This window comes from Aphelocoma coerulescens, chromosome 2, assembly GCF_041296385.1.
Source record: "Aphelocoma coerulescens isolate FSJ_1873_10779 chromosome 2, UR_Acoe_1.0, whole genome shotgun sequence".
Lineage (NCBI taxonomy): Eukaryota > Metazoa > Chordata > Aves > Passeriformes > Corvidae > Aphelocoma > Aphelocoma coerulescens.
Genome location: NC_091015.1, coordinates 12,806,207 through 12,878,295, shown reverse-complemented (window position 1 = coordinate 12,878,295; position 72,089 = coordinate 12,806,207). Strand labels below are relative to the sequence as shown.

General features: G+C 39.6%; 1 long non-coding RNA gene across 2 annotated transcripts; it reads left to right on the top strand.

The window, feature by feature from the left end:
* Positions 1 to 30,952: 30,952 nt before the first annotated feature.
* LOC138105612 (uncharacterized) lies at positions 30,953 to 60,114 on the top strand. 2 transcript variants are annotated; one of them, XR_011148567.1, is made up of 5 exons: positions 30,953 to 31,046; positions 31,225 to 31,358; positions 46,520 to 46,614; positions 49,544 to 49,651; positions 59,904 to 60,114. It is a non-coding gene; the product is annotated as an uncharacterized lncRNA (long non-coding RNA). The 2 variants fall into 2 exon arrangements; XR_011148568.1 differs by lacking the exon at positions 59,904 to 60,114 and adding an exon at positions 51,279 to 52,272.
* Positions 60,115 to 72,089: the final 11,975 nt, after the last annotated feature.

The following is a 72,089-nucleotide window of genomic DNA, read 5'->3' as shown; positions in this document are numbered from 1 at the left end:
TGAAGAGGGCAAAGGTGTGTGGATTTGGCCTCATGGGAGCAATTCCTTAACTACTTTCCTGCCCTTTGTGTCCCTGATATTATCAGTCATAAGAAGTGGCTGAGGTTAGCAGAGGTAGAGAACTTTCCTTGGGGTCCTTACACATTAAAATATTAATCATTCTGGGTGTAGTCAGTCCCCTGCTGATCATTTACTGCGGGTCTGCTTTGGAGTACAGTGTTTCCAGTAGTTACAGCTACAGCTACACCTGGGTCTGATCCCATTGCTGTCTTCCCCTGCCTTGCTTGTCAGGTGTGCTGGAGAGTGATTGTGCAGTTGGCTCTTATGTGGCCACTCTCGGGCTGTCTCTTCCAAGGGACTGAACTATGTTCCCAACCCTAGGCATCCCTCAGCTCATGGCATACTACCAACAGTGGGTTCTTTCTTTTTGCTTGGAAACATATTCAAGCTTTAGGTTCTCTGCACTTCTCTGCAGAGGATGCTTCCAAAGCCTGAAGGTTTTTTCAACTAAACTGAAATCCAGCTCACTATTTTTTTTTTTTATTTTTTTGTTTGTTTTGTTTTTCTACCTTCTAATTTTCAGGACTATGCCACCAGCTGTGTGCAGGTGTTCTAAAATTTTTCAACATTAAGAATTTAGAAAGACGGCCTTACTTTTGTCCCAAAATGGCAATCTTTGGATAAACAATAGCAATACTCTGAAGAAAGATGCCAGATTAAAGGATTTAATCATAGTGGATTTTTTTGGTTTTGTTTTGTCTTTGTACTGCAGACCTGTTGTAAGTCTCAGATGTGGAGCGTAGTCCAGTGCATGAGGTACTCTGTACACAAAACAAGAAAGTAGGTCTTGATAAACTCAGCAACGCTTACTGAAATTTTAAGTAAAAGGAAGAGGCTGTAGGGACAACCTCTGCCCTCATTTAGAAACAGTGAATTCATTGTGATCAGTTACCAAATTTGGCCTTAAACATAGCCCATGTATTTTGACTGTATGTGTCTGGTTTATGTATTTTAGCTGTGTTTACTTGACAATAAAGGCAGAAAAGGCTTCCTCTTGAATTTGGTGGAAGTGTTGGCTCTGACCTCTTTTAGAAAAGAAACAGACCAGAAAAAGGTGATTGTTTTCTGTCTTGAATTCTGTTATTATTCCTAACTCAAATTGTAATTCTTAATTGCCCTGATATAATTGGACTGCATGCACAATTATTTATTTGGAGGGAGAAAGTTCACAAGGTCCACAAATCAATTAGACTCCTGTGAATGCTGAGGGAAATGTAAATCTAGAGAAATCAATACACCCTGCCAGTCATTGATCTATTTTTTTTTAAGACTTGCTTGCCTCCTAACCTTCTCAAATGCGTATCACAATAGGAAACTGGGAAGTGAAATTAAAATACGTGGAAATGACAGGACAAAGAATGAAACTAGAAAAAAGCTGGAATATATGCAAAAGCTGTAAACATATGAGCAGGGGATTGTGAATGAGGGAAGGAGTTGAAGGACGCACAGAAGAATTCAGCTGTTGCTTTTAAAATTGAAATTTTTTCACTCTTTCCAAACTTGCCTGTTTCCTGAAGGGAAACCCCAAAACAGAGGACAAAAAATGAAGATTGTTGATGAAAAGAATCAGTGACAACTGGGAGCTAGACCTGCTGTGGGATTACTTCACTGCCCTCAGTCTGACTGTTCCAGTTTGCAACAGTTGGATATGAGCCTCTCTCTGTGCCAAGATTGCTGCAAACAGCTGGAGGGACACCCATCCCCCTTCCTCTCACTTGCCAACAGAACAGTCAGTTTTAAATTCATTAAATGTGGGTGAGAGAGGAAAAAAAGTTTTCACTGTTTTTAGGCTGACATACAGATGTCTGAACTGGAGGGTTTGTTCTTTTATTTTGAGCAGAAAAACATAGTGACTGATAAAGAATATTCTGAGAATTAGGAGTTTTGCTTTGAGTGCCTCCTCCAGTGTGGAGGTTTGCAGATGCAAGAAAATATGAAGCAGTAGATTAGAAATATTGAGAAGAGTAGGGTTTTGTAGAAAAGGAGTTAGAGGATGAAGTGAGCATTACCTATTTCAAGCAAATGTGTGATATGGTGGTATTTCTGAAGGCTGAGAAATGTTACCTGGTGGTTCCTTCAGCTGAGGCTTAGTGATGGAAAATCCCCATCTTGGAATGAAGAGTGGGGAATAAAAATAGTTGTTGTGCTTTAAATCACCACTTATGATCACATTAACACCATAAATTCTGATGCCTGGTAGATGCATGTAGATCCATGGGTGAGCAATTAATAAAAAATAAAACCCCACTCAATTATTTTCTCCTTTTTTGTTTTAATGACTCATCTATATGCTTAACACAATGCTCTGTGTGAACATTTACTTTTCTCTTAATTAATTTATAATAGGATTTTTTATTTTCAAGTTCCAAAGCATATTCTAAATGGATTTGAACTCCTGTGAAGCCATTAGAAAGCATGTGACATTCAAAAATCAAATTGGTAAATTAAGCATCAAAGTCACAGCAGAACACATACTCTTTTAAATGATTACATGCCTTATTATTAAAATTTCAGTTACTATGAGAATATTAGTAATTATACAGAATGTCTTCTATAGATATCTATATGAAATTCTATAAAACCCATTCAGAAGTTCAGTTTTGGTCTTCCTTCTTACAGCAGTCCTATTTTCACTTGTTCTGAAGTCACAAAGAAAACTGGATGACATCTAGTCTCTGCCTTTGTATAATGTTGCACATAGGGTCTTTATCACTAATATGTCACTGGTGGGAAGTTTCCTGTGGAGCTGTGACACATCTTCTAGAAAGACATGCTGCCTTAATGTCAAGATAAGCAGCAGAGCAAAAAAATTACAGGCATTACCTTGACTTTGAGAAACTTCATTTCACTTTTACAATCTCCTACTTGGTAACACCAGGGCATTCTGGTGCTTGGTATATTCAGGCTGCCAAATGACCTGAGTCAGGAATGTTCCTTGGGAACAAACCTCCCAGTGACAACTGTGATCTCAGTCAGGGTTTAAAATAAGAACTGCACAGGACTAAAGTGTCTTAGGTTTCAGTGTAAGATGTAGCCAAAAGTATGCATTCTACCACCATCTGTTAAAACCAGGTGGGGCAGCATTCTTTTTCTCTTCCATGACACATCCCTGATAAGTCCCTCCGGAAAGATATTTTTCTGTTAATGGGCTATCAAGCCTCACTGCAGGACTCATAAAATTACACCATCCCATTGTGGGATGCTCCACCCAGGGGGAGGAACCAAACATTCCTACCTGGATATAATCTGAGGTTTGGAACACCACAAGGAGCCCTACCTACTGGATTCCCAGAGGACAGGAGCTACATAACCACTGCTGGACCTTCAGAGGAAGACCAGATCCTTCTACACGATCACCGTTTCAACAGAACCACATTTATCCCTTCAGGAGGACTGCAGCCACCACTCAATCAGACTGCTACCACCACCCTGCCTGGCAGGGTGTCAGGTTGTATTCTGACTCTGTCAGTTTAAGACAGTGTTTCTCTATTATTGCCTTTATCTTAATTTTCCTATTAAATTGTAGTTCTGATTTCGAGTCTCTCACTGGTTTGCTTTCAAACTAGTACATAAAGCCAGTGTAGAAACCCACAAGCCAAGGAGGATTGCATTTAAAACACTTAAAAAATGAGTAATCCTCCCTTGTGGTTAAGGTACCCAAGCAAGCACAGGCAAGAAACTGAGCAGAGGATTTTGCAGGGTATACTTTTCCTTTAAGACTTTTGACACATTTTGTACTATTTTTTGTTGTTATCTTTAAGATTTTTCTTTCCTTTTTCTGGTGGAAACATTTCATATCTTTCCTCAAGAGATCTCTTTCCCTTGTTATTACTTCAACTTAAAAATATGAAATGAATGTTGCCCAAATGCTTGCATGTACTGAGTTACATTGAACTTCTAGAGAATTTTGGTATGTGTGGGAGGAGATAATTCCATTGTTTGGAGGAAAAAGTATTTTGGTAGCATAAGAGTCAGAATTGATTCTTTGGCAGAACTTAAAGCTAGTGTCAGTTGCCGGTCAAGACACATATAAGATTTTCTTAAATTATACTAATTTTACATTTCTATTTTATCCTTTGTGCTCTTACCACAAACTTAGAGTAGCTTGCAGACATCTCTAACACTGGGATACCTATGCCTTCCTTCTCCTGTGGTGTTTTGTTGCCTGTTGATATAGACCTGCATCTCAGTTGCTATCCACAGTCAACTTTGCTTACTCACATAGTTACTCATGCTTTAGGCACTTTCACCTCTGGACATTGTAGATATGTTTTCTAGTATTCAAAGACAAACATAACCCATCACTCCAACCTAAAACCAACACATGAACAGAAATATTGAAAAGGCAAGTTGCTTTGCTGGATGATGCCTATTCTGACAAGAAAATAACGTGCATGGAAATATTTCTTTCCCTTAAGATCCCCGAATGAATATTGGGTCTAGCATGAGCTCTGTTTGCCTTGATTTTCATGTATAAGGCTGCATATGCTCACTCACTTTCATCATGTAATCACATTTTTATAAAAATAATTTTTCAACACTTCTTCCTCAGACATTTGATATTTGACTTAAATGGGATTCTGAAATTAAATATAATTAACCATATCCCATAGGAAACTGTGCCATAAAATACCATAACATTTTTATCATGTCTTCTACAATTGCTCTTTAAATTTAGGGGTACTGAGTTCTCTATTTATTGGTGCTCATCTAACTGCTATCTATTCTCTCTCAATTCTGCAATCTGCTCAGTTGCACCCCAACTTTCCTCCCTTTCAAGTCAAAATAAGAAAGGTCAGAGAGGGAACGCTAGAATACTTGTTCTTATTGTATTGGCTTTGCTGTTTTGGGACTCAGGTAACTGCAGAGCTCTACCACAGTGCTACAGGACACTTTCCTCTTTAAAAATACCTGCCACAGTCCAGGCCCTAAAAAAACCCTAGAAATATAGCAAAAGATGATAGGAACAGTTAAGTCAGGAATGGAGAGAAAGAATTGCAGATTTTTGCATCTCTCTTGGATATCTTGAAGCAGGTAATGAAGACTGAAACCATGCAGATACGAATCACTAGTTTGGTGGCGTGAAAGAGTGCCAGATCCAGGAAATGCAGTTTACTTTGTTGTTGCAAGAGTCTTTGTTGTTTAAACAAGCATGTGCATAATGGAGACTTCAGTGCTATTGCTGGCATTTAAACTCACTGGATTTATTTTCTGACAGCCTTTAACAAGGTGTGATTATTAGTTTGATCAGGCTTATATTTTCATTTACAAAGGGCTATCTGTTTTCACTTTTTGGCATTACTTTTCGCCCTTCATTGTGACCCCTCTTTTTGATTAAATGTTCCGTGATTTTATATGGCCTTTACAGAGCCACAGCAAAGGAGAATTAAGATTTAAATAGTTTTGGAAAACAGGTTGGCTTTCTTTCCATATACTTCTTCCCACTGGGCCCACTGTGCTGCCTTCCTGCCTGAGGGGGTCTGCTGTTAGACCTCTGGCAGAATCAGCTTTCCATAGCTGAGTTTCCTATGGAAACTTGACTTCCCTGAGGAAACAGGGAGAAAGCAATAACAAAGTAGAAAAACTTTGTTATTGTCTGCTGGTGCAACTCAGAAGAGTGACAAGTGCTGCTGGTAAGGTTCTTGGTCAGCTTGGATCTGCCCTGTGGAGGGCTGTGCACCTTGCACAGAAAACTGTCCTGCTCTCCCAGATGCACCCACAGTAATGCCTGGCACGAGGAACTTGTGTTGCTGGCACGTGTGTCTGGTAACAGAGCAGCAGCCTCCGTTCAGAGAGACCCCATGCTCTTGCAGAGACAGAGAGAGCAGAGATTCTGGACTCATCCTGCCCCAAAAGTGAAAAATTTCCCCACAGCAGGTATCCTTTCCACCCTGCCACCTCCTCCTCCTCGCATCTCATTAGGTTTGCACATAGGTACTGGAAATTTTGTTTTCTCTTTTTAAATGCTGGTGTTTCCAGACATTGTCAAGACCAATAAGACTTTGCATCTGCTTCCTTAATTTATCCTGTAACTTCCCTTAAGGAGTAAAGTCAGATTTTAATCAGAGATTCCACTTACAGCCTTGCTGTTGAAAGTTGGTCAGGCCTCAAGGACTTTTGAAGCTGAATATGGGAACCTGGGGATATAGTGAAAAGGTTGCTTCAGTATTTCACTGCTTCTGTTTGCATTAAAAATGCAAATGCCTTGTCATTATGTGTGCTGCTTAGGTTACTTCTATTGTCTGTCATTGTCTATTACTTGTTCTTTAAATATAAGAAATGAATAAGTTTTGTAGGACTTGTCACATTTTATTCAGACGTGAAGGTATTTTGGGTCGATTCAATTTTTGGTCAATTCAAGAGGTAATAAAACACATGAGGAGAAATAAAAGTTGTTCTTGAGAATGATTCTGAAGGAGAGGTGGTCTTTACTGTTCTAACTTTTCTTCAGTAACAAAGCATCTTTCTAGATAGTTCATTAAACTAAAAAATATCCTAAGTGGTCAATCTTTTTATCTCTTTGGGTATGTAAGACATTCTTAACGATAGGTTCATTTTTGCTTTTGGTGACAGAAAAAGTAGGCTGCCAAAATGGTAAAGACTGAAATCACACGGACCCACATATTTACACAGCAATTGTTGTTTTTTCTGAATGTTATTCCCCTGTGTTATTGGTACAAACTCATATGCTGAACAGGTGGAGTTATTCTACTCTGTATGTACTGCGGGTGAATCTAATAAAACCACACACCGAATGGCTAAGGCAGTTCAGAGATAGTTACATAAACATTAATGAACTGCTGTGGCTAATTGCCAGTTTCTGGTACCCATTTTTCAGCCTCCCCTTCTCTGTGGTGTTACTTCTGTCACCTAAGCAAGATAACATCAACACGTACACTGAGGTGACGACCACAGGAGCAGAAGCACAGCCACTTTCAAATGTAGGAGGTTTAATATATGAGCCTTTAAAGGATCATGATCCCTGTGGGCAAAAAACCCCAAAACAACCCAATGCTTTATGAAGGAATGACTTTGTTCCTAAAGTAAAGGATACAGAAATCCATCTAACTGTGAGCTTCATGAGTTCTTCACGCAGCAAAACTATCAAGGCAGGCAAATTCCAGTGTCTATTTTCTTAGGGTAATTCTGAACCACCAAAAAACCTTACCTCAAAAGCCCTGTACAAACAACAACAAAAAAAGATATTTTTGACATAATGCATACTGAATATGCAAAAATATACTAATGACTCAAAAATATATTAAAGAAGAGAGCCATGTCAGGGGCCATTCTCTTCCTAAAGCAATGTTTATAAAACAAATCATCAGAGAAATGAACAAAAAATAGGTGTTTCAGTGTAGTGCTGGCTCAGTAGCTGTAACACCTGTTGGCTGAGCCTGCACAAATAGGTGTTTCCTCTGCACCTTTGATATTCAGGCTGTGCAACACTGTGACATGTCCCCAGAGTCAGAGGAGTAACACCTTCCCATGCCACCTCTCTTTCAAACAATGAGCAAAAATGAAGCTGAATAGATAAATGGACTTTATCTCATGTCCCTGAAATGTTGCTCACCAGCTGGAAAACCAGATAGAGGTTTTGGGTGATGCATACCTGTCAGCTGTGAACTCTACCATCAGATGAACTGCTGTTAATTACATATAAACCTGTAAACAGATATCAGATGATTGTAGGCTTAAATCATTAGTATTGAGCAAGGAAAGATTCAAACAAATGGCTTTCATGTGAAAGGTTACAGAATTCATGTAAGCCAAAGGAATGGTTGTCCTTCAGGATGCTGGTTCTGTTTGCTTATCTTTTCCCCTTTTTATTGATGGGTAGAATTCCTGTAAGGCTTAAATTTCTTAGGAATTTTAGGAGAGCTGATTTTTTCTAACATTCTCTATTGTTTTCTTTTCAAAATTACAGCACTTATAACACTGACTTATCTTTTTGCAGTTTTGGAGAGAGAGTCTTTGCATTATCAGTGCAGCTGTTGGCTCCCTTGCTTGTATGCCTAAAAAAGAAAAAAAGAAAAGAACAGATTTTCTTTCTTTTACTGACCATCTATTTCCTTGACTATTAGGCATGCAACACTTTGAAAGTTAAAGCAATAATATACCATTTTATAAAAATCCATATTAATGTTAATTAAGGAACTGCTGTTCCTATACTTTAAAATTACAAAGGCATTATTTCTCCATCAGAGAAATTAATTCTAGTTACATGCCTAGGACACTATTCAATGTTTAATGGTTCTCTAGCCAACAAATTTGACAGTATCCATTTAAATATACAAATGAAATATGTTCCTGGTAAGAGAAGAATGAGTTTTCTAACTTTTATTCTGGCATACATCTTTTTACTTTGTTATAACTTGCCTGTTCAAAATCAGAGGATTATAATGTTAATCTCAAACAATTTGTAGTGATTCAGACCCACACTGACAATGTTCAGAGTGGGCTAAACAAAGAATTATTGATGTTCACCCTCTAAACACTTCAAAAATAAACCTAGTTTTTTTGAAGTTGCTCATAAACAGCTTCCACTAGGGCTTCAGCTGACATGAACTCCCAAATATTTTAAGTTCAAAATATGTGAAAATGAGTCCAAAACGGACTATGAGTGATGAATTTTGACTTATATATGATTGAAATTGAAAGAAAGCATCTGTTATTCTTTAGTGTTGTTATTGCTACTTCCATCAGTAGCAAATACATCCAAATTTGGATATACAGAATTATGGTGTATCAAAGGAAGAAGAAGAGAAGATAGAAAGGGTGAGCACTGAAAACTGGTCCCTCAAACCCGGATTTCTAACTGCTAAAAGCCTACTTTAATGCAGTATCATATACTGAGGTTCATTTGAAATGAGTAGCGTAAATCTGACTAGAAATAATTGTACATAAAACAGTATGTTATTTAAAAAGTGTTATTGCCTAGACCTGTGGAAATATGATAAATTGTTGTTTCAGTGATGTGAGACAAGAAGTGGAGCATTACTCCAACACTCCACTGCAGAGTGCTGCCAGCACTGTGGATGTGTTGTGTGCAAGACAAGCATCAAGTCTCACTGGCCTCATGGACCAATGCTGAGCTGTTTCTTAAAACTTTTATTGTGACACACACATGACAGCTGCAGATGGTGCTTTTGTACACACAAATCCCAACATCCTCAAGCAGATTTATTTCCAAAACTCTAATAAATGAACAATGAAAAACTAAACTTCAGACGCCCTTTCCCATGTTATTTTGTTTTGTTTCTTTCATCGCACACACTGCTCAAGCACAGCTATCAGCTGTCTGTGTGGCTTGTCTGTGCCAGTGCTGCTGGGTGTAGGACTGTGATCGCTCACTGAAATTGCCATTTCAGGCAGTGGCACCAGAGTGACAGTCATGGTTGCTAAATATGTAACTGCTGCATGTGGCAATGAAGATAGCATGGGTGAGGAGACAGACTTCACCTCTGAGATGAAATCTTCTGAAAAGAGACTGTCTGTCCTTCTTCAGCACATTTCTGATACGCTTTTCCACTTGTCTTGTTTGCAGAAAATATTGTATCGCACCATTACTTTTTGAAAAATGATGGAAAAAAAAGACTGCAGATTGTGTGATTAAGAATCAGAGTACAAAAAGCTATCACAAAACCCAAGGAACTGAGATTTTGGTATGAAATGGTTGAATTTTGAGAGCCTAAACTCAGGGGAACCCTCTGTTCTTTATGATGACAGTGGATTTAGTCTTGATCAGGGGGGATGAAACTCAGTATCCATTCTTAGGGAAGAAACAGTATGGAAGATACAGTATTGAGCAATACTGTTTATATATTTGAATGCAATTTTTCAAGATCTATACTTATGAAGTTCTTTTTAGATTAAAAATGATGTGCCCATAACATGTAGTATAGGTCAGATTGAAAATTTAACATGCAAACCTCCTCCTGTCAATAGTTCACAGTAATATCTATCAAAATATTCAGTTTGGACTGTGCCTACTGTGTTTGTACAAGGGGAAAGAATAAGAAGTATAAAAACCAATAGAAAACCCCGACTTGTTTTTGCAGACTGTAGTACTGTTCTTCTGCTGTCCTAGTTCATGTATAATTTATTGATTTCTTTTGCACTGTAAAGCAAAGGGTAAAACCTGTTCTTGCAGATGGGATGCTTTCTTCTGTCTTGTTTTCTTCTTTGTTTCCTATCTTCACTACCATCAACACTGGGAACTCAAATCACATTTATTCACTTTAAATCTTGACCAAATCTGAAAGGAGTTGTGGGGGAAGTAGAGGGAGAAGATTTGTTACCCAAGGAAATTTTCTTTGCTGAATATCAAAAGCCTGCAGCAAGCAATGTGGGAGAGCTGTGGGAGAGCTTTCGAAGAACAGGTCAGAGCAATCCTTTTAAATACAAAGTTTGAGGCACTGCTATCATGTGTTCTTCCAGAAACCAAAATGGTGCTTTCTGTTTGAAAGCAATGTCTTAAAATGGTACTGGAAAGCAAGAAGTGTGAAAAACAAAACCTTGAGTGTTCAAAGCCAAAGGGACAACTATGATTAAGTAGCTTAGCTTTATAGAGCAGCCCTCAAGGAGTTTCTCCATCAGATGCAGTTTTTACTGCTGATTAATTTCTCTTCTGGCCATTAAAACAAATGGGAGGTTGAACTTAGCAGGAACACAATCAGGCTAGGCTGAGTACTTTTAAATATCCTCCTACCTCACCCACTCCGAATAGCACTGAGCGCTATGTTAACAAATCTCTTCAGCTTCCTCTAATCCTAAAGGGAATTTAACGTCAGTAAAAGCACATTGTATTTATTAGGGCTGTTCATTTTGCATTTGAGGAAAGAATTTCACAGCTATATTGCTAAAGATTTCAAGTTGACTAAACAATGGCAGCCACTGTTGACATCGGGAAGCACTGGCAGCAAACATTTAGCAACCAGAGCTATATATTATGAATGCTGTGTAAACCTTTACTCTCATGCTAAACAGCACTTTAAAATACCATCAGTGTTATACTGTATATTTCTCACAGAGCTCTATTGTATGAACAAATGCCTTCAACAGCTTGCACTGCCATTCCTGGAACAGTCCTGGACAAGACAAACTTTTAGAAGAACATTTTATCAGTGACCAGATCTAGCGAGCTTAGTAACAATAATCCAAGAGAGGCAAGAGTTAATGCAGAAGGAATGGCACATTTCCTGAAAGGCTTCTGCCTTCTGCTATGGACTGTTTCACTCAGACCTCCCACAGAGTCAGCTTTCTAAAACTGTGGGTTTCTTTTATTCTTAATTTAGAACCCACAGAACACGGAAAAGTCAGATAAAGTATCCTCTCTCATTTTTTTCTTTGTCCTAGCACTGTGAGACCATTCTGAATTTGGTCCTTTTCTTGCAAACTCCTTTAAAAAAGCTTGAAATTTTCAGTGGGATTTAAAGACGTTATGCTTTTACCAGCTGCTGTTAAAAGAGCAATTAAGAGCTTCCTCCTGCAAGCCTTTTCTCCAAGCAGCGAAAACCAGGATGATTTCTGAGAACCTTAAGCCAGGGGAAATACCTGCCAGGAAATGTTAGGTAGCAGTGGGGGAAGGGGGGGTGGAATCTCTCTGAAGGGAATAGGAATAAAAATTCAGACACAGGATTGAATCATTAATTCTTTATTCATTCACTGAATCTGAAGAGACAACTTAGATGAGCTTCTAGATGGATAAATGGGACTATATTTCACTTCTCTAAAATATTCTTCAATTTCTCGGTGGAGTAATTCCATGTTCCTAAATAAGAACCACGTAAGGAATCATATCATTTTACTGCTGAGTAAAAAAAATAATGATATATGTTTCAAATGTTGTTTCTAGCATTTAAAAGAAAATGGTCTACATTAAAATTTCAACATCTGAACTCTGAAGACATTGTAGTGTCATGAACATGCTTTTAAAGAACACATTTTTACCTTAGGACTGAAAGGAGTACAATGGAGAGAATGAAAAGACTCAGTAAGAACTGATCACGACCAAGTTTTGGTCTAGTATCACTAAGATAAGATAAGTCCCCTGGGCTTGTATCATCCATCACCCAGCCCATGTTCCTATGCTACAGGTCTTCTACTCTATCTCCTCATTTCAAAGTGAAGCTTCATTTTTTGTGAAGCAAATGGTAGAGGAGTAAATGAAGCTGCAACACACTTTCTTGGGTAGCAGCAAGTTACCACAGACTATCTGGTCTGCCTGAATTTGCACTTGAAGTCTGCAGCAATACAAAAGTAAAGGTTAAAAGTAGGACTGTGTTTTTTACTGACCTTTACTTTGGCTACCAAACAGCAAAATCCACCGAGGAGGGAAAATTGATATGGGTTGATTTAATAACTTCCCTGTCCCCATCTTTTTCACTCTCCAAAACAACAACTCTTGTCAAACACAACATTCATTCTTTGCCATCTACAAGAACAAGCAAATGTGACTGGGTATCTGAGAGGACTTTCATTTCACTGTGATCATGAGCTTCTGCATCCCTTGTTTCCATGTCATACAGTGTGCTGTGACAGGTTGTCTGAGTATATCCAATTCAGAAAGAAACTGAAGGGTCAGATTTACCAGCATGCTAGAAGAAATCTAGTATTCAATAGAAGTAGCACATGTCAGGTGCACGGTTTTGACTGCCATGCTGATCTCTGTGGAAAGCTGAAACAGTGCACAAAATTCAGCAGTGTCAATATCTACTTACGGAAAAGCATGCAGGGTTTGTAAGATGATCTGTTGTGTTACAGAATTTAGGAGACAGGAGCAGGAGAAAAGAGAAGACACATGGCAGATATCAAAAACCAACAAATTTTCTGTTATCTGCAAAACTGCAATCACAGAGTATATGAAGATGAACATTATTGAGGGTGCTTCAAAAGGACTGATAGATAAATTATGAACCCTTTGGAGTATCTAGAGAACTTGTAAAAACAGTTTAAAAGGTAGGCTGAAAAGAGGGAGGAGTGCATACATAATCAATCATAAGGGAATTATACAGCCCCCTGGCAAAAATCTCTTGCTTGGTTGGAAAATATCACAGAATTCAACTGGAAGTAAAATAAACTCTATCAAACTGCAGTTTAATTTAACAACAACAACAACAAAAGCTAAGCTACTAGAGGGGATGTGAACTGCTTCAACCAGTGAACATTACAGAACTACATGATATCCATAGAAAAATACTAAAATGACACCAGTATTAATACATAAGAAAATTATTTTCAAGTCATATTATCAGATTTGTAGTTGAGTGAAAGTTACGGTTCCACATTTTGAAAAATATCTATCATTAGGCTTACAAACCTGTTCTTTATAGGGAATAAAAATTACAATGAGAGGGATGTCATAATGAAAACAGTGACAAGAGTTGCAGCCCATGAAAAAAGGGAAAGAGAAAAAGAATATAAAAATAAAAAGAAAAGAAAGTGTCATGCTAAACCGTAAGAGTCAATAAGCCAAATCTAGGGCCTGGGAGAAGCTGAAGTCTGCTTATGGAGGTGAGTGCTGCATTTTGTCTTCAAAAAGGAAAAAAATACTCCCTATTACATCCCACCTCTCCCAAAAGCAATCAAGTCCCAATATATTTGTGTTGGGGTTCCTCCCCCCTGCCATGTGGTCCTGGGGGAGGGGACCCTGGGGTAGAGGCATGGTCTCTAGGATTTCCCCACTCCCTGGTCAATCCCGTTCCCCATTGGTTGTTTTGTGTTCCCCTGCCCGGGGGCAGACCCTGCTGATCCCGTGATTGCTCAGTTCTTTGGCAGTCATCCGGCCACGCGGCTGGAGCATAAAGATCTCTGAAGAACACTTATCAAGAATCTGTCCCTCTTTCTTTTCCACGGGCCTCGGTCTCTATACATGTTGCAGAAATCCCCACTGCAACATATTTTCCCCATTTAAAAAAAAAAAAAAAAAAAAAAAAAAAAAAAAAAAAGCTTTGGAAACTCCTTGTTAACAAAGCTTTATGTGTGCTGTCTGAAAAACTTAAGGCATGATTCTATATTGATTACTAAACCATTGAGTACCTTCACTTACACAAACACAGTATTTGTGGAGGTACATAAAGACAGGAGATGCACAAATCTATGGACAAACAGAAACTGAACTTCAAAAGGAGGTCACTGTGACTTTCATCTGAGTGTAGGAATTAGCTGCAAGACTGTTTCAATAGGGAAAATTAGAATTCAATTAACCGTCAAGAGAATAATCAGTGACACTATATTTGTGTGGTATTTGCCAGTGATTTACAGGAGGCAAATGGTAAGTCTTTTTAAATCAATGACGCTGACAAATCTCAGTAACATGTGATCTTGTGAGAACAAGCAGACTCTTCAGAAACAGGACGTATCTGAAAAACCATTCAGTACACACACTCTGCTTTCCTGTCTGCCAGGCATGTACCAGGCTTGCTAAACAGAAATGATAACCTTTGGATACTTTTTACTCCTATAAATAAATTTGTTGATAGATACCTCCTAGTTATTTTTATAGTGCATTTGCCAAAGCGCTGTACAATTAAAATTTAGTAAATTGCTTGTATTTAGAATGTGACAAAAAGATTCATATATATGTTCAGACAAAAATTCTCCCATCTGAGGAACTGAGGTGCTTAACTGGTTGACAAGGGCTTGTGATTCAGTTTGTGTTGGCACTAGGAGACAAGAAAGATGAGGCAAAGTTGTATGTTGAGTGATTCAGCCTTAGTGACAGTGGGACTGTGAATTTGGCAAGAGCTTGTTCAAGCATCCATAGGACATTACCTTCCCTCCTGGGCTGTTGTGAGAGGGATGTGAACCAAAGGCATAGGCCATCATCTGAGACAGCAAGTAACACCAAGTGGCATCTGTGACAATATCTGTCCAAAGCTCACAAAGATGGACGCAGCAGGTGGGCCAAGAGCACCACATTCTCTTCTGTGTGTAGCCTTCAGGATGAAGGCTCTGGTTGCTCACCCAGCCATCTGTCCAGGTGCTTCCAGGGGAAAAGCTCTGTCTGGGAGTATTATGTACATGCACTGGAGTTGCTTGGAAAAGTAACAAGCAGTTCCTGGCAGGTATTGTATTGCTCTGGGGATCACCCTTGGCAGAAAACAAGATTCCTCTCCCACCTGCCCTGCCCCAACAGGAAGGCTTCATTCCTTGTTGCTGAGGAGGAACTCCGCCTCTGATGTGAAGGTGTTTTGGTTGGCGTTGTAAAATATAAGTAAGTCAGGCTCCTCTGGGTTTTAGACTTTTCATTTTCTTTTGCCTCTTTAAAGAAAAAAAATCTTTCTCCAAATAAAAAGAAATATGCCAACCCCTCTCTGATAAGAATGTTTTTATTCCTACAGTGAACAAAAAGCCTTTGTGAATTGATTCTCCTGCAATTCCAGGAATTTGTCAGGTCCATAAAGGTAGAGGACTTCATAGGATCATGATCATGGGAACTTGTTTAACTGTGTGAAGATTACTCATCTAAACTTGGTTCCTGCCATAGCCACTAGGGAGATATAGTGACTTTGGAGGGTCACCCTAGAAATGGCATAAATCATTCTTTCCTGTGTCTGACTTTCTCCATTGAGTAGGGATGATAGGTTTAAGCTTGAAGCTGAACTTTAAGATGGCCTGGCATGTTAGCTGACAGAAAAAAAGGGAGCAAAACCACAATAATTTGCAGTTGCAGACTGAATAGTATATATCACTTTTACATTGGAATGATCCACCATCTGTGACTTAGAAGGTGATATTAGCCAGGTTCCTTCTGAACTAATAGAACTTACTCCATCTACTGAGGTTTAGAAAAAACTTGGCTTATAGTAATGCCTTTGGTTTTTCCACATTGCCAACAGAAATGTCTCCAGTACTCCCTTCAGTGATTTAATTGGTGGTGGTGAACATTCTCTGCTTTTAGAACCTTCCACTTCACAGTGGCAGAATCTCTTATGCAAATACTAAATCCCATCTTTCTCAAGTCCTTTCTTATTGTTGAATTTTCTGTGATACTCTTTTATGGTTTCACCAAGTTTGGTTTAGTTTAGTCAGTACACTTTTCTTTTTAGGCCATATTGCAATTGCGGTGATATTCTTTCACTGCGAATACATGCAGGCAAGAAAGTCTCTTGTCTCCTTGCAAAGAAAGAAAAGTCATATTCAATTTTAAAAATCTCAGACTGTGTTTAGACTTCAAAAATTAACAGTTTCCCCCTACCCCCAAAAAACCTCCCTCAGATCTAGTTTACGTTACCAGATTAATTTTCATGGGACCTGGGAAGCCATTGGATTCAAGTTTAAGTTTAAAAATATACATGATGGAAGGAAGTTCTCTACTAAACCGTGACCACATTGTTAATATATTTCTTGATGACTTGTCTCCATAAATCACAGTTACTATTAATGTAATGCAAAAAATCACAAGAAAATGACAAGAATTTTTGTTATGAGATGAGAAATATTTAATCCATTTTGAAAGAATTCGTCATGCTGCTTTAATTCATACTGGCATGAATGCAAAACAACATGCCAGAGTTGTGCCTCCAGCAATACCTAACTGTGGGACTCTGGTCCCACTTTTTGCATCTGTTGGAGATTGGAGCCCCACACCTGTTAATCTGGCACAAGGTTATTTGTTTTCACTACTCATTTGCTTACAACTGCAAGATTTCAGACTCAGGGTTCCTGTAAATCACTCTCTGAGCAGCTGGACTCTCTGGACTCTGTTTCTCACTAGGTTGTCTTAGGCATATATATTCAATATGTTTGCTCCTATTTCTCTAACTTTTCTTCCTCTACTGTAAGTGTCACCATTAAGTTCTGTCTCTCTATAACCCCTATCATCTCTATAGCTCTATACTTAGCAATATCATCTGTATCTAGACCTGTAGGTATCCAGTGGATCATTACTGGCAATTTGTAGTCACCTGCTGTCTGCAAGGACTTGTGGGATCCCCACAGTGCTGATATGGCACCTCTCTAAGTAGCACTGCCATTACTCAGTAGGGATTTTGTACAGTATGAGAGACTATAGACTGGCTGAACCAAAGTATTCCGAGAGTTTTAAATAGAGTGCAGTCAGTGGGTGCCTGTGGCCTCATTTATTTTTGAAAGACTGTATTGATGTATCTCCTCCCCAGAATTCAAATGGAAATCTGGGAGAAGATCCCTTGAAAGACAAGCCAGAGAATGAGGGAGACCCTCTTTACCCCCTACATTAACATTTCAACCTTGCCTCAAGTGCTTAGTACTGAGTTTGAGAACAAGGGAAATGGTGTCCTGAGGCTTCAAGGCACTACTTCGCCTTTGTTCAGACTTAGGCCATCCTGACTATATAGATTACTGTGCTTCGGCAGGAAAGGCTCCCTCATGTCCTAAGGAGGTAATAACTTCTCTTCACATCATCATTGTCTCAGCTCAGCAGTCATGTTGCTAATTGACCTTTGGTGTCTCCGAGTCAGGAGACCATGCTAGAAAAGACATCTGTGCTTACCTCTAAGTGCCTACCTATTCATCATGGCTAACTGTGGGCTAATGAGCCCTCAAATCTGATGCGTAGTGGCCAACAAACAATTGATAGTGGATTATGAGAGCAAGGTTAAAAATGTGCAATTATGATGGATAGAAATAATTGTCTATATATCTATTTTTTTTTGCAAGCTTCTGTGCAGTATTTCATAAAACAATAGGAAAAACCTGAGTGATTTGCAGCATTCAAAAAAGTGAAACTCACAGGAAATTGATAATGGATAAAGTTTCCATTCCAACTCCACATAATGACTTGGCAATTCAAGCTTGAGAAGTTTTGGAATCTAAATGTTTGTAGTTTTTCAGTGGGAGTTTTTCCCCCAAGGCAGTCATTGTCTGAGCTGATAAAAAAGTACCGAGGCAGCGAGCTGTCTAGATGGAAACCAAATACACCGACTGCTATTGAGGAGAGATTTATATGTAAGATTTTCTGAAAGTCAGGGAGGATGGGGAAGTCACTTATGGATGTTCCAGCGACATCTCTGTGTCCCAGTTCTCGTGTAAGGGAGGTGCAAGAAACTTGCAAGATATACCTTAGTGGATCTGCTCCTAAATATGAATGATCCCAATTTTTGGTTGTAGTGGAAGTGAAAGTTTGCAATCGTTAGAATTCTGAGTTTGGTAAACCAAAGAACTAGATGGGCCTGAGTTGCATTAAATGTTACATAGGTGTATTGCAGTCACACGGGGCAGGTCTTGGGCAGGAACATGTGCACAAGAGGAGTAGTAGATCAGGGATTGGCATAACCAACCTTGTGCTAACTTCTCTGCCCTGCTAACATCAACCAGCACCCTGAGATTAGAGCATCTCACACTAATCAACTGGACTCATTACTGTATATCTCTAACAGTAATGTTCAACTCCACATTAGAGAATGACAGCTGTGTCTGATCAGGATCTACAAGCTTTGGCCCTACCTTGTAGTTGGGTGCTCATTTTGGCAAACACACACACTGAGAGGAAACAAGGAGCTAAAAATATGAATGGTTAGAGCAATCACTTATATTGTGGTATTCTCAAACTGAGCACCTTTCTTTAATAGAGTACAACTCAGAAGAAATTAGAAAGCTGGTTGTCTGTGGATAATTTTACAATCTCTGAGAAGCAGTTAATTTAAAAGCAAAATACAACTTGATATTATCTGTTATAATAAATATAGCTTTCTTCATTTTTAAGATTTGAATTCTCCAGCTAAGTGACTCGAAGTGCAGAGATTCTGTAGATTTCTGCAGTTTTGTATCTACACGTCTGTCATCTGATTTATGAAATGTAAACGTGACTTCAGCTTTTTGCTCATGTTCCATAAATCAGCAAGTTTTGGCTTGCCCATTAACTATGAAGAGGCACCAGACCACAGATATGATGAAACACATTCACTTTTTTTTTTTTTTTTAATTTACCCTCAAGATATTTCAAGCCATTTCAAAGTTGAATAAAATAACAGACACTAACCCAGTGTTTTATTTCCCTTTTTAAACTGCCTTTGATTAAGTGTTCTTCATATTTAGGATTATCTGGATTATAACACTGCACTGAGCTCAAAATATAGGATTGGATCAAAATATCAGATATTTGTTGAAAAGACAGCACACTTTCCAGTAGGAAGTGGTAATCTGGATGACTAACAGACATCTTGGTGATTATCAGTCCACCTGAGATTTAATTTCAGTATGCTGAAATTTTTTGGTGAGTCAGTGTCAGGGGAACTAGAAGAATGAAACTTATTTTTAGTTCTTTGTCCTTTTTCTTTTTCACTTTACACCTAGATACACAGTAAAGTGAAAGGGCAGAAGATATTATATATAGCAGAATCCAAGAATTAAGTTATCATATGGAAAAACTGTGGTATCTTTCCTCTTACTAGGCATAGTATTTTTTCATGGCATTAGTGTAGCATAATACAGTGTTTTTATTGACAGATATGGAGTTCCCTTGTGCAAGTCACCTGCCTGTATCTTTGCTGATAGTAGTACCTTGCTGTAACAAAGTACTGCTTGTTCCAATCTTACAGTCCAGAAATTCAATAGGTTTTAAATAAATTCAGTTGTCAGCCTCTTAAAGCCAGTGGAAGTCAAAGGTGTGTTTTCCTGTGAGACTTTCAGTGGCAAATTCGAAGAGCCCAACTTTTAATCCTTTTCAGAACACACTGATAGCCATATCCACATACAGGAAAAAAAGACCTGTTTCAAGTGAAGTGAATAATGGAATTTATTGGTTTGGAAAACACCTTAAGGATAATCGAGTCCAACTGTAAAAAAACCCCAACAACCCTCCTTAAAAAAATAAAGGAAAAAATAAAAGTTCATCATGGTCCCTGGTCATATAGTTGTCCATTTGGTCATTTGCTTTTTTTCTGTTTCCTTGAGCCAGTAATTCCAAGAACTGGACTGATGACATACATGAGTGTGAAATGTCACGTGGTTATTTAGAATTTTATTTTGCACCCCTAAGAGAGATTCTTTTTTAATGAATAAATGTAACACCCCCCTGCCTCCGATTAATTGAATAATTTCTTGTGGCTGGGGTTACCTTAAGCAAACAGTACACCAAGTTCTTTTTGTATCCACCATGTGTATTACATGTACGTGTGTGTGTGTGTAAGCTGTTTGTTCTTTCTTTTTTTTTTTTTTTAATGAATAGAAGCTGTGTTGGGAAGGTGGGAGGTCAAAAGTTCACATTTTCCTGAAGAATCATCATGAAAAATGAGTCCATACAGACTGGTGTGGTAAAACGCTTTATGAATGGTAAAACAGTATTAGAAAGTAACCTGTTGAAAATCTTGTGCCGTTTTCAGAATGTTTCTCTCATATTAAAAATAAACATGGAATATACAGTGCATTATTTTATATGCGTAATTTAAAATCAGTTTCTCCCTTCCCTAGTTGTTAATCTTGTAGTTATACAAAAATCTCTGTGTCCCCTCTGGTGGTGATGATAGCTCTGAGGCTATATAAAGATGCAGGAAATATAGCTCCCAGTATAATTTTAGGTGTTACTAATCAAATGCTGTAAAAGAAACACAGAGCCGTAAACATGAATTCTTGCTCCTAAATATGCTTGCTGTTAGTCTTTAAATTAAATAATCATCTGCAGACACTGAAAAAGCAGTGAAAATATAGTAGAAATAGTTTTCTACAAATAAATCTAAGTAAAATGAAACATTTCTAACAACTTAGAGTGATATACATGCATGTACGTTAAGAGTGAGGAACTGACGTTGGTCAAATATGGGTTTTGTATGCTATTGTGTATAATCCATCTTTACCAAAGATCCCAGCTGAGCTGTCTTTGTATTAGACACTTCCAAGACACACAATAATTTATTGGAGCATCTTTGCAATGAGGACTTTCACTCTAATTTTACAAATCTAGAACTAAAAATTCTGTCCCTTTACCAGACAGACAGGCATCAGAGGCACAAGAAAGATTCAATGAATTTTTCTAGAAGACATTGCAAAAAAAAAGTATGTGAATTTTATTTTAGCCCTGAATATACTTGTTTTTATAATTAATTATCATGGTATTTTTTTCATCCATTGCCTCTAAAGACATGATGGGATCTTGTTGCTGTTATTCTGTTAGATCACAAGAGTGTTAGCAACATCCTGGGAACAAGATCTCTAGGAACTGATTCTAATTCAAAGTGTGACTGACCACATTCATGTTGACAAGTTTGTTATTGATTTCAGTTCATTTCACGTGTATCCTCAAAAAATCTTTGGGCTGATATATACAGACAGTTTAGGAGGTAGGTGTGATAACCTCTGGGTTTTGGGCATACACCACTTCTTTTTCTGGCTATACTATTCCTCCTGCCATTGTTCTACTGGCCAGGTTACTCATTTGTCTAAATGAAAAAATCTGCAATGTAGAAAGGCTCATCAGAACCAATCATTTCAGTCCCTTTTTATTATCAGAAAAGAGACTAGGTTATTAGTTTCTGGTGTTGTTTTATCCTAAAGTTAATTTTAAAATTGGACAGCAGAATTTTATCCTTAGAGTAACGGTTTCTTTCCATCAATTAGCAACAGCATACATAGTATCTGACTCAAATATAGATGTCTGAAATATAAGTGATTTGGCCAGTCCTCACCTAAGACCTATGAAACCTATGAAAAGAAAGCCTTCATTATAAAGACAGTCTCTAAAAGTTTTGATACAGGGTGAGTTTCATACACTGGGAAGAAATAATCCATCTCTTGTTTCTGAATTGTAAAATTCTATCCTGTATGAAGTAACTGAGGAGTGACTGTGATGTCTGCAATGGCCATGTTTATGTACACGTTCAGTATATAAAGGATAAGAAACGTTAGCTCTCTTTTAAAATATCACCTGTGTTATTGATGAATGCTTCGTATGCCATGATGGAGTCTGAAACAGTGACTTTCCTATGGGTTTAAATACTCCAGTGCTTGAGTATATTCATAAAATGTTATCCTCTAATAACATTCTACAGCAACATTCTAATAATATATTCTGTATTCATAAAATGTGATTCCTCTAGTGGTTGTAACACTATTCTGGCTATCGCCTCTTTTCTCTTATAAAGGTGCAAAGGAAAAACATGAGGCCCCAAGTTAGGTCGACCTGCAACTTCTAAAAATTTGTGCAAGATATACAATGATTGTGGAATTGTATAACACCAGAACAGGAATTATTGACCTCTTGGAAAAGAATAGACTTAAACACAAGAGCTGCACATTATGGAAAAGTCTGATTTTTGTGCTTAAAGGCTCCACTAATGAACTTTTCTTGAAGCAAAAAGAAAAGAAAATGTCAGCTTTGCCTCTTAGACATCACTGTTAAAGGTCTACTTATTACATTTTGCATCTCCAAAACAAATATAATAGCCTCTCAGGATATACACTGTGGAGAACACTGAATGCTGAAAAAAATGCTGTAAGGGCATGAGAAGGATGCAGACTGGCTGTAGTCCAGCTCCCCATTTGTAGCTTATTGCTCTAAAATTTCCATATACTTCCCCTGAGTACAATGAAAAACTGTGTAAAGTGATACTTCTGGCTTTGAATGAACTAACAGCACCAGGGAATTCTTACAAAAAAATGGAAGAGGGGCAGTTTATACAATTCAATCACTTTTTCCTTGGAAAAATGGATACATAAAAATATTGCTAGAGGTCTGTCTATAATATTTTCGTGGTATATTTAAACCTTGTTTCCAGACATTAGGCAACTTTGCAAAATGTGGATCTGGGTACTGGCAGGATTGAACATGCTTTAGACATTATTGAAGATTTTAAAAGGTGTGGTATGCAAGAAGTCCCATGCAGACCTGCATTTTAAGCTAAGGATTTACTTAATACTAATAGCAATACCTTATGAACAGTCAGGCCTTCAAACTGAAAACTAGGGAGAGTTGTGCTCTGTTTACAAAGGTACAGTCCTCAAAAAGTGGGCAGAGATAATTAGCTGGATTAAAAATGAAGTGTTTTTTCCAGAGGCAACACATACATGTACTTAAGGTCTGTATTTATTATGAATGGAAAGATTTAAGCTCCTGAAACTCAAAAAAACCCTACTGTTTTACTAAACACATAGCAAAACATATGTGCAAGGTCAGAGCCACAAAAGTGTTTAGATTTGGTTACATTTAATGCAATGCTTATGAAGCAAAATACCTGTATGGACTGGTCCTGGCGGACATGGGCACATCCTCTGGGATGAGTTGCATGCGGTACAATTTAGAGCACTCTGCTGGGTGTGAAAGTCTGCACACAGCCCATGCACAGGGGCAGCTCAGACATGCCTGGTTGGGGACCTCAGAGCAATGACTGGATTCCTGCAAATCAGCTTAAAAGGAAAAATACTTGGTCTCAAAATCTCACCAGTTGAAATAGAAAAGTATTTATTTTACCTTACAAAAAGAAGATATAATTGATTAAAATGCACAAAAATAAAGTTCAGATGAATAAGAAAATCTTCTGAAGAATTTCTTTCCCACACATCAGAGCAAAACTCTATATCCCCCAAAACCCCTAATTATGACTTAAAATTGTGACTATTTGTCTGTAAGAGAGAACGCAATGAGGCTGCACCCCTGGTGTGTGTCCACAGCCTGCACTCTGCTCCAGGGATCCAGGACTGTATGATATTGTTTCTTGTCCTGAAGAGGACATTTTAGGGTTTTTTTTCTGCTACTTTTCCTCAGCTTGATGCTAAAGTTTTTCCATCTCTAATGAATTTTTTCCTTTTTACTTATGATCTCAAAATAATTACGAGTGAGGAGGTTCTTTTAAAGGCACTCAGTTTAAGGCAATTTAGGGTTCCTAAAATTCGGATTTTTTTTTGTTTGTTTGTTTGCCTACTAATAGTAGGTAAAACAGAGAATATTTACTGTGAGAGGCAGAATTATTAACTGAAAAAAAGACATATGCTGCTTATCCAAATTCTTCTTGCAAAATTCTCAGATTTGACTTGCTATGCTGGCTGGAACATAGTTTTGTTTTTCTTTTTTTTTTTTTTGTGAAAAAGTCTGGAATTATGTTGTTGTTGGCATTTTCCAAATGACATAATTTCATAATGTGCAATTAATTGAAAAGTTATGTGTTTTTAAACATGTATATATTTGTGTGAAAGTGTAATGTAGTATCAAATTCTTATGTTCTGTATGGGCATTATTTGTGTAACCATTTATTTATGCATTTAAAGTGACAAAGAGAGAAATCCAGAGGCCTTTGCTTTTATTTTAGCAATGAATGTGAATTGTGACAATCAACAAATATTCAGATTTATGTATGAAAGACCTAAGACATTAAAAATGCGATATGTAAAGTCATATATTAAAAACCCAACAAAGCATTTTATAGGACAATGAACACTGGATGCAAGTAAGGTTTCATGTCAAGCAAAAGCCTTTTAACGTGATGTGAAAAATGAAAGAAAGTGAGAGCTGCGGGCCACTGCTGGGCACTGGGTGGGTGCTCTGAGCTTGGCCAGGGACAGGCTCCTTGCAGGGCTGCAGGTGCTCGCCCTTGTTTGGTTTGAAAAGCCCTGACCTGCCACTGAGACTGAGCTACTGAAGAGGAGATTGAACGTAGGGCCCTCCTCTGCAGGTCAGTGGTGGTGGAATTGAATATCTGCATCAGCATATGAGTTGAACGCTCACACAAAAGGCCATTGGTGTGGAGGTGCTGGTACCCAGTGCAGTGGGTATTGCTGGGAGAGTCAGAGAAGCACAGTTTAAGCTGGGGTTGGTAATATCAGTTGGCATGACTTAAATGTAACTTCCTTTTAAAACTTATTGGAGGCACAAAGCTGTTTAGGATATAAAAGGTTTAATAGCTTAAAAGCATAAAACTTAATACATATAATTATATTAATATAATTATTATTTGCTCTAGCGATAAGCCTTTGATTTGCTAAATTTCACTCTAGATTCAAAATTTACAGCTGAATCATAACCCCCCAAAGATGGGTTTTTTTGGTGGAAACTCTGAGGCAAGTTTAACTGTATCAGTGACTAATGAGAGATGGCCAGAGTAAAAGATCTGGCCTCTGTCCAAGCCAATTTTGGAGGGCTTTTTACAGCATTAAATGGGGTTACACAGTATGGAAGCCAGAAGAAATTTTTTTACTCAGCAAACTTTATAGTCTTCTAATGAAGAATCATTGTGTAATGTCCTGGAAAAGTTCCCTCAATCTTCCTGACCAGGACTTTGAACAAAATAAAATGAGTCCCCATAGAATCCATCTCAGTTACTTACAAGAACCACCTGATGTTTTTGTGACGGAATATACTTAGTTAAAACATCCAGCTTTGTATGGTTAAAATGGGGTTAAAATGTTTGGAAGTGGACTTTTACCAAGATCCTTACCAGGCCTATTTCCAAAGGAGATGGTAGACCAATTTTAGGAGTCCTTGGCTGAAGTTTTGAAATCGCCCAAATATGTGCTTTTATTAAGGTTTTTTTTTTTTTTTTTTTTTTTTTTTTTGTAAATTGTACCAACCAGCTATCAACAAACACTGTGTACAGATTATATCATTGGACTTATCTTTTTACACCGTTTTAAAATTTAGATTGATAATGAAGTTATGAGTATGGAAAAGGCTGAGCAACACATACAAAGGCAATTCTAATTTTAATCAGTCCCAGGTAAAATTGTGAAGGGCCAATATCTCTTGTAAAAGATTGAAGTTTTTGTGTCAAAGGTGCAGAGCACAAATGAAGCCTTTCAAGAACAAAGATTCTGGGTCAACAAAGAGGGTATTTTAGGGGTGTTTAGCATAAGAGAGAAAACTTGTCAATACATAAAGACCAACCAATGCTTTACAAGAAGAAGCTTAAATGCTTTACAAGAAATTAGTGGAATTGGGATCAGCTAAACTCAGGCAGTTGGAGCAATGTACAGCCTACTTTACAGAAGCACTTATGCAATTCTTCCACCTACTGTTTGAGGAGCAGAGATTATTTTGGATGCATGTGTAACTCTACATCTTATTTTCTCTTGGAGTCACCAGTCATGCTTAGTGTTCTGAATATGCAGTAAATGCTGAACTATGTAAGTGTGGTATTGGTGGCAATTTTGGTGGTGAAGATAGTGATTTGTCTGACAGAAACACTGGGCTGCTCCGGGGCCTTGAGCTTACAAGGAATTTTGAAAAGTTTTGCTGAATTTTCAGCCAAATATCAGGAAAATAGCATTTCCTGCAGATGAGAGACCCCTCTTTTAGACCACATCCAACTAGTAAGGCCCTGAATAATTTTTATTAGTGACACTACTGTACCTCCATAATAATTAAAATGAATATTTGCTGCCTAATATCAATACATGCTGACCTGCCCCTTACCTTTCAAGCAAAGTCACAAGACTGATGTATTGTGAGACTCTTATTACTGAAATTTCTCCAATTACCAACAGTATCTAACCCTTATTACTGAAAGTGATGGTTTTCAAGTATCCTCGGGAATAAGATTTCCATAGTTCAGAAATGCATCATCCTTGCCAGCACTGAATGTCATAAGTAAATAGCAGAAGAAGTTCTAACTTCCAAACAGTCCAGAAGCCAAACAAAATATTACGGGCAGAAAAAAACCCCAAATCCAAACATAATTATATAGTTGGAGTTCAGGTTGTTTGGACTTGGAATGAAACTGCTTGCCCAATTCTTTCAGGGGTTCTTTACAGTTCCAAACCCACGTATGCCTCCCATTTACTATTTCTATTCTATACCAGCCTGCTATTTTCTGCTCAGCTGGTAAGCAAAAGTTACTTTAAAATTTTTTCTTTGGTCTGTACTTATCGTTGACAGTCAGTCAACAATAACAGTCAGAAGAGTGTGCTAGTCCATCTCTCATTCAGGCAGTCCCTCCAGGAGAGGCTTTCTTTATCTAGGTGGATATTTCAATCTGTTGCAGAGGCCTACCCAGAAAGACTGTTTCTCAGTCAACCATAAAAATAGCAAAACCAACAATTAAAATATCCTAATGTTTCTAGAAAATGTTTACATTCACACAGTCATGATTAAGGTGGCTTAGAAAGAAATGTATAATGTGTATAGAAAAAAAAATTTCCTGATTTTCATTTGAGCACATTAAAAGGAGAATAGATGCAAGGAAGTTATAATTTGATTTCCATTTGAGTTAATCCTCTGATATGGTTGGTATGTATTCAGGTTGAGATTATAAGGGTATTTTAGATGGAGAAAGGGACAATAGGATTCACAGCAGCTCTTAGAACTATTCTAACCAATTAAAGAAGGGGTTTATCTAAAGGGGAATCCCTGGACTTTGTATTTCCTGAAGCAACAATGTCTCTTTTTACTGTAGTTCTGCAAATGGTACAAAGTTGGCAGCAACAGTTTCTTCCTTCAAGGACATATTTGTTTGTGTAGGAATAGAAACTGCTATTCCACTGTCTCTTGACCATTCCCTGGATCCCCAGAAGACACTGCATCTGCATGCCTGTGGCTTGGCCATGAAGGATCAATGGCCAGGTGGACCATCGGGTGTAGAAATGTTTTTCTGGGGGGAATTTGGGGAAGAGGAATAGCCAGTGGGTTACTGGTAGAAAACCTGAGCCTGTTAAGCCAATGACCAGCATGAAAACTGGGGAGAAGTGATATTTGTTAGTGTGGACACCTATCTGAGGAGGTGGAACAGCTCAGGCAGCTGTGTCATACTCAGGGCTGCATGCATTTGCTGTGTCTGTCTGCACTGCAATGTGCACTAGGCACTGAGAGGGGAGGAGGCTTTAGAGCTACATTGTCACCCAATTATCTGTTGGGTTTTGCTTTCTTACTAGAAATAGCGCTCTATCTCTCCAGTCAAACTGTAATGTGCTCAATCAGAAACTATTAATGCAGTGTCATCCAACAAATTATTTCTTGTGTAACCATTGTTTTTGATGACAAATACAAGAAGACTCGTCATGAGTTATGTGAAATGGTGTCGTAGGTATTAATTTAGCATAATTCTAGATTACAGAGACTAGTGCCACTGAAAAACACTTTCTCTGACTAAAGTACTATTATGAATCAGGAACAGGTAGTGATATCAAACAAATAAATTAAATGCAAATATTATGCATTTGGAAATTTTTGTGATGACTTTTCCCATGTCAAAGAAAACAAAACCAATAAGATAACCCCACAAATCAGTACATATAAATATTTATAAATTTGCTCTTAGTTCTATATACTTAATGATTACCAGAGATTTTTTTCTGATTAGAGAAAAAGTGATGGTCCTAGCCAAATGCAGAACAGGCACTGCTGAAAAAACAATGGTACAGAAGTGTTTTTGCTCACAGTTTGCAAGATTATTTTTCAATCCTCTCCTGTGCCACGAGAATTTCTCTTTTCCTTTTGTTTCCCCATTAGTGCCTCTATGTACAAGACTTTTTCTTGCTTAGTACACCATATCCATACTATGGAGCCTCCATGAGGTGTATACACAAGCCACAAGAAAAACTCCTAGAATCTGAAGCCTGGCTTTGCTCAGCTTTTACCATTGGGACAGTTCTTTTGTGAAAAAGATTCTGGTTTTCATAATATTGGATTCCATAAATAAGCTGGCTTATTTTTTTCAATTATCCTGAGAATGGGAAGGATATCATTCATTACAACAAGGTCTGGAATTTATAGCAGTCACTGGTGCCTATAAGGAGATCAGTACCGGGGGTGAAAGGGATTGTGTAGAAAGATCTGTTACTAAAATTGCCTGACATGTCTCATAATAAATTCCCATTTTCTAATGCTAATATGTTCATCATACTTCAACTATTTGGACTGAACTTTTCTACACTCACTGACTGCCTCTGGCTAAATTCTTTAGAAAAATTTAAACAAAAATCATTTAACTAAAGAAATCTTCTCTCAACTGGCTGAGCTTGAATTCTTTCCAACTACTAGAAATAAACCATCTTCCTCCACTTCTGCAGCTGAAGGTTCCTGTAGTAATGTACTTTTCCTTTGAAATGCTCAGCAGACTCCTTGCTTGGTAAAAGGAAACAACACAGGTGATGGCAATAGGGAGGGGTGATTTTGCACCACTAAAATTTTGACCTACCAGGTGGATCCACAGGTCTTTGGGAGAAGTTAAAGACTGGTACAATCAGTTCAGTGGAACTGCACCAAATAGAATGCTTGATTATTTTTGTTTTATTTTGTTTTCAAAGTGAAGTAATAGGCATTGATCTACAGATACGATTGTATTCTGCCAGGCCACAAGGAAAAACTGTTTGATTTCAGTCTGACATGGACTGATGTAAAACTTTGATGTATTTGCTAGAGATATTTCTAAGAGAAATACATATTAAAAAATAGTTAAATTTTTATTTTTGTATTAATTGATCTCTGCAACCTGATTAGTGAAGATATGAGACCAGTAAATGTGGCTTTGTTCTATTTTATCTTGCACCTCTAATAAAAATTTAAAAATCTCTCTGACATTACTCTGCTAGAAGAAATGAAAGCGAGAATCTTCCATACTATTAAAATGGGTCTTCTTTCATGTGCATCTTCTACAAACATTCACAGCTTCTGTGATGGTGGTACCACTTAACCCTATTTTGAAACCTCATTAACCTCTTTCTTGATGCTTGTGAAATGAGATTTGTTAGATACTCCGCTCTTTAAATATTTCTCTTCTGTAAAGCTAAAAGCAAAACAAAATAAAAGCAGAATATAAAGACCTGGAAAACATCTCATCAGCAATGTGCTATTTGTTTTTCAGTACAGTAAGTGTAGAGTATGGACCTCCTGATTTGTTGCTAACTTAAGATCCACTGATATATCCTCTGTACCAATTCTTTGTCTCTTTCAGATAAATGTAATTTTATAGATATTCTGTTCAAATGTACCACTAAAAGATAAACATGAAAAGGGGTTATAAGATATAACAAAACCCCACAGGATTTAACTCAAATAATCCAATCCACTGATAATAGATAATGTTCTCACAATATGAGTAGGTGGTTGTGCTCTGAAATGAGCCATTCCCAGTATTTGTTTCATTCCTCAGCCTCCTTGCCTTTCTCACCGTATGTTTAGAGTCCTACACCAAAGACTCCATGCACACTAGACTTCTTTTTTTCCCCCTATACTATAGGTCTCCAATGGAAAAAAAAATCAAGGTAGAATGTTAGTCTGAGTAAGTGGATTTTTGAAGCTTGATAGAATTCTAGCCTCTGTATAACTAAAATATCCCTCTTTATGGTATACCTAAACAACATCAGACATTCTCAGATGCATAGCTTGCTGTGGTTTCACCTCAGGTATGTGTTCTACCACTAGGCTCTGTAAGTACCATGATCGGGTAAAAAGCCCTCTTTCTAGCGTGAGCTGAAAACAGTTAAATTTTAAATTGGACTTTTCCTTTAAATCTGTCAGTCTATTTTATTTAAATATTTGGAAATGTGAAGTTCCACAATGGACTCTTTCCATGAACATTTTTCCTGGCTAAGTGATTAGGCAGGTCTCCTGATATCCTTGGGAGAACAGAACTTTATTTAATGCCTCTGAAGAGAACTGAATGGTAAATGTGCAGCTGCTAGATTTATGGAGCTTCTGGATAAGGAATACTAATTTTTCCTGGTGTTAATGTATTTGTGTGATATCCTTTTGAAACATGGCTGTGTAGCCAGTACCTCACACTCTTGTGGAAGAGCTCATGATGAATGTACTGTCAAATACCCTTAATATTTTGCAGATGCTGTGAACACCAATTATAGAACACTGACTGCAGTGAAGGGGTTAATGATTAATTAAGTATGATGATATGAATTAAGTATCAGCAGGGTCTAGGGTAATTGATGTCAGGTGAATGGGAAACTCCCCAGGATAATGTCAGTGCCAGAGGGAGTGGTGATTAGTGGGGATAAATGCTGGTGTGATCTGCATCTGATGAAGGCAGAGCTGAAATGTTTGTGGGACTGGGCCCAGCTGAGAATAATAAAGGCTTTTCTGTTCCCAACTGAGAATAAAGGAGATTTTGACTCAAAATATGTAAATACAGGTAGAACCCTTTCCATCTTTGGAAAGTGCAACAAGACATATGTTTTTAATACATATCTGGACAAAACCTTAGAAAGCAATTCTAAAAGTTCATTGTGAGCAATGTAATCCCTGATTTTAAGTAGTTTCAAGAAAGGAAGAAAATTGAGATCTAATATTTTTCTCTGTTTATTTCAAAGAACTGTGCAGAACAGTCTTCAAAGTACAGATGAAGACTTTGCTGTGCTTCCACTTATTTCTTTTGCAAAATAGAGTCCACATATTCTGGTAGAACTTTGTAAATCTTCTTGAGGATCCCAGGTGGAAAACACCGGTAAGTGTTGTTTTCTTTAGTTTTAGATATGTATAACTTCCTATTGTTGTAAAAGCAGTCATAAGAAGGGCTTGTTGGGAAAACTCTAGATAATTTTGATTCATTTGCAGAAAAAAGCAAGACTGTTGTGTGCATTGTAAAATGCAATACAGGATTTGTAGTACATAAGATTCACTCAAGATTGTAATACTGTAATCACTTAAGATTGTCTCATAACGTATGTACTTTACTGAGATTAATTAAGGTTGTGTAAGAGAGCTCAATTACTCCATTACCTAACTTAGACGTGCTTGAAAATGCTCTTTATTGAGTAACCTCATATATTAATCTAGACCAACAAATGTGTGTCTTGTGCAATTATTTTACTTTAATATCTTTTCCCTTCCACACTGCCTACAAGGGCCATGACAATGGTGCTTATTTATTTACTGTAGGCAAATTCTGTGAATTCTTGGTGTGAATCTGGGCCATCAGTTTAGTTGACATGCCAAACAAGAAGAACAGGCAGAAATTAAGGCTTCCCTGGGATACCAGTAAAGGTTTTCTGTGCAGAGATTTGCAGAAGTCTAACCAGGTTTGTGGACAATGAAACCTAAACACAGGTCACAAAGAAGGAAAGCTGGGTTTTACTCTGTAGTTTTAAAATCATAATTTTAGTGATTGTTGGGTGGGTGGATTGCTCATTATTTACAGTACACTGCCAACACATACAGTATCTACTTCTACGTTATATGGGACAATATCTTTAAACTTAAAGGTAATGTAAAACAATGGAGAATCTGTCATGTTGCTACTTCAGCAGCATTTGTTCTAAAAGTACTGCTTTACTGCTATATATTGGAATGGATTCTTGTTGATTACTATATGTCTGGATATTGTGATATGTGTAAAGTGTGCAATTAATAATTATTTTGGATTTTAAATATTTGTATTCCTTAATTTTCTAGATAAAATGAATTAGTTTATTTTAAGTTAATGAGGGGATTCATCTTTGGAGTGTGCAAAACTTAGTTATACACTTTTTGTGAAAGATCTAATAATATGGGAAATATTTGTTTCACTTTACAATAGATTGTCCCTGTATCTCTCAAAAAATACAAATTTTGTCCAATTATGGATTAACTTTTACAATTTACATAACTTTGAGTTAAAAAATAATTTAATTTAGTATATACTATTATAAATGAAGACATTCTGCTTTCATTAGAGGAATAGGTATTTTGCAGTCATGCCAAAATTTGTCACTGAATTAATTTCTTGCCTTACTGTTAAAGTTCTTAAAGAGCTTTATGCAATAGAGTGAGTAACATTCTCCATTCTTTTACAAAAAGGAAACTTGAGGAAGAAATAGCTCAGGGAATCCCATTCTTTGATGTGTTTTATTCAACAGATCTTTCATGGAGGTCAGCTGGAACTCCCACTGACCTCTTTGCAGCTACACTTATGCCAACACAAAGCAGCTGATGTGTTGGAGAGCTGGAGAACCTGGTCAGTAATTTAAAGCCAGGTCTTGTACTTTTAAATCCCACATGTTGAAACAAGAAGAAATATTTGTTTTTCTGACTCTTTCCCCCTGCCTATGAACACATAACTGTTATGGCCTCAGCGACTCAGCTTTTTGGATTCTGTGACTGCACTGAGAGTGGGATCACTTGGCCAGCATAGCAGGGCTCCACAGCTGCACCAAGAGCTCATGAGGCAGGCTCCCCAGCAGTGCTTATTGCACTTGTGTGTACAGCAGGTCTTTCTGAGTAATGCACACAGCCTCACTGCTGGTAGGCTCTGTGTAGCTCACCCTTTCAGTGAATTCATTGCAAATGTCATTGTCTAATTTTCCCAGAAAAGGAAGGGGAAAAATTTCTCCTTTTCTGAAACTATATGTCTGATTGTAAAGATGCTTCCCTGCTGCTGGCAGTAAAATGCAGGAAATATGGGACAATTCTTGGAAGAGAACAAGAGGTGACTGAACGTGCAGCCATGCAGCTAACTCACCGAGTGGGCATTCCAGCAGCCTGGATAACAATTATTTATGTTGTGGCTATGTCTAAAATGACCTGGGTGCTTTCCAAATACAATCCTTGCACCCAAGAGTTGGAGTATAAGAAAACAGACAGACACATGGTGAAGACTGTTTGAGGACAGAGCAAAGAAACAAGGTACTAAAGCTGAAGACAGAAAAAACTAATTTTCCTAAGTTTGTTGCTTTTTAATGTCAATACTTGCAACCATACTAATATAAGTACTATTACTACTAAAATCCTGTCTCTTTTACAAGTATCTTCACTGTTTACCTTTTCTCCACAACCAAGATCCCTTATGTTCTCCCTTTTACCAGGTCAAAAACATTTTTGGCAAAAAACCAAAAAGTAAGTCATATATCCCTGAGCTATAAAGAGATAACAGTCTGCAGTTTTAGAGGCTTGGACAACTTACAGCCACACAGAATTTGACAGTGAATAAATGCTGTGCAGCAGAAGTGTACCCCGTGTTCTCAATCCTGATGACTGGAGACAGTCTATAAAATATAAGGATAAACTGAAAATGTTATCCCAGCATGAGGTTGTGAAAAGTTTGAAATTCTATGTTTGCTTTGCCTGGTGCCCTAGGGACTATAAAACAATACAGCCTTCAAATGTTCAGCAGAGTCAAAATATAGAAATTAAGTATCCTTTGTGATCAATAGGGGAGTGGAGAAAGAGAATTAATTGGAATGCTTGATGAGTTATTGCCAACTGAAGTCTGTAAGAAATGTCAGTGATGCCATTTCCAAAGCCTTATGGATGGTTTTGGTCAGGGCTGGACTCTCTGGATAAATACTTGGATTAAATTCTTGGGGTTTTTTAGCTCTGGGCAACAGTGTAAAGGTACCTTAAAAACAATCAGAAAATGTTTTGCACAGACATACAATTTTAACTTTATAGGCACGTGCTTCTAGATCAGATTCACTGCTGGAGCCAGCAAGGAAGGCAGTGCAGTGACAGCCCTGGACCCTACAGGGATGCACATGGTCACTGTGTGTGCTCAGTGGGGCAAAGGCAGTCAACACATTGAGTGGGAAGCTGCTTCTGAAAGCAACAGACTGGTTTGGTCTTGCCTCTTGGAAGTAGGTGTCTGGTTGGAAGTAGCAGTCTGGCAAAGCTCTTTCCCTCCTTCTTTCCAGTTTCTTGGTTTCCAGTGCTTCCCTGGGGACAGCTGACCTGTTTTTAAGAAGTGGAGATATAGCCAAACTTGTCCCTAAGGACCTTTTCAGACATTTCCTTAGGTGCCTGTCTCGGTTTGAAAGACAGGTGTCTGCTAAGGAAGGCAGAAGCCTCCCTTGGAGTGGTAGATGTAACCCCTTTCCCTCTGAGTTATTATAATTTTGAAATCAAGGGTCTTTAGGCAGAGATGTGGGAAAATAGGAATAACAGTTCTTTACTATATATATATAGATATATATATATAACTAGTCAAACAAAACAACAACAACTATGACAGTAACAGCAAACACAAACCCAGTCCTAGCCTTCTCGGCTGTCAGGCCCTTTCCCCTCGGGTGCAGTTCCGCTTGCAGCCGACAGGGATCGCTGGCGGCTCCCGGTGAGCAGGGCAGGTGCGACGGTTCCCCCGCGGCTGCAGGGGGCGCTCCGGAGCGAGCTCGGGAAGCACGCGGCTGCTCTGATGCCCTGGGATCCCGGGGAAGGATGGAACAAAGGAGCTTCAGAAACTGGTGGGCAGCTGGTCCCGGAGTCTCGGAAACAGCAGGCTGGACTGGTAGGCTGGAGCGGCAGGTACAAACACAAATCCCGGGTGGCAGACGAGATGTATCCAAAAGGGGAACCCCCCGGGGCTCCAGGCAGGCAGGGTGAGCACGGCTACAGCGTAGCGAAGGCTCAAAACAGCAGCGGTGCAGGGCGGCCGCAGCCCACGCTCCAGCAGGGCAGGGAAAGCAGCTTTGGGATCCCCGGTGTTGTTTCCAGCAGAAAGGAAAGACGCCGAAAAACGGGAACCAGCAGCTCCTCTCTCTGCACCTTCTCTCTCCAGACGCTGAGAGCGAACTGAACTGCCCGCCAGGTGAGAACAAAAGCCTGGCCGGGCCCTTTTGTCTTTCTTAAGTATGGCTATCTCCTCTCAAGTATGGCCATTTATCTCCTAGCAACATGCTATGGGAAAAAATTCCTTTAACAGAAAAAAAACTAGGACTAAACTAAAAACCCCAACATTATCCACCCCGAATTTTTTTCCATACTAACATGTTACATGAAACTTAACTTTTTAACCATATAAATACAAGCATCACCTAAATTATATACATATGTACATGCTGATACTGATACAAGTACAGAGCCATGGGTAGTTCACCCTAAAACAAGGTCCCCTTGAGGTATGCATCGGGTCTCTCCATCCCTTTGCATCACCCACCAGGTACAACCTGGTCCCTGAGCAAAAACAACCCCACGGATGGGTTTGTCTTTGCTCAAGGCAGACTTTACCCAAACAGTTTTTCCAAGCATACCTCTCATGTGCACCACTGGAACCTTATCCCCATCTGTTGTTTGTAGGGGTTCGGATTGGGCAGGGCCTGCTCGGCTGGTGGAGCCTCGGGTGTTAACTAACCAGGTGGCTTTTGCTAAATGCACCTCCCAGTTTTTGAAACTCCCCCCACCCAGTGCCTTCAAGGTGGTTTTAAGCAGTCCATTACACCGCTCAACCTTCCCAGCTGCTGGTGCGTGGTAAGGGATGTGGTACACCCACTCAATGCCATGTTCTCTAGCCCAGGTGTTTATAAGGCTGTTCTTGAAGTGAGTCCCATTGTCAGATTCAATCCTCTCAGGGGTACCATGCCTCCAAAGGACTTGCTTTTCAAGGCCCAGAATGGTGTTCCGGGCAGTAGCGTGAGGCACAGGGTAGGTCTCCAGCCATCCTGTGGTGGCTTCTACCATTGTGAGCACATGGCGCTTGCCTTGGCGGGTTTGAGGCAGTGTGATGTAATCAACCTGCCAGGCCTCCCCATACTTGTATTTGGACCACCGCCCACCATACCACAGGGGCTTCACCCGCTTGGCCTGCTTGATCGCAGCGCATGTCTCACAGTCATGGATGACCTGGGAGATACTGTCCATGGTCAGATCCACCCCTCGGTCTCGTGCCCACTTATAGGTGGCATCTCTGCCCTGATGGCCTGAGGCATCATGGGCCCATCGAGCTAGGAACAACTCTCCTTTATGTTGCCAATCCAGGTCTATCTGGGACACCTCTATTTTCGCAGCCTGATCTACCTGCTTGTTATTACGATGTTCTTCATTAGCCCGGCTCTTGGGAATGTGAGCATCTACATGACGGGCCTTCACAGATAGCTTCTCTACTCGAGCGGCAATGTCTTTCCACTCCTCAGCAGCCCAGATTGGTTTTCCTCTGCGCTGCCATTTTGCCTTATTCCACCTTTCCAGCCAACCCCACAGAGCATTGGCTACCATCCATGAATCAGTGTAAAGGTAGAGCTTTGGCCACTTCTCTCTTTCAGCAATGTCCAGAGCTAATTGAACGGCTTTGAGTTCAGCAAATTGGCTCGATCCACCTTCTCCTTCTGTAGCCTGTGCAACTTGTCGTGTGGGGCTCCATACAGCGGCTTTCCATTTCCGGCTAGCGCCTACAATTCGGCAGGAACCATCAGTGAAGAGGGCATATTGTCTTTCACTCTCTGGTAGCTCGTTGTATGGTGGGGCTTCTTCGGCACGCGTCACCTGCTCCTCTTCTTCTTCAGAAGATAACCCAAAAGTCTCACCTTCTGGCCAGTTTGTAATTATTTCCAAGATCCCAGGGCGACTTGGGTTTCCAATTCGGGCGCGCTGCGTGATGAGGGCGATCCATTTGCTCCAAGTAGCATCAGTGGCGTGATGCGTGGAGGGAACCTTTCCTTTGAACATCCACCCCAGCACTGGTAGTCGGGGTGCCAGGAGGAGTTGTGCCTCAGTTCCAATTACCTCTGAGGCAGCTTGGACTCCTTCATAAGCTGCCAAGATTTCTTTCTCTGTGGGAGTGTAGTTGGCTTCGGACCCTCTGTAGCTTCGGCTCCAGAATCCCAGCGGTCGGCCACGAGTCTCACCAGGCACCTTCTGCCAGAGGCTCCAGGACAGACCATTGTTCCCGGCTGCAGAGTAGAGCACGTTCTTCACTTCTGGTCCTGTCCTGACTGGGCCAAGGGCTACGGCGTGAGCGATTTCCTGCTTGATCTGGGCAAAGGCTTGCTGCTGTTCAGGGCCCCAGTGGAAATCGTTCTTCTTGCGGGTAACCAGGTAAAGAGGACTCACAATCTGGCTGTACTCAGGAATGTGCATCCTCCAGAAACCTATGGCGCCTAGGAAAGCTTGTGTTTCCTTCTTGTTGGTTGGTGGAGACATCGCAGTGATCTTATTGATGACCTCAGTGGGAATCTGACGCCGTCCATCTTGCCACTTCACTCCCAGGAACTGGATCTCTTGGGCAGTCCCCTTGACTTTGCTCTTCTTGATGGCGAAACCAGCTTTTAGGAGAATTTGGATTATTCTCTCTCCTTTCTCAAACACTTCTGTTGCGGTGTTCCCCCACACAATGATGTCATCAATGTACTGCAGATGTTCTGGGGCCTCACCCTTTTCCAGTGCAGCCTGGATCAGTCCATGGCAGATGGTGGGACTGTGCTTCCACCCCTGGGGCAGTCGGTTCCAGGTGTACTGCACACCCCTCCAGGTGAAAGCAAACTGAGGCCTGCACTCTGCTGCCAGAGGAATGGAGAAAAATGCATTGGCAATGTCAATAGTGGCATACCACTTTGCTGCTTTGGACTCCAGCTCATACTGGAGCTCCAACATGTCGGGCACAGCAGCGCTCAGCGGTGGAGTCACTTCATTCAAGCCACGATAGTCCACAGTCAATCTCCATTCCCCATCAGACTTGCGCACAGGCCAAATGGGGCTGTTGAAGGGTGAGTGGGTCTTGCTGACCACCCCTTGGCTCTCCAGCTCACGAATCATCTTGTGGATGGGAATCACAGCATCTCGATTCGTCCGATACTGCCGGCGGTGCACTGTCGAGGTGGCAATTGGCACTCGTTGCTCTTCCACTTTCAGGAGCCCAACTGCAGAAGGATTCTCAGACAGTCCGGACAGGGTGTTCAACTGCCTAATGCCCTCTGCCTCCACAGCAGCAATCCCAAACGCCCACCTGAGTCCCTTTGGGTCTTTGTAATAGCCATTCCGGAGGAAGTCTATGCCCAGAATACACGGGGCCTCTGGGCCGGTCACAATCGGATGCTTTTGCCACTCCTTCCCAGTCAGGCTCACCTCAGCTTCTAAAAGGGTCAACTGCTGTGATCCCCCGGTCACCCCAGCAATAGATACAGGTTCTGCCCCCACATGTCCCGATGGCATTAAAGTACACTGTGCCCCAGTATCAACCAATGCATCATATTTTTGTGGCTCTGATGTGCCAGGCCATCGGATCCACACTGTCCAGAAAACCCGGTTCTCCCGTGCCTCTTCCTGGCTAGAGGCAGGGCCCCTCTAGCCCTGGTTATCATTCTTTCCCTGGGCATACATACTAGAGGTACCTTCGAGGGGATCTGACATATCATCCTCCTGTCTGTAATACCTGGCAGCTCGGTCACGGGAGGCTGAGGCTACTTTCACCTTAGCAGAACCCCCTCGGTTAGTGCCTCCCTCCTTGAGTTCACGCACCCGCGCTGCCAGGACAGAGGTAGGTTTCCCATCCCACCTTCTCATGTCTTCCCCATGCTCACACAGGAAAAACCACAGCTCAGCTCGTGGGGTGTACCCTCTCTCTCTAGCAGGGGGACGACGGGCTCTGACCTGGGGGCCTGTGACTCGCACTGGTGCCACACTGACCTTCCTCATCTCCTCCCTTATCTCCTTTATCTCCTCTTTGAGGTCCTGGACCACAGCAGAGACATGAGTTTTCAGTGGACCATTGACCATACTGTCATAATTCCTGAGCTTGTTGGCAACAGAGCCCACTGTTTCTCGGTTATTGTCAGCATCAATGGTTGCAATGAAGGTGGTGTATTGCGATGGCCCTAGTCTTGCCAGGTTCCACATCATCTGTCCTGTGCACCTGACCTTATCGGGGTCATTACCGTGCTGTCCATCCCTCCCAAAGAGTACCTCCAATACTGCCACCTCTCTTAGCTGTTGGATCCCTTCCTCAAGTGTCTTCCACTGCATTCTATGATGGTACTCCTGCATTCTCTCTTTGTGAATGAACCTTTCTCTCACACTCATTAAGAGCCGGTCCCAGAGAGAAAGGGGTCCTGGCTCCCTCACAAATACCTGGTTCACACCTGGGTCCTGGGTCAACGATCCCAGATACCTTGCCTCACCACTATCCAGTTGCACACTTGTGCCCATAAGGTCCCAAACCCGAAGCAGCCAGGTGGTATAAGGCTCACGCCCCCTTCGCACAATGTCGTCTCGCATACCACGGAGACTGTCGTACGACAGGGACTCAATGATGATTTCTGGCTCTGGCTCCCCTGCTGGTTGTGAGGGCCCTGGTTCCCCATCATCATTAACTGGTCGTACTGATTTGGTCTTACACTTCCTCCTTTGCACAGGGGCGACTGCTGCTGGCTGTACTTGTCCTTGGGGTTCAGCTGAAACCTGGGCGGTTGTAACATCTGTGGGTTCCACTGCTGCACCGTCGGACTCACCCTCTTTGGGGCAGGGAGAGGTTTTTTCACTAGCTGAGGAGGTGTATTCCCTTAGCAATTGGCATATCCCCTGGTGCACCTGGCCCATCTCCTGGCGCACCTGGCCCATCTCCTGGCATATCTCCTTGCGCACCTGGCCCATCTCCTGGCACATCTCCTGCATCCCTTTCGCCAGTACCCCCACCCATTTCGGGTAGTCCATTTCTGAGGTGGGCTGTTGGGCGGTATCAGGCTGTGGGGCAGGGTCTCTAGTGTCTGGGGCTGTGTCAGGCTCTGGGGCTGAATCAGGCTCTGGGGTAGGATCTCTAGTGTCTGGGGCTGTGTCAGGTTCCGGGGCAGGATCAGGCTCTGGGGTAGGAACTCTACTCTCTGGGGCCATGTCAGGTTCTGGGGCAGGGTCAGGCTCTGGGGCAGGATCTCTAGTCTCTGGGGCTGGTGTCTGGGTAGTTATCCAAGCCAATCTCAACTTATCTTTGAATGCTAAATAGAGTAGGCCTACCAGCAGCAGGTGGTTAGTATTCAGAGGGAATCTAAACCCTTCAAAAATTGATGGGGTGGGTCCAAATAACTGGTTGAGGGGTTGGGGGAAAACTTCCCCTGGTGTCATTTCCTCACAGAAGGTACCATTGTTAACATAACCCCAAAAACATGAGCTCAGTGTGTGATAGCCGTTTATCCACGTGCCCACATTCCGGAGGAAGTTAAAAACCCATGAATTCCTCACCTTCTCGACCCATAGCACAAGCTGGATAACAGCAATGGTAGCCTTAGTGAGAGGACCCATATTCAAGTAGGGAGCTGCAAAGGGGAAGAATATAGCCACGGCCACATGCCACCCGAACCAGGGCAAAGTAGACCACATAGTGCTGCCTACCAAGGTTCCTATATCCAACACACAAACTTAAGTTATTCAGGAACTGTTATTCCTTTTTCACCTCTCTCTCTTAATGCCCTCAGGCCCCACGGTTGGGCGCCAAGATCTGTCTCGGTTTGAAAGACAGGTGTCTGCTAAGGAAGGCAGAAGCCTCCCTTGGAGTGGTAGATGTAACCCCTTTCCCTCTGAGTTATTATAATTTTGAAATCAAGGGTCTTTAGGCAGAGATGTGGGAAAATAGGAATAACAGTTCTTTACTATATATATATAGATATATATATATAACTAGTCAAACAAAACAACAACAACTATGACAGTAACAGCAAACACAAACCCAGTCCCAGCCTTCTCGGCTGTCAGGCTATTTCCCCTCGGGTGCAGTTCCGCTTGCAGCCGACAGGGATCGCTGGCGGCTCCCGGTGAGCAGGGCAGGTGCGACGGTTCCCCCGCGGCTGCAGGGGGCGCTCCGGAGCGAGCTCGGGAAGCACGCGGCTGCTCTGATGCCCTGGGATCCCGGGGAAGGATGGAACAAAGGAGCTTCAGAAACCGGTGGGCAGCTGGTCCCGGAGTCTCGGAAACAGCAGGCTGGACTGGTAGGCTGGAGCGGCAGGTACAAACACAAATCCCGGGTGGCAGACGAGATGTATCCAAAAGGGGAACCCCCCGGGGCTCCAGGCAGGCAGGGTGAGCACGGCTACAGCGTAGCGAAGGCTCAAAACAGCAGCGGTGCAGGGCGGCCGCAGCCCACGCTCCAGCAGGGCAGGGAAAGCAGCTTTGGGATCCCCGGTGTTGTTTCCAGCAGAAAGGAAAGACGCCGAAAAACGGGAACCAGCAGCTCCTCTCTCTGCACCTTCTCCCTCCAGACGCTGAGAGCGAACTGAACTGCCCGCCAGGTGAGAACAAAAGCCTGGCCGGGCCCTTTTGTCTTTCTTAAGTATGGCTATCTCCTCTCAAGTATGGCCATTTATCTCCTAGCAACATGCTATGGGAAAAAATTCCTTTAACAGAAAAAAAACTAGGACTAAACTAAAAACCCCAACAGTGCCAAAATTGTTTTAGACAGCTAGGAACTCGGACCATTACAGGAGAGTTGCTTATGGGTTTTGAGAGACATAAGTTAGCTTTACTTTCCTAAATTCTGCCAATCTCAATCTTTTTTAGGGCTCTGGATCTCAGTATGGACTTTGTGTTAGGATAACTTCTCCTTCAGGTGTCTTGCATATCTCTTTATGGTTTAGTGGGTAAAATTCCTGTTGGAATCAAAACTCTTGATGAGTAGAATAGAGCACAGAATTGCAAGTTGAACAGGGCTGTAAAGCAGAAACAGGACAAAAAGGCAGTTTAGAGGAGGGGAAGGGAGCTAGTGATATTGAACAGAATAAGCTGTGCCTGTGAAGAAAGCTGAAAGTTGTACCTTTTTGGGGCTTGTGTGTATAGTGTTCAGGGAAAAAGCAGAGAAGACTGAAGGCTAAGACTGAAGTCTATATATTTGGGCTGTCAGATTTATTTGCTCAGCCTTTTCTGAGATAAGGATAATGCCCACAAAGTTCTGAATATAATTTGCATGGCACAGAATAAGATTTAGCCAAAAGAATGAGAAAATAAAATAAGGAAAGAGAATGGCATGACTTCATGGAGGAGAATATGTGCTGTGGTTCGTTTAGATTTGTTCCCTATAATGGCCCATCACAGAGCATATTTCTCAATTCATGCAACTCCTGCCTAAATAAGAGATGCCTAAATCAATCAGTTGAAGCTTTGCAGAGCAGCATTAAACAAGGTCACTTTAATTTAAATCTGTTTCCAGATTTCAGGTGTGAGTCTCAACACTTTATGCTTCCTTCAAGCAAACAGGATATTGTCCCAGGACTCTGCAACACAGTCTGGGTAATGTCATGACAAAAAAGAACATATTCTGAACTCTTCATTCATTTTTCCAAAGTGTTGGCCACATCTGAGCACTGATATATATTAATGCAAATCTTCTGCGTGAGGCTTTAAAATGCATTTGCAAGAAAACACCTGACAGTTTTCAGATAAAGGCTTTCTTAGAGCTGTCTGAAAATATTTCTCCAGGTGTAAAGTTTCTAAATAGAGCAGAACATCTGACTGCAGAAATTTTCAGTGCAGTGTGCCACTGTGGTGGTCTGAGGTGCTGAGCAGGTGATGGAGTGAATTCTGAGCTATGATGGTGCAAGAATGAGATCTTGCTTTTCACATTGGATGAAGTTTTCAAATGAGACTGTAAATTTCATCCGGGAATCCATTATGTCTTGGAATGAGACTAATGTTTAAAGACTGACATGTGACCACAGTAAGTCCAGAAGATGTTTGCTGGTACCCAAGGATCCTTTCCAAAATAACCAAGTGCTTGTATTTCTTTGTGATCTTGAAAGAAAAATCAGCCACTACTGAAATGAAAAAGAGCCACAGTTATTTTCACAGGAGCAAAATGTCAAACATTTAGAGCAGCAAAACATTAGCTCATTTCCTAGTTGAGAAAATTGACAGTAAACGAAGTGCTCTTTTGTGACTGCAGATAAATAATGGGAAGATTTAGGCTTCTTAATTAGCAAAATTTAAGGACTGAGCTATTGTGTACTGGACTTTCAATGTGTCAAGATGATTATGTAAAAATATTTGCAAACAAAAATAATTTTTATATTACTTGATATAAGTTGAAATGGTGATTTCAAGAGAAGAACCTTGGCTTCTTGAGGTGCAAAGAAAATGAAAATGAGTATTTGCCAAGAGCTAAGTACACAGTGATTTACCTATACTGCAAACATATGTATCCAAGAGTATGCAGTTTCTCATATACTACTATTTGATTGCTAATAGATAGTAAAAGTTTTCATTTACCTTTTTCTTATTATCTAGGAAAACAGCATTAGAATTTTAGAAAAGATTCTTGTTTTCAGCCTGGCATACTTAGTAATTCTGAGGAAAAAAACTACACTCATAAATAATATTGTTTGAAGTTGGAAGTATCTTAAAATGTCTTTCAACTGTCAGAAATGGCTTTGGACATTAAGTGAATACCAATAAATTGAAACTCTCTGATATTGCTAAAACTATACAACATCAACTTTTTTTAAGACCCACCATAGAAATCTACTAGGCAGTTGTTGAATCATCCTTAATGTCACATTGTTAATAACTAAAATATTATTTCTAAAAGAGTCTTATGCCCTAATGCATTCAATAGGAAAAATTTTCAAAAAAAAAAAGATTATTTTTTTGCACATTAATGTGACTGAGCTAAAAACACCTTACAGCAAAACAGGAAAAGAAGGGATGTTGTTTGGTGTTATAGATTAATTCTTATTTACCTGCTTTCTCACTCTGATTTCAGCACACAGAAATGCATTAATATCTTCCTCTAAAAAAATATATAGTGACTTTATAAAAAATATTAAGCATTGCTGAAAGCTGAGTTTTATTGTATGAGAAATACCGTGCATGAAGTTTTCATTCTATTAGTTGTCAGTGCTCCACGATCTTGAATTAGAATATGGTATTCTAGTATTGATCTTGCTTCTCTCAGTTTCTTAATGTGTAGGAGGTATTATATCCATTCTTACCTCAAATGAATAGTGAAAATATTATTTTACACAATGTGGACATTTTTCAGTAACCTCCTAAATGCTATTCTGGTATGGCTGAGGCTCAAATTAAAATTAATCACAGTTTTATTTATTAAAGGATTTATAAATTTTATATGAGTATAAAATTAAAGGCTTAGAAAGAATTTAGATGATACTTGAGTGTGTTCTACTGGTACTGAGTACTACTTAATATAATAAATAATTTATACTGGTTGAAGTATTTTTTTTTCCCTCACTTGGCTCCATGGGCTGATACAGCTGTTACAGCTGCATAAAACAGTCTTAAGAAGCATCCAGTGTTGCAGGGCATTCTCAGTGATTTAACTTTTCTCTCAATAACATGAACATTACTTAAACATAAAGGCAAATTGAAAGATAGCTGTGATACCACTGACATGAACCTACTTTGGAATTTAACCAATATAAATCAATTCTGCTGACCTTTAATTGAAAAGATTATATTTTATTTGTTAAGAAGGTGTTTCTCTTAAAATCTGTAGGGTGTTGTAATCATTTAAAGAAATTGAGAAGCTTTCTTTATATTTCTTTGTATGTGTTTGTGAATGGACACTACTATAAAAAGAATTGAAGGGTTGTTGGGCCGAGTATTGACAAGACATCAGAAAATAAACTGTATAAATCTATTTTTTTATCTAAAACAATGTTTAGAAGAGGGTTCATTTCCTATAATGAAATAATGCTTGTCAAAAAAAAAAAAATTACTTTTATTTGGAAAATATTATAATGAAGCGATGAGCTAGAGCCTTCTTACCTGGATAAGCCTTTTATAGATTTTATAGCTAAAATAATTTCCTAGTGTTCCATTGGATTGCTTTTTTATTTCAACCAAGCTTCATTATTTTGGAGATGGTTCCATTATTTCCCTGTTTCAGACCTCACATGGAGTTACTGCACAAGCTGCATATGTGGAAACAGGTATATTTGCCAAGACTGTCTACCTAGAGTGTTACTGTTTTGTGAGTACTGATTTCACTCATAAAAGGAGGAAAAGACAAAGTCAAGGAGAGCTTTCTGTTTTCCAAACTGGCTGCAGAGATATAACTGTGAAACTGAAGGCACAGTCTTTACCTCTGAGAGATGGATATTGAAGGTTTGGGGTTTTTTTGTTTAATATACTGTAAATAGGTCCCAGGTATAGTTGCCAGATGGTTTTAGAAAAAAGATTGAACTTCATAAATATAGAGGAGAGGTTTATAGAGGTTCTTTAGCATAAATGAACACTGATGACACTGAACAAATCCCACTGAAAGTGTATGTCCTGGTCTAAGTGTTGGACTAAGCAAAAGACAGAAGGGGAAAAAGATTGTCCAAGTACCATTCCTAAAGACTTGTCTGCTCTTGACATGGGAGCACAGAGCAAACAGCTTTTACCAGTTGTAAGCTGAACTGCAGAAACTGGAGCAGTAGAACAAGCTCAGCACTGGACAGGCATGTGTTTGCAGGCAGCCTGGGCCATACAGCTCTAGTGCAGCCATGCAGTGGTCAGGTCCCAGGTCAGCACTTGCACCCTGCTCTCCACAGCAGGAGTACACCAGCTCCCTTGGTGTTGGCTCCCTTTTTTTCTTTCCTGGGACTTCAGGTGGTTGAATGCACAGATGTGTCCTTCTTGTGGCTGATGAATCTGTATCACAGTGGGTTGTCCCCCACCATTTGAGTGCTGGCCCTCTCCCAGTCCTCCAGGAGATTCTGGGAGCGCCAGTGGAGTGGTGATGTGTGACCCTGACAGTTCAGAGCTGGCTGAAATCCAGGGCCACAATACATTTTCTGTAACACATTGATTATGCTGAGAACCATACCTGTGCAGAAACTGTTCTGTTGGGAAATCAGCACGTGATTGTGGGAAGTCCAGAAACAGGCAGATTTATACTCCAGATGGGTAAAATGGTAGCTTTCTGCCAAATGGGCTGTGGTTTTCTGCATGGACTTGGAACATGCCAGTGACACTACAGTGAAGGATTTTGTGTCCTTTTTACAGAATGACTGCTTTTCCTTCCCCCCAGAGGTGAGCAAGAAGGAGTAATGAGTGGGAAATGCTCTTGATATCTAAACAGTCTTCGTCAAACAAAAGAGGTGCTGTTTTTGGTTTTTTTTTTTTTTTTAGTTTTGCTGTTACTATCTGTCTGCTAAAAGGTCATAATGCCTATGTATGATTAAAGGATAAGTAATTCTTACCTCTGTAGTTACAGTACCACCAATAAGTCATCTAACACATGATATATCTCTATCAAAGACTGTGTTGTTAAGTCTTTCCAAATGCATGAAAGACAAAAGAACTCTAAATAGCAGAATATTGCAGAGTATGCTTTTGTTTACGAAAACCTCCACTACTAGGATATCTGTCCAGTTATCTCTAAGTGGCTGAACTGTATAATGCATTTTAGTATGGTACTTATGGATATTAAAAGCTCTGTTTTAGGATAATATTTTTTTAAACTGGTTTTGGTCACGAAAGACTTAGATTGTCTAAAGATATATTTTGAAAGTGCCTAGGCAAATGAATGCTTAACTTTACCTGGTTACTCAAATTAATGTTATGTATTTTGAATATTGTTAAATATTTATCTAAATATGAAATGACAAAAAACCCCATAAATCAAAATATTAAATTCACTGAAGTTTTGAAACCTAGAGGTATTATTTTTCTGGGCTGTTTTCCAGCCTTTGGAACATGGGACACATGTGTGCACAGCTGCCCATGTCACATGTTGCCTTCCATTCGTGTGTTCTTCAGTACCAATATAATGGGATTAATCTAATAATAATTTACAATTATTTTTTTACATTGAGATGAATTACCACAATACATTATTAGGGCTTTCACTTCATTCATTGTTTCAAACTTCAGGAAGTTATGTACAGAAAGACTTTTCTGTGAGTGTTTATAAAACAAATTAAATGAAAGGAATTCAAATCCAGAAGAGAAGAGGTCTAAGGAGATAGTATTAATTCCAATTTGCTTTAAAGCTTTAGATTTCTGTGGCTTTTGGAGTACTATGGAGAATTTTAAGGCTCTATGGTGTAACAGATATCCTAATGAGTAAAAGCACCATTCACAACATTTGCTGCAGTCACCCTTGATATTGAAACAGCATGGTGAGTGAATGGGACAGTGCTTTTTGGAGTTTGACATTTTAAAGAGGTGTTAGGTGTAAGAAATTTAAGAAAGAATTCAAATTTTTCACAGGAGTGGTCTATCAATAAGGGGAAAGAAGGGAGAAGTATATGCTGTGGTGAGAAAGAGTAGGGAAGTAGATGTTTGCAGCAAGCCTTGAGGTGGCTCAGCCAGTCCCTAGCACAGCATAACTCGGGCACTGGGCTTTGTGATCAGTTCTGATGAGATTTTTGTCATCACCTTACAGGCACATCATGTGTTGGGACCTCTTTCTGTCTTACCTGGAGCTGCTAGGGCTCTTCTAGCCACTCTGGATGAAGGGACACAGATACACTTAGCAACTGGGAGTGCTTTTAGAAGCCAAATATAGCTGCAGTTCCCGCTAGATGGAACTTAGGGGGAAAAGGTGAAGAGCCATGGGGTATTGAATCCCCTGGAGGTAGGCAGGTGTTTATGGGTGTTTAACAGATATGCTAGATGAAAGGATTTTCAAAAGTAAACCTTCACCCCTGATTAATGATATCCTCAGGTACAGATATTAAATTTTTCAAATATTTTCCTGTGCCACTCTTATTGATGACTTTGTTAGAAACTTTGTTAACTGATCAAAATATTCTGTGCCAGGATTCTGGTAGGATCTGTAATAAACTCTCTGTTACACTAATCAAAGAGTATCTCTTTTTAAGCCATACAGATAATGTATGACATGAAGAATGAAGTGTGAGGACTTGAAACTTTCTCTGCTCATTGCTCAAGTGTATGCACAGAGCAAGTATACAGCTGACAAATTTGTAATAGATAAAATTGAATTTTTTTTTTCTTAGAAAATGTTTCATATGTGTATGGTTTCCTTTTCACAACTTTCTGTTCCTGAGGATGGAAGTACCTTCATGAAGCAAATATGCAATTTTGTAGGTATTTTTTTGGTTTGATTCGTCTGTATTACATAAAAAATTTTGGACAGAAAACCTCTGTGGAACACCACTCCTAATGTTTCATATTTCCATTGTTACATTTTTACATTAAAATTGTTCAATGGAGTTATAAGGTGACAAGAATTACTGTTGAAGCAAAAAAAAAAAAAAAAAAAAGGCTCAGACAGCTCCCCTCATGCTTTGAGCTTGTCATTTCAGTAGCTGACCCTTTCCTCAAGACCCTATAAATGGAGATTTCAGACATTTGAAAAAGGTATTTTGCTATAAACACATAGACTATTGATTGGTCAGGAAATTATGGCAAAACAAATTGAGTCAATTTTATGAAGTCTTAAGGTTGATGGAGAAGGCTGAAAGAGTAGATTAGTTAGCTGACTGAAAATTAAGGTCAGAACTGAAAATTAAGCATTCAGCCACCTGGAGAAGCATTTCACTGAAAACAAATTGCTGAATAGTTGTATTTTGGATTGCTGCCTATAGTTTGTCAAATGTATAATGCCACAGTAAAAATTTTTTTGAAATTATTTATGGTCCTTTTTTGCTGAAGGCCATATGCTGCTTAGCCCTGCACAGATTGCTACTGTCAGTTTGCTGTGTTTTTCCTATCTACATGAAAGAGAAATTTAGAGTGAAATTTTTTATAAATTTATGAATAATTGGTTAGTGGAATGGCCTTAGAAATGAAGAAGATAAATTCATAAGAGAAACAACGTACAAAATTCAATTAGCTTTTAAAAATACAGTGGTTTCTTTTGAAAGTAGTGTAGCAAAACACTGAAAAAAAAGGGGAAATTTGTAATTTTGAAGCTACACCATTTGTTTCTGTCTTGTCTTTGAATGCAAGAAATAGAATATAGGAAAAAGTCATCTCCCTTCCCAAATAATTGTCATTCCTCTCCTCTTCCCCCTCCTCATGCTTCTTATTTTTTATTTTTATTTTTCTATTGTTTAGATGGTAAAAGAAAATGAAGATGGAAATCAACAAAGAAAAAGGAAAAATCCAGAAGAAAAACCACATAACATTAGACATTTCAAGTAGGACTGATGCAGATTTTCAAAAGTAAGTTTATTTGATTTCATGATTTTCCTCCACAAAATTTAAAAGACAACACTCTGAAAAAGAAAAGTTCTCATGAAAATGTTCAAAGTTTTAAATCAATTCCAGTGTTCAGTTATGCTTGTTCTGTGAAATGTGGATCTTGAGCAAAGTTACCCAACAAATCTAGAAATTACTATCGGTGCCTTGGTCCAGCTGAAGCCAATGAGAGAAATCCCATTTCCTTCAGGCTGGGATTTCTCCCCACAATATCACATTTAAATAAGTGATCAAAGTTTCATCAGTGCATATTCTCTGACTCCATGTATGCAGTAGTTCCTCCCTCTCCAGGTAAAGGGTCAAATTTAACATATTTTGGTCTCTTTAATGTGAACATAATAGGGGAACCAATAAACCCATAAGATTTTCAAGTCATCCTGTAGAATTTTTAATCTCTGGCAAAAGGTTGTACTTTAGCTCTAACAAAAACAGATAAACAGCTTTTTTATTTAACTCCAAAAAAAAAAAAAAAGAGAATAAAAAAAGAAAAGAAAAACCCCACTCACTTAAGAAGTTTATTCACATTTTTCTTTCAAAGTTCTTTGAAAATCAGGGAATAATTGTGAATGCAGTTCCTAAGGATGTAGTTGTTCTACTGGTGGGAACCAGCATGTAGCTGGGTTAGAGCTGAGTCCTTTTTGCCTATTGAAGAAGTGATCACAGGGCTGACAGCTGGAGTTTACTCGATGGTACAATAAAGCATCCCTATAGGTACCCTTTGTTGTATTTAAAATGCCAAGTGTAATCTTAATGCACTTTTTTCTTTGCCTTCCTTTTTTCCCTCTGTTGAGTACTATATCTTTAACCAAGGAAATGAAAAGAAGATAGATAAGCAAAAGAGATCAACGTGTACTCCCAATTATTTAAGACACTCTCTGGGGAAATGATGTTTTTCACTTATTTATGTTTTATTCTTGTGTTTTTGGGTTAGCCAGTGAAGAGAAAGTCCAGTGATTACTTGAAGTTTTGTGCCACAATGATAGTTTAAATGAGTAGAAATCTGTATGACAGCCACATCTCTCGATGATATTTCATGTTGTCCTTCAAATTCTGTACATTAACACTGCTTGAATAAAGGTAGGATCTACTTAATAACTGGAAAATAGGCCTTAAATTATTGAAAATAAGGGGAAAAAACCCCCAAAACAACCAAATCTCAAGTGCTCTGAATGACCTAATTAAAAAGAGATATTTCTTACCATTTTGGAAAATATAGTACATCTGAATACATTTTGAAAACCCTTTTTACTATCACTCTAGAGGGCAAGTGTGTTTGCCAGTTTATATTCCCTATACAGTTTCAAGTCACCGGACTTGCCACAATGTTCATTCACTGATCATATTTTGTTAGCAATTTTTCTCCAGAATAGGACAAACTTGTGGCATCTGTCTTGCTGTTGAAATGAAACAATCTGTAGACAGTCACAGTGTGTTGTGATGCCCTCACTTTATGACAAAGAGGGAAGATACACAGGAGTGGAAGCAGGCATCCACTGCCTGGAAGATCACTATGTGAACTTCAAGTCTTTTTGAATGTGTGCTGTCACACCAGAGTATTGTGGATGACAAATATTTTGCCATCATATTTCAGAGGATTCCAATCATCAACTGTATGAAGTTTAACAAGGGAAAGTGCCAGATTCTGCATCTGAAACAGGGCAACCCTGGACATCTGTACAGACTGGGGAATGACAGGTTGGAGAGCAGCCCCGTGGAAAGTGATCTCAGAGTCCTCATTGATGGCAAGATGAACATGAGCCAGCAGTGCCCTGGCAGCCAGGAGGGCCAACCGTGTCCTGGGGGCATCAGAAACAGCATCACTAGCCAGGCAAGGGAGGAGATTGTCCCACTCTGCTCTGGGCTGGGGCGGCCTCACCTCGAGTGCTGGGGGCAGTTTTGGGTACCAAAATAGAAGAAGAATATAAAGCTATTAAAAAGCATCCGAAGACTGGCTACAAGGATGGTGAAGGACCTTGAGGGGAAGCATTAAGGGTATATCTGAGATCACTTTTTCTGTTCAGCCTGGAGGAGACTGAAGGGAGAACTCATTGCAGTCTAGAGCTTCCTTACAATGGGAAGAGGAGGGAGAGACACTGATTTCTTTGTTGTAACCAGTGACAGCACCCAAGGGAATGGCATGAAGCTGAGTCAAGGGAGGTTTAGTTTGGATATCAGAAAAAGGCTCTCAGAGGCTGGTGGGGCACTGGAATGGACTCTCCAGGGAAGCAGTCAAGACACCAAATCTGTCAGAGTTCAAGAAGATTTTGGACACTGCTTTTAGGCAGATGGTGTGAATTTTGGAGTTGTCCTGTGCAATGTGAATATTTGGACTTTGTGATCCATGTGGGTCCCCTCTAACTCATGATACTCTATGATTTATTTTCAACTTTGTTCTGGAAATTTGTTTTAGGTATTAGGTAAAGAACTTCCAATGTATTTTGCGCTGACTTGGGATGTTCATCACTATTTTGCAGAGGGCTCACATAGGGTATAACTAAAATTCACAGGTAACATTGTTATCAAATGTAGTAAGTAGTCATTTTTGCTTTTAGAAATCAAGAAGTCAAGGCTGTGCTTTGGCAGACTTTGACCCCAAAGAAAATATAGAATGAAATGAAGCTTCTCGTTGAAATGCAGAATTACATTTTGGGTCAGCTTTTCTTCTCCATTAGCATCGGTTGACAGGGTGCCCTCTTTCAGGGCCTTAGTCATGCAAAAAGAGAACCTCTCTATTTCTACTAAAGCTGTTTTATAGGTATGAGTGGGTCCTGGTGAATGGAGGAGTGTGAATTTTGTCCTTATGTATTACTGTGTTTTAAGATGTAAAGCAGAGTGGGAGTTCTTGAGCTTCAGGCAGGCAAGGATCCTGAAAAACTAACTCTACTAGTGACACAGATCATGGCCAGGAAAGGTCTGCCAAAGGGCCCCTAAAAACAAGTGTGTGGCTACTAAAATGCGTGCTAAAGCCTTTCAAAAAGGGTTGTGTGTTTTATTGCCAAGGCACTCAGGTGAGGAACTCAGGTGAGTAGGCTTTGCCAACATTTTGGACAAGCATGCCTCACTTATGTCCCTGTTCTTTAGACCAAAAGGTTTAAATTCAGTTTACTTCTAATAGAAGTGAAAACCAAAGTGATTTTATTTGTTTCAAAAGCAGACCTAAAAAATACCTCTCACTTCTGCGCTCACCACTGATAGTTTAATTTTTGAAATTTAGCCAGGACAGGCACTATGTAAGAAGTGGACCTGAATAGATATTTACATGTTTTTTATCTGCAATAGCTCTTGGTGTTGGGTGAGCGTCATGAAAATCTCATGAGATTTTGACTGAGCCTAACATGCAATTCTTTCATGAGCTGTGGATCATAAATATTTCACATTTCTTGACAGCTCACAAGATTCTTTCTATTTGAAATGGGTATATTTTAACTCTCCCACCAAGCCCCCTTGTACTCTTGCCTAATATGGATGTAAACAGGATTCAAAGGGCTACCTTGAAAATTATTATGTTAATTGGAGCACCCTTTAGTGTGTGGCCTTTTGTGTGGTCAGGACAGGCTGTGCCATCTGAGGAAGAGCCCTGCAAAGGAGTGCTGACTTGGAGTCCTTCTACATCTCCATGGTACTGCATTCACTGAAGCTGGCTCTAAGAGCAGGAGAGATCAGATTATAGAAAATTCTGGGTTTATTTAGTATGCAGTGGTCAGTCAGGCTGGCAGAAAGTGCAAGTCTGGCATAACCTCTCTTACCATCTTGTTCAGTCTTTGGCTTAGGGCACAATCTATTTTAAAGACACAGTATTCCTGTAACTTTCCTCCCTAGCTCCCATTTCTATTCAGTACACTTACAGGACTGAGAAAAAGGTCCAGAAATTGGCATTGTGGCCAATGTTTGTCTGTTATAACCAGAGAGGAATGTCTTGAACTTAATATGTTTGGTTTGGGAGATCTGTTTTTGTCCACTATAACCAATTGTCCATTATGACCATGTCCATCATAAGTGCAGTGTGCACTATATAATTTAACAGCAGTGGTTAGTACAGCAAAAGCCAACTGTTGAGGCTGGGTGGGAAACCTGAGATATTTTGTTAACCAAATATGTCCTAAAATAATCTTAATTTTTTGAGAAACTATCAATCTCTGCATTCTTGGCTAAGTGCTGCTGTCGAAATTTTAAAATGGTCTATTCATCCTTAAATATACGCTTCACTAAGAAAAGAAAAGAAATTGTTTTATTCTTTCAAAATATCAGATGCTTTATGTACTAAGCAGAACCTTGGCATCCTTGAGCTTGAGTAAAAAAGTTTAAAATGGGTGGGGAACAGACCCAGTTAGTTTCTGTGGAGGAAATTGGAGTATTTAAAAACTGGAAATATAAAAATACATTGTATCTTGTGAATAGAGAACCAATATATAAGACTAAGCTTTCTCATCACAGTTCAAATAAATTTTATGGAAATTTCAGGATCTCAGTAAAAGTAGCCACAGTTTGAAATTTTTAATTTATTAAGTCTTGTTGTATAAAGAGCAGGGAATGGAATAGGGATTCATTTACAAACCAGTGTATTTTACCCTTTTAAATGCCAATGATCTTCTAAAAGTGGACATTAACTTGGCTTGAGCTAAGTCTAAATAAACAGGTCCTTGCTTTTGCCACATGAAAAAGAAGTGAAATTGGTTAGAAGTAGGTTTTTCGGGGACAGAATGGGATTTTTTTTAAACAAAGTATTTTAGTTTTACATATCAACTTATTTTCATTAAAATCAAAGCCAGGGAAATAGCATGATGGACTTTTACACCATTAATAAAGCCAGCAGGTGATGCAGTCAATCTTTCAGCCAGCAATTCACTGGCTTGGGAATTTGCCTAAGGAGTGGGGGAACAAGGCTCTCCTGCCAGTGAAGAACCCCTGTCTCTATCTTCCAAGAAATATCCTGTGGAGACATGATTTTTTTTTTGTTTTAATCCTTATTACTGTAGTCCCAATTTGCACATGATACAAGCATTGTTTTACTAAGGATTCTCCCAAATTATAAGTAAGACCTTAAATCACTGTTTTCTTCTTCTTGACTCTCTGCTGGCATCCTGAGAGCCTTAGTCCCGTGGAGACCACCAAAGGTCCTTGTTGGACTTCACAGTCTGTAAATGGCCTGGAGAGTATCATTTAGAGAGTGTCATGGATGTGTCCCCATCTGAGGGAGCAGGACTGACAGGGGGTGATGGAAGGGAGGCAAATTGCACAAAATCAACAATTTTGAGACATATGCAGGCATCCTCATGTACCAAGCAGTTGTGGAACAGAAGAGCAAGCCTCAGGCACAATCCCTCCTTGGGTGGTAGCCTGTGAATTTGGGAGTGAAGAACTGTGAGATAGCTTCTAAGAGAGTTCTGCTGTTCAGGGGTCACTAGCCAATCCTTATGTAAACTCTTCCTGAGGGCTCCCTTCTACCAAACTGAGACAAAAAGAATAGTGTCTTTTCTAGTTCTCTAGTAAACTGCACATAGCACTTTTTCACTTTTTTTTTTTTCCTGTTTTGCTGCCCTTACTTCTGCTGGTAAGGTAAAATGGATTACAGGCAGTTTAGTACTGGAGACTGCCATTTTTCTGTTTTTGAAGTCTCTGCTGTGAATGGAACAAGACTCCTCTTCTTGCTGCAAAAATGCAGTTTCTTGATGAGAGGTATTATGCAAGTTACTGTAATTACTTGGCCAGAGCACCCTAGGGAGCCCTTTTGAACCACAGCTCTTCTGTTCTTGCAGGCCGGATAAAGTCAGGCTTGCTGAGCAGTGAAAGTAAAGCTTTAGAACTGTGAGTTCTGCCCCCATCCTGACTAAAACAACAAAAAACCTCACTGCAGTAAGCTCCAGGCTGTCTGAGTCCACCCAGATATAAACTAACTAATCTACTGAAAGTTTATGACAAATGAGATGCAAACAGTTCCACTTTGGCCTTTAGGGCTGAGGAGAAGTAAAGGCCTGTCTTTGTCCAGTGATAAATGAGATGCTTATTCCAACGTTGTGCTCTGCCAGTGAATTATAGTTGGAACTGTTGGGAAAGGAAAAATTGTGGTTGGAAAAAGGAGTGTATTATGTGTGAGTGACACAATGTTTGTGTGTGTATGTGGGTGTTCTGAGCAGATCCTTATGATGCATAAAAGAATAAGGATGAAGAATGCTTAAGTGTTGCCAAGTTGCCAAGTGTTTATCTTTTTGGATATATAGTAGTATCGACAGTGCTTCTTACTGGATGGCTCCTACAGTAAGGAGGGAAAAGGAAAAAAGTTGATAGAATCCTAACAAAATAATGTGAATCTTCTTAGAATTAGAAAGTAGTATAAAAAAAATCAATAGAGAGAATTTGTTATAGTTCATGACATGAGAGAGAATCTTGCAATTGCAAAATGGTACAAGCTTGGAAGGAAATCTTTAGCTGAGGTTAACCTGTTCAGGCAGGTTGACTCCCTTTCTAAGGCCATCAGCATATTTTTAAGTTTGTGTGGTGCTGCTTTGTCAGAATTTCAGTGTTTTGGCAGCCCTGAGGTTTGTTTTGCCACCTATCTTCTGTCCTTTGGTGCCTGTCTCTGGTAGGAGCCTACTTTATGGGTTTACCTTCCTGCTTCAGAGTTTCAGGTGATTTCTTCTTTCTCCTTGTTGGGAGGGGTGATTTTGCACCTCTGAAGACCTGCATAACCTTATGTCTATCCTCTGACCAAGATGAAACAACTGAATTTCCCACCACAGAATACAAAGCAGCTAAATCCACTTGGCTGTTCTGGCTTTTCTGCTGTTTGGATCTCTTTGCAGACCCCAGAGGGTCTCTCCTCATTAAGCGAAGCACTTGCAATCCCAATAATTTGGCTAAAACTGGAATGTCTCTATATGGCCTACGAGACAGGGAGCACACTCCTAGTTCAGTGCTCCCTGCCACTTCACATATATCCTCATGAGACCTCTCTTGGGCTCTCCTGACACAAACTGTCAGTTTGTCAAAGAATAATTGTCCTCCTCACCCAAATTTGGAGACTAGGGTATGGCAAGCCTTCATATCCACACAGGAAGACTTCTGAGCATTCGAGGTGGTGATTGGGACAAATTTTAAACTTTGACTAATACCTAGAGTATAATTTATAAAGTGAACTCCTGTGACGCCTTGTCCCCTTGGTATCCCTTTGGCTTTTGCAGTAGGTGTGTATATGCACACAGGCCTGGGCAGCAGTATGAAAGCTTCTGCTTGCTGTATTCCATAACACTGTACAGATGGTCTTCTGGATTACAAAGGAAATGCCTCTGGCAAGCTGTGCTCTTCACCGTGATTGATGCTATGAGGTATAAGCTTAGAGGTTCTGCAAAATATCATCTTCTCTCTTCTCTCTTTTTTTTGCTTTGTCTGCTAATAGAATGGTATAGCAGAGGATACTTCTAAACAATTACAAAATATTTGTAAACTTTTTCAGATACCTATGATGTTTGCAGTTTGTAACAACTTCTTTAAAAGCAACTTGAAAGGGACATCCTAGGACCATTAAATATTTTACATTCAGCAATGAATGACTAGTGGTTATTTAATAGTAAAACAGCAATATGAAATCCTCTCCTCATATCTTCTCCATCTCATCTCTTAACTAGCAAAACATATCTTCTCCCAGTTTATTCTCTCTTTCTTCAAAACAGATTTCAGAGAAGAGTGAAGTATCTTCTCTGAGCTAGAGATAAAAAGATGCCTGCTTCATATTTGGGACTTGCCTTTATATGCTTCATATTTATTTTACTTACCATTTTCATCACTTTCCAAAATGTCAGACGTAGCATTCATCACCTATTTCTTCATAAAGATTTTCAAATTTGAATGATAAATTGGTTGTCATTCAACTTGAGGCAATATCTGAAACCTTCACTGCAGTAGATATAGGAAGGGTCAAAATAATCAGATTGTGTTAGAGTTCAGTTTTTAGTGTAAATCTTTAACTTTTGGACTGGAAGAAAAAAGCTGTATTTTTTCCTTTTATAAAATTGAAAAGAAATGTACTCAAACAGCAAATTAATTTAGAGGGTTTTTTAGATCTCTGTATGCCAAATTATCTGATTCCCTAAATGTCATATTAGCAGTTATGGATGCCAGTTGAGACCACGAGCCTGGAATAGGGTGGTTGACAGTTATGTTCATGAGTTTTATTACGAAGATACTAAAACTTCACTAATTAAGCATGTTCCTACAAAGGAAAATCCAAGAAGCAGATGTGGAATTTTTAAGTAGGTTTTTCTCTGCCTACTTCATCCCTGCTCCCACTGAACTGGGTGAAGATTTTTAAGAGAGTATAAATGAGAGATGTGCAAGGCTGTCTGGCTTTATAAAACCCAACTTGCACTTGTTTACGGTCAGTTGAATGATGTTACAGACATGGCATTAATAGAACTGCAGGCAAACATGAGACACCGGGTAGAGAATATTATTTTTGAAATTACAGGTGGAAAAATTCTTTTTCTTCTACTCTGAGCCAAGTAATCCAAATTCCATGCATTCTTGCCAGGTGAACTCTTAAGTCAAGGACTTATTTGGGAATAGGAAGGGTTGTGGTTTTTTTTGGTATTGATCTTTTATTTCAGAGATGGCTAAATGGACTGATTTTTATATCTGATCAAAGACCTGTTTTTTCTTTTATTGAAGTTAATGGCTATGCTCATATTGATTTCTTAGAATGCTGGATATTCTTTCAAATTAATTCTGTGCTAAAATGGGGCAATCTGTTTTTTCATATAAAGTGAGATTTGTGGTTAGGTCTAGCTTAGTGTATGTTGTTGAAGAGTATGCAGGGCTTCAGCAATCGATGCAAAATAATAAAAAATTAAAAGGGAGAAGTATTCTGTCAATAGCACTCCTCTAACAAAGGGAATGCTTGTTTTATATTGATTAGGTCCTGTTAAATAATGCATCATGGCTTCACAACCATGTAGGCTCTTGCAGGGTTGTTTATTGCAAGCAGTGGCAGTACAGAAATGCTCTTAGTGAGCAAGGAAATCAATACTGTATCTGTAAACACACTTGCAAATGTAATCCCATGGTTCACCCTCCAATCTGCAGCTCTCCATTAAACCAGAATAGTGTGAAATAAGACTGGATCTTAAATTCTGTGGTTCTCTTTCTGCACCTCTCTGGACAGCAATAGGCTGCTAAGGCACTTCAATTAGAACCCAATCCATAAGCAACTTGTTTGGTATACTTCTACTCAGTTTTCAAGTGTATAAGAGTACAAATCAGCTAAGTCATTTCCAACATGCCAGATTTTCATATAAAGACATATTTTTGGCAGCTTTCATTTGTTCATATACCAAAAGGTTCTGAGAACATTTTATTTGTAAATCTACCAAACAATCCTAGTTAAATGTAGAACATTTCCAATTTAGTTTAGCAACGCTCTCCAAGGAATTATCTACTCAACTCTCATCGAATTAGGGTCCCAAAACAGTGACACCTCTTTGTAAAACTTCAAAAGAGATTCTTTAGCATGGCTGAGGAAAACGCCCCCATTCTTTGGGACAGCGGTGTGACTGCCAACTGAGGAGCCAGGTGACTGAAGGTAAAGGGAGTGTAGGAACCAACCAAATACACACATTCCTGGGGCACCTGATGTCGCATCATGCACCTCATGTCATTTGGTTTAATACGCCTCTGGTGAGGCCCACTGTGGTTAGGTCTGGCTCTGACCACTGCATATTAGGCTAAGGGCAGTACTACAAAAGAACTGAGTCAAGATGAACTTTCTGTTTAGGGAGTGGTTGTACATTTATTTACCACTCATCCCAATCTGAGATCCTTTCAAGTATCACAGTCCAACCCTTCTAAGCCAAACTCCCAGAATTTTGGAGAGCCATGGTGTTTTTTCCATCATGACTGTCCTGGGGTGACTGTATGATACTGTATTCCCTACCACCTGCCCTATGCCAGACATGAATCCTGTGTCTTTAAGCTATTTCTCAGGAGAGGCAGGAGAGAAGCCAGGAGAACTTTTCGAAGCGATTTTCTGTTCAAGGACACAGATACACACTCCGCTGCGTTTCTGACTGCTAGAGTGGAGGAAAGCACCTTCCTGCTTTCTCCTCAGCTCTCAGCTCTCTGCAGCAGGGAAGAGAGTTACATTCCTTTGCTTTTATGCTAGTCTGCTAGCTGAGGAGCGAGAGTTTTTCCCTGGAACTTTGGCTTCTTTTTCTTCTCTTCTGGACAGTTCAGCAACACCAGAACATCATTGAGAGACCGTACACGCTGGTCCAGAGGGGCCCATGCTGAGCCGCTGCTCCGGAGAGGAGAAGGCCATACCCACAAAGGACTCTGAAATCTACCCCAGTTCTCTCCACCGCGAGAGGTTTTATTATTTAGCATTATTCTTCTTTTTTTTTTTTCCCTGCCTGTGTGCACTTGTTAAATAAATAGGGTTTTTTTTTCACTTTCCTCCGAGGAAAATTCTTTCTGAACCTGTTAGGGGAGAGGTGCCTGTAACCTGCCTTCTATAAGAGGACATTTATTTCAGACATTCCTCCCAATTTGTCTCAAACCGGGACAATTAATTTGGTCACCTTTAATAGGGTATGACTGGTCCAGTGAATAATACAAAAATATCCTGGTATTTCTTTGTGCATATTAAATTCAAGTCCAAATAAGCTTTGCTTCTGATGATGAGCACTCACTGTTCCCCCTAATATTACCAGAAATAGAGTAAACATTTGCAGCACTGGACAGTTTTAAGAAATGATAAACAATAAAAAACATCCTGCTAAACATAGCTGATCATTTCAGACAAACTGCATTAGAGTGAAGTTTGGTTTATTTTCATAGACTGGTTCTGTAAAAATATATCTGCAGAGTTTTATTTTATGATCATCACTGTACAATACCTTATCTGGACAAAGAATGGGATTTATCTAAGTGGATTTTAGGCACCTAAAAGTCAGATGTGTAACTGATAGTCTGTATTTCCCTTGTAGTTGATGGAGATATATAGTCTTATCCATGAGACAGAGACAGTGATATAATTAGGTATAATACCTGAAGTTATTAATTTATTTGCACCTGACTTTTTTCATTGGCTCTATAGGGAGCCTTGGCAGCTAACCTATATCAGATGACACATTTTACAACATTAGGCTAACTGAGGGAATCCTATTATATGAAAAATAATGACCAGCAAAGGTGTGAGGAGAGCTGGAGATGGGGGATTTCAAGTTAAAAATAGATGCTATGCAATAATTAGTAACAGTTGGAGACACAAACTAGCACTGAACAGTGCTGGTTCATTGGTAACATCTTGAATTCTTCCAAAAATGAAAGATTATTTTTGAGGTTAACTCTTAGTTCAGAGCCAAATTTCAGTCAGAGAGCTCCAACTCATTTTGCAATGACTCTAATAATATTGCTTCAGAGGAAACTGCCTGGCTATTTACTAGACAATACTTCACAGAAAACTGGTGACTAGGAGCTGGAGTCCAGAATGGTCCAGAGGTCCATTTCTTTTTTAATACCTATATAAAGGTTTATTGGAAATCACTGATCTTGTTCCTTGATTTCTAATGAGGTCCATATGACAGACATAAAAATAATCAGGGAAACAGGGTGAATTTTAGTGTTCTGAGGTCTGTCCTAAATCTCTTTTGGACAAGGTATACTAGGAAGATCTGGCCCTGAGCCTGGTGGAACAGTATCCGGAATAACATCTCAATGGCCCCAAGCCATGGACAGAGCAAGGGAATAACATCCATCTTCTGACCACATAGCCATGCTCTATATTTTCCTCTCTCCCTCAGGAATTTTTCCAGACGGGGTCACTGATATTTAAATTGGGTAACCAGCAGACCATGGCTGAATGGGGAGTCAGTTTAGAACCTTTTGTATAGCACTTTCATGAACATAGGTTTTACTTTAAAAGTTTCTAAGAAGGCATCTTCCTTTAAACCCAGTAATATACTTAATAACCACAGTGCACTTGCTGTCATGACCAGATCTGTTCATGTTCCTGCAGGAGTTTGTTTAACTTTAGTTTGGCTATTGCCATATCACATGCGGAATATAGAGAAGCTTTGAAATGTGGGTAAAGTCTGAAACTGCAATACCACCACTACGAAGAACATGAGAGAAATCCTGCTGAGGAGAAAACATATCTTCCTAAGAATAGCTTTAGCTTATCTCTGTTGTGAAAACTGTGAATAATAAGGGCCAGATCTTATCTGGTCTGTACTCTTATCCAGACCATCCAAAAGGCAAATGGAGTGAGTTGGATAGAGGGACAACATCTAGCACTGAATACATACCTCCTCTGAAGTTATTTTTCTATAACCCAACATATAGATCAATGTATACAGCTCAGTGTACAACTTTCAGGGAATTCTGCAACTAGTAAATGCACAACTGATAAATGTTTTATTATATTTTAATAATAACTTTAGGTAAACCTCACTGTGATATGTTTCCAAAAGTCTATGTATGTTAAGGTTTCAGACTGCTAAACAATAGATATTAAAGTATCAGTTACTTGGTGTGGTTTATTGCAATTCAGTGAGCTGATCCCTTGCCTTGGTCCTGCAGCAAAAAAAACCTTTTTGATAGCTCTCTACAAAAAACTAATTGTGGGTCTTCATCTAAGGGAAAGCAAATAAGGTCTTTCATTAAAACATTCTATAAGTGAAATGGGTATTGCACATTTATTTCTCAACTCATGGGTGCAAAAATGAAATGAATTATTCACTACCAACACAGCCTTCAAATCAAAACATTTCAGCATTCCTTACTGACTAACATCAGTGGATCGTGTGAACCAGAACGCTATGTTACAATAACCTCATGATTTTTAGGCAGAAGGATCCTTGAATAATATTTCAGTCTCTGCTTTTCCCTGGAAACTTCCTTACTTTCAGCAGTCCCCCTCAACTTGCCAGCAATGACCTAACTCTAAAATTATTTGCTACATTTGAACAGGGAACAGAATTAACTCTTAAGAAAATTGGTGGCCTATTCCATCAGCAAAGAGTGAAATGGGGTTCAAACATTTGTCCCAACCCGTGCACTAGCAGGGCTTATGGTCTTTGTAAAGTCTCCCTGCCCAGTGAAACAGCAGGATTTTGTTCAGAGGAGCCACCTTAGCCACATATTACTGTTATGATGTCAAGTTAATGGATTCCTTTTCATATATTTCAATAAATGCCAGAACTGTGCTTTGTGCTTATTTGCAAGTATAAATTTTCAGGGTGGAAATTGGGCTTAAGCATATACAGCACAATGTGATTCTTACAGAAATAAGCTTTAACATTAAAGACACTAATTTTTAAATGTCCCTTCTATATACACTTACCTAAGTGTTTGTTTTATTAGTACTTGGAAAATAGATCATTTCAGAGGAAAGGAAAGAAGGGAATTTCTTGCTGTAGCTTGCAGGGCACATTTCTTAGGTTTGAGAACTGTTCAGGCATTCAGTCAACATCATCCTCTGAAGCTCTTACGTTTTGGCAGGTACATTTATTCATGGAACAACACACAAAAAGAAACCCTGATGGTTTGGAAGGGGTCGGTGGAGGTCTGAAGGTTAACTTAAGCTAAAGATCCTGAGGGAAATTATTCTTAATGAAAACTGACACATGCATGCCCCTGACAGCTTTAGAAAAAACAAACATATATTTTATCTGAATGTCAAATATTTAAGCTCTGCAACAAACACCGAACAAATTTTGTACTGAATAGAGTTAACTGCCAAGGAAAAATTAATTCACACACTTTTTATTCCTACTGCTCTGGTACCCAGTGGAACAGTTTTATATTTATCTGACCCCATGCAATACCTTTCTTTCAAAACCATTACATTTAATAAATTTTCATAAGGAACAATTTGGAGAGTTGCCCAGTCATTGTCTAAAACGAAGTAAGAACAGAGCTTTTAATACAACATGTGCTTATATTATCCCCACATTGTGTATGAACGCAAGAGCAAACATGCTTTAGAAGCAGTAAAAGCTTTGTCTGCTCAATGAGCTCCAAATGGCATTTCTTGCTGTCATGGTTTAACCCCGTTCGGAAAGTCCCACACAGCTGCTCGCTCACTCCCCATGCCATTGGGATGGGGGGAGAATCGGAAGAGTAAAAGTGAGAAAACTTCTGGGTTGAGATAGAGACAGTTTAACAGGTAAAGCAAAAGCTGCACCCACGAGAAAAATAAAACAAGGAATTCATTCACCACTTCCACATGGGCAGGCAGGTGTTCAGCCATCTCCAGGAAATCAGGGCTCAGTCATGAATAACAGCAACTTGGGAAGACAAATGCCATCACTCAAAACATCCCTCCCTTCTCCTTTCTTTCGCCAGATGTTACTGCTGAGCATGATGCCATACAGTTTGGGGTATCCCTTTAGTCAGTTGGGGACAGCTGTCCCAGCTGTCCCAGCTGTCCCCTCCCAGCTGCCTTCAGGCTGGTTGGGGTGGGGTGAGAAGCAGAGAAGGCCCTGATGCTGTGTAAGCACTTCTTCATCAGGAACTAAATCATCCTTATGTTATCAACATGGTTTTGGCCAAAAATCGAACATAGACCCATACCAGGTACTGTGAAGAAAATCAACTCAATTCTGGTCAAAACCAGCCCGTTCTCTACCACTTATTCCACACCATTTACATCATGCTTAGATCCCACACTACCCAGTACACCATCATTAGCCATCATCTTTCTTTCCATCTTCTGGTGTAGAACACAGATGTAATTCCCTTAGTTGAAGGACCACCCCTGTGAAGTGTCTGTAAAATGTCCATTGGGTTCATTTAGTCCATGACTTTGGGCTCCATTTCTAATGGTGATCACTCAGGACAGGGGAGATGGTGTGTTGCTTGGAGTTACTGGGCACCAACGCCAATAATTTGAGTTGAATAACTGCTGTATTTGCACTGCTTCTTATAAGGCTTCTCCTTTGTTCAGGCAATTCCTGCCATAGTGATCCCTAAGGACGCAACTCAAATCCCAGGTTACAACCATTTAAAGATACTTCTGCTATAATCTCTATACTTCACTCTTTTGGAGAAGATCATAGGGTTTAACACTGGAATTAACTCCTTCCTGTCAGAGGTACACCAGCTGTGGCACAGACATAGCCATCATCACAGACATTTTGAGATATACCTACTCTGATATGGACTTATCCATGGCCACCAATGTTTTGGGGTGTCCTGCTCCCACATGGACTCAACCACAGGCTACAGTCCCTTTGACTCATTCATACTGTACTTCCAGCCTGCCCAATGCAGCAGGACAGAAAGAGCAGTGATGCCCTGGCCATCTGTCAGCCCAGGCACATCACCATTGCTGTTATCAAAATGTTCCCAGGCACAGTAGAGTAGGATGATAAGCAGTACAGCAAACACTACAGCAAGCAGTGAGAGCAAAAAGCAGCCACTAAAAAGTACTAGGTTCTACTACACACTGAGGCAAGCAAACCCCATGGCAAGCACAGGAGCCTCTCAATTTATGGCTAAACAGCAATGACAGCTATAAATTAAATTTAGCATATTCCAATCAAATCTCTCATTATCTTGAATGTTTCTAGCCCCACACTGGGTGCTGGAGGACTGTTGAAGTTTAACATCAGTTGGCAGCTAAGCATCACACAGCTGCTCACTCACTTTCCAATGTGGGTGGGGAGAGAATCAGAAGAGTAAAAGTGAGAAAACTCATGGGTTGACATAAAGACAGTTTAATTAGTAAAGCAAAAGCTGTGTATACAACAAAAACAAAGAATGCATTCACTACTTCCCATTAGCAGGCAGGTGTTTAGCCATCTCCAGGAAATTAGGCTTCCCATCATGTGCAATGGTGACTTAAAAAGACAATCTCAAACACTCCAAACCATCCTCCTCTTCACTCTTCTTTCCCTAGCTATTATTACTGAGAAAGATGCCATATGGTGTGGGATACCCCTTTGGTCAGTTGGGTCAGCTGTCCCATCTGTGTCCCCTGCCAGCTGCTTGTGCAGCCCCAGCCTCCTCACTGGTGGGGTGCAGTGAGAGACAGAAAAGGTCTCAACTTTGTGTAACTCTAGTAGAGTAGCTCACCGTGTAGCTCAGCAGTAACCAAAACATCCCTGTGTTATCAACAGTGTTTTCAGCACATAGACCCATACTAACTGCTGTGAAGAAAATTTACTCTATCCCACCCAAATTTATCCTACTCATATCACAATTTGGGTGTCCACACTTGCACAGTCAAATTTCCCAATGAAGTCAATGGGCTTTTTACATGTATAAAACAAGAATGGTAAATGTAAATAACTACAGGTTAATATATGTATATTAAAGTATGGTGTCTTCCACTGAAGAATTATTTACTGTAACAACAGGAACAACATGGAGTTTTAGAGATACTGTACAAAGAGTTTTTGGGTGTATGCTTTCACTGAACATGAACTGGCACTCTTCTCACAAGTTTCTTAATGAGAAGTCAGTCTCCCATAACTAAGATGTGTCTTTATTATAAAAACAGATAAGCTAAGACAGGAAGGAGCTTGAGAAGGGGATATATGTCTTTCAGTAGGTAGCTATAACAGAAATGACTCACTAATTAAGAGGCTGAGTGCTTCAGGGATGTTACAGTTCATCCCAGACCTTAAGAGATCAGATAGACTGACTAGATGCCTATCATGTAGCTCAATATGCCATTACAGACCTCAGACACTGTAAGCAAACATGCTCCTGATTAAAGCCAATGGCAGTCAGAAGGCACATTTTCATAGAGAAAGCAAGAACTGTTGAGTGTGATGTCTGAGAGTAGTTACACGGGTTTGTACCAGTTGAGATTCTGCTTGTAATCAGCATGATGCTGGTGACTGACAACAGCATCTCAAATGGCTGGGAGCTGCACAGTGTTTGTTTAGCCCAGCCTGGGTTAAAAGGGAGCACTGCTAATGTTTGCATCACAAGCATGCCCAGAGACCTATTCTAAGATCAGGAGTCCATTTTGCTGCCCTATTGAAGAGTTTATTTTCTCTGTAGACTTAAGAAGGGTGTGAGAAAAGCAGATCATTGTGTGCAATTGAATCACAAGTGGAAGCTGAGAGAGTTTAAAAGCTTTCTGTGCCTGATTACAGGAGATCAGATACTTTTTCATGAGAAAAATAAAGAACTACTGGAGTAACTTATCAAGACTCAGCTCTTTAATAAAGAGTGTTTTTAGTTAAAGCAGGATTTCAATTGTGGAAGAGAAAAATACTGAAACTTTTCTATGCGGTAGTTTACAAATACAGGTTATATAAACATCCTGCAAAGTGGTTTACAGATTCTTGGGGCAGAATGAAGGACTGCATTGCCTCCATGTTTCATCTGAGAGTCTCTTTCCATCCTCTGGTGTCCAATTGCCTGCGTTACAACACAGGTCAGACAAGCTTTCCAAGAGGTGTGCGGCTGAAGGCAGGTATCCGAGTTCCAGTCCAGGACATGACCATAACACCTGGCACCTGTTTTATAGCAGTTTTTGCAAGAGTGACTGTTTACTTCAATGAAAGATCTTGGCCTTATTGGCAAATGTAATGATGTACATTGCCATTCAGCTGCTGCTTGGCTCTGAAGGCACCTCAGTTTTCTTAGCATCTACCTTTTCATCTTACTGCTCCCAATGTGTATGTCTTGATTTATCCTACATTAGTGTCCTAAAAAGCAGCTGGTGCATGTGCCCTGAAATGGGAACAGGGCCTGCTTGATACTTTGGTCCAAGTGAAGCTCTGAAAGTATTTTTGTACATTTCCTAGAAGAACTAGATTCCTGGGGTAACAAAAACTTACAGGATATTGGGATTGGAACTAGATGATCTTTAAGGTCCCTTCCATTGCAGGTCATCATCCTATGATTCTATATCACCCAAAACACTCATGCCTATTTCTGATTGTTAAAGGAAGTTCAGAAGTTGTAATGTATTTCCTTCCTTCCTTCCTTCCTTCCTTCCTTCCTTCCTTCCTTCCTTCCTTCCTTCCTTCCTTCCTTCCTTCCTTCCTTCCTTCCTTCCTTCCTTCCTTCCTTCCTTCCTTCCTTCCTTCCTTCTCTATGATTACTAAGATAATTATTAAACACGTAGCAAAAGAAGGAAGATAAAAACCTGTAGGAAACTAATGACCAAAAGAAAGAACAAGACAGAACAGCAATGGTTTTGTTTGGAGGAAAGAATTTTTGATTCCTTGTCTATGATTATTTTTGCATTTAACATAAATTGTCCTTGCCTATGATTATTTGCGTATTGAACAAAAATTAACCAGTAAGAGTCCTGAGAATGAAATCCAGGATTACTTGTCCTGTATTGGTCCTCTAATCACAAGGCTGCATAATCAAATTCCCTTCCAGTTCTGAATTCCTTTCCACATGTCAACACAAATTCAGATGCAGAGGTAGAGTCCCTCCTTTACCTGTGATGAGCACTATAACTACACAGCTACATCTTTTGGAGATAACCTCAGGTCCTCTTAAGGGGATTTGCATTCCTTTTCTGAATATGGAGAGAGTTGAGTAGTATTTCACAGCAGCATTGAAAGGGCATATCCTTTCAATTATTGACGATTCATTTTACTCACAATGGTGCACTGTAGTATATATATATGTATGTGACCTATAGTAGATCTCATACTAATTCCAGACGGCACAGTATGAATTTCTTTAAAAAATTACTATTGCTTGGAATTTCAGACATTGAATTTCAAACATCTGGAAATGTATATGTATTTGTATAAGTATGTAGTGTTTACAGAAGAAGAGATGATTAAAAGAATGTTACTAATTCAAATATGTTTGACTTCTTTTTTAAACTTATTCTTAAGCTCACTTTATATTCTACGCACAACTGTTGGTAATTCCAGCCCAACAACAATTAAGGACATCTTCATCTGCCCTGCTTTGAGGATGTTTGTGGTAAGGCTTACACTGCTTCCCTGCTCAAACAGCCTCTCCTAAAAGTGTGAGCAGGCACTACCTCTTCATTGCTGCAACCAGCACCGTTTCCTTGCCTGTGGTGGATGGGTATAGACCCAGCTTCTATCTTGGCCCAAAGCTCTACCCATGCCCAGTCAGAACCAGATGATCTTTAAGGTCTTTCCAACCCAAACCATTCTATGATTCTATTATTTTGTATTTGGCTATGATAGTCCTCCCCAGGAAATGGGGACAGTACTGGTGAATGAACTCCATCCAAAGCATTTTAAGGTTTGAAATACTTTGTTCTAATGGTGGCTTGACACACTCCAAAGGAATTTTTAAAAATAATTTTTGAGGAACCATGGAGTGTGTGATTGAGGTATTTCAGCTTTGTTGCAGACTTAAAGGCTGTTTTCCTTTAAGCTGTGAAATTGGATGATGCTGTTTGCCATTGTAATTAACTTCTCAAAGCCTTTTAAACTAAATTGACTTTAAAAGTATTTTCATCTTGTCTTAGTAAAGTAGTCATAGCAAATAGGGCTGGAAGGTTGTCAGTCAGGCCACCCTACTTCCTGAAGACAAAGCTGACTGCACCTCAACTGTTCCTGACAGATGTTTGGTAAACCAGTTTTTAACAATGTCAGTGATTGAGTTCCCACAACCATTTAAGGTGATAATGAGGAATTTCTAATTTTAGGTATCTTTATAGTTCAGACAATTGCATATCAAAAATTAAATGAGATAGCTTAAAAGGAAGTGTTTTGAAAATGGGATAAGGACTCCTCTCAAAAAATTGTAATTTTGATCTTGAAATGAAAAATATTACATCTGTTTTATCCACCTTAAGATATTTTTTAGGCTTTAGATCACCCAGCTATGAGGAAACAATTTAGTTTTGTGCTGGAAAACAGCTCCAAAAAAACTATGAGGCAAATGTGGTGCAAGCTGCAAGATAGAGCTAATGGAGTGTCCTCTACCACATTGTTCTGAATGGTTATTTTGCTTTTGTGTATTCTCAGGGACCACAAGTTTCATTGACATACAGATGTGAGCATCTTCAGTGAGCAGCTCCTCACCTCCTTCTTAATAGTGAATGAAGATGATTGCATTAGTAAGTCTCTGCTAACCATGGGAAAAGGACCAGTGCAGTTAAATGGATCATATAAACAAATATGTCTGTATTCCCTCAATTACACTTCCCATAAAAGATAGATCCTGTTTTACCAAAGAAGAAAGAAAATTGTATCCTAATACATATAGAAAGCCATATTTTTCTACATTCTTAAATTATGAGCAGCTTTGAATCACCCAAACATTAGGGCATTAGGGTAAATACAGATGACAAGAGAAAGAAAAGTTTTCCAAGGAACTGAGTAGTAGTAGTGGAAATAATCAAATCTATTTCTTGCTCTAAAGCTTCCCTGAAATTTTGCCTAGCATCTTTACCCCAATAAAAGTTTGGCATGTCCTAGGATTTCAAGTTTTCTTTTCACATCCGTTCTCTATGAATGTGAGTTAACCTGTTCTTAAGTATTTATTTTAGCTTCCCAAGTGGAATCTCAAACTATTGTAGCAAAGCTGAATCTGAATTTCTCCCTGTTTGTTTTTTTAAGAACAAAAGACACAAATTTTCCAGTCACCTCCACTGACAACTCTCTGTATAAAAAACCTGAAGAATATTTTTCAGAGGCACGTACAACCAGGCACATAACCTGTGCCCCATTGAAGCAGCAATCACCTACGAACAAAAGAAAAAAACTCAAATCAAACAGTCTGAACAAGTCCATGTCTTCTTGGGTCTCTTCCATTCTTTGGTTTGGTGATTTTTTTTCTTTCTCCTGCATTTGCTGTTTAAATCATACTTGTCATTTTAAAGCATATGAAAAGCAGAGAAAATCAATGGTGTTGCTTGCAGTAGACTACAGACCTATATTAGAGAAAAAACACTGAAATAATTTAGTTTGTATTAGATAGGAGAGGTAAGAGACAGGTGTACATGGTATCATTAACCTTTTCACAAATACTTTCTGCTCAGATAAGAGGGGATTGAAGCTATTTCAATCACCATTACCAGTTTGGATGTGCTATTACTTTTTCATAAAGAAATTAAAAAAAGAGCAGACATAATTATGAGAAAGTTGCCGGGGTTGCACCTCTTAAAACCTAGCCAGGAACAGAAGATATGGACCTTTGTGCATTCTCTTTTTTGTTTCTGTTGTCAGTTTTCTCTTTCATGCTAGGCAATGAGCTGCTAGTGTGACCCAGGGAGAACAAAGTCAGAGAAACAGTAACTAGCAGCCAAGTCAGCTTCTAGCTCAAGTGAAAATGCAAGCCAAGTAGCAAGAGCTGAACATTGCAGCAAGAGAGGTAAGTGCCCAACAACTCCATGGGAATACCAATGAGAAACATTTGTTCTTGATTACTAGGCAGATGTTAAGGGATTAATGTGAAAGGGAACACTTAATTAGGAAAAATGCTTTGCAGAACAAGTTAGGACATATGAATGGATGGAGAAGGAGAAGAGAATTCACATTTAAGGTGTCAGTTTTATGCACTGTATGTCTATAATGTTTTAAATGCATAACTGTGTAAGAGTCTGAAAGAACCAGAGAAATTAAAAATCAGGTTAAGAAAACAAAAGCCGCTTGAATCTCACCACCAAAGTAAAATAAGGTCTAACCTGAGAAAATCCTTATGTATTTTCTTTGGCATTGCAAAATATATGAGAAAGAAGTAATGGAACATACATATGTATTTGTAGAAAGTAAAATAAGTCTTACTTACAAACACCTCCCTTGGAGAAGCTATACCTTTACTGCTGCCTAGTCCAGCAGATGATTAACAAATATCCACAAAAGTAGGCTTTGCTTCTCATGCCTGTTCAAAGTGATAGCTCTCAGTGTCACTAAGGCTGGCCACTCCACAAGCAGCAGGCAATGTCAGTTGTTTCATTCACAGTAGGCACCATGTACTCGGATTTTGTCACCTGGGCAACAGTGCACATATTTTTGTTTCCAAGGGCACTTCAGAAAGCACTGTCTGCTGCTGTTATAAAGGACTTTCCACTGGACTTTCCCCTCCTTCTGTGTTTCACCAACTCATGCTGGTCCCAGTAATTCATATTCTTGTATTTTCAGCATTATTTCACTCCACTTGAAACATTTTTCAGAGGTGTAAATCAGTGAATTCTGTCCTACCCCACTTTAAAGCTGAAACAAGGAACTACACAGCTAGGTCCGATGTCTTTTGAAAATTTTGGTGATAAGTTCATGCTGAGGTATTGTCTGTTATGAAAAGTCCTAGAAAAACTGTCAGGAAGGAAAACAATATGCTCCGATGGAAAGAAGATTCTATAAAAAATATTGTACAGTTAAAACTGTCCAGTTCCAAGAATAGCTTCTGATGGTGCTTCTTAGCTATCTCAAAGCAGATATACTCAATACACAGGACCACTGTAACTCCTGTTATTTAGCATCATGTTCTGATAAAGCCATAAAGC